Genomic DNA, 72,089 nt, shown 5'->3' on the forward strand with positions numbered 1-72,089 from the left:
CGAATTTATTTTTTGAAAGAAGCCTTAGTTAAAGATACAGATATTGCCTCCAATGAAGAAGACCTGCAACGACTTATAAACAGGGTAACCGAAGCATGTGATGAATATGGACTAAAACTTAATACTTCTAAGACAAAACGGAGCTTGTCAGCAAAACGGAGTTACAACCCACAAACATCAGAGTGCATGGAATAGAGTTACAAAGAGTCCACAATATTACTTATTTGTGGGATATTAATAAAGAAATAAGAATATGCATTGAAAAAGCCAGAGCCGCCTTCCATAAATTAAAGATATTGCTAATTAATAGAGATGTTTCGTTAAACCGTAAAATCAGATTAATACGCTGCTACATATTTCCCGCATTGCTGTATGGTATGGAGGGCTAGACCCTTACAGAGACACTAGTGAAAAAATTGTAGGCCTTTGAGATGTGGATTTATCAACCCGTCCTACGGATAAGTTGGGTTGATCGAATAAGAAATTAAACAGTTTTACATCGAATGAAAAAGAGCATAGAAATAACAAAACCGATAAAAATTCGAAAGTTGCAATGTATCGGTCATGTAATGAGACATCCAGAGAGGTTTAAATAACCTTCTACACCTTACTATAATAAAGGGTAAGATCGCCAGAAAGAGAGGCCCAGGCCAAAGAAGAACATCCCGGTTGCGAAATCTCCGATAATGGTATCAAAGACCACCGCTAATTTATTTAGTGCCGCCGTAAACAAAGTTATTATTGCCAATATGATCGTCATCGTTCGATAATCGGACAGGTTACTGAAAGAAGAAGATTTACAAGGTATTTTATAAAGGCAGTCTTTGATCTCTTCTGTTTGTTGATTGGTTTAGTTTTGGATAAAATAGGTCTGAGTTATCTTCCCTTTCTGTGAGCATTTCCGGATTGTTTTGGTCCTCAGTTGATTCCTCTCTTTAATTTTGTGAAATACCTTGTTTATAAATAACACTAGATAATCATTTTTTGTTAAAACCTTTGGTACATTTTTTGTCTAAAATTCATTCTTGTAGCAGATGTTTTGGGCAATATCATATGATTGATGATTTACTTTTTGATATTTATATTGTGGTTTCAATGATAATTTAAGTATCATTTGGTGTGGATTAGTTTTCTGAATAAGAATAAAATAGCAAAATATATTTTATTTAAAATTATTGATAATAACTAGCTATAAGATAGCTCGGAAATATAAAACCCGCTCGCTATAATTTACCAATAGAACACTGATGCCTGAGTCCTCCTCAAATGTGATGTAGCAGTCACTCATGCACGGAAGATACAGGTGAAGTATGTATACAGATAAAAAAACGTAATGTTGGCCTAAAATCAAACAAAAACAAGAAACCTTAAAAATTAGAGCTAAAAGATATTATGATTATAAATTATAAGATTCATTTTTGGTTTTGGCATATTTTATAAGGATAGCATATTCCTAGCAGACCCATATTCCTAGCATATTCCCTACATAAATCGGCCTTTTATCGGTATCATTACATAAATCGGACAATGGTGTGTCATTGAACTGATTACTCCCAAAAACTACATATCGTATTCAATTATGTAATTACCTCTTATAAAAGCATATGGCTTGGTTTGTTATTTTTTTCCATTCCGTTTATTTCTAAACTTTATGGTTTTAAGTTCTTCTATATCTTTTCTTCCTTATTATATCTGATTTTCATCATAACTTGTTTGTTCTTTGTTTCTGCTGCTTCAGTTAGTATTCTTTTGGGTAGTCTTTCCCTATTATTTCTTGTATTTCGTTTTCAATGAGCGGTATTTCTTCTCTTCGTTTCTGATCAGTATTTTCCTTCAATTCTTCTACGTCATATTTTGTTGTAAGTATTTCATCTAAAAGCTCTTCAAAGTGTTCTTTTCATGTACTCAATATTTCCTGGTCCCTCACCAGATTGACTCTGCTTTTGTTTTTGTATCGTATTGGTTTTTCTTGGTAACCTCTTTTTTCATTTTTTACCCACAGATAAAAAAGATAATAAGATTTTTGGTGAAGTGGTAAAAAGAGCTAAACAGTATGGAATACAATTTAATGATAAAAAAGTGCAATTCAAAGTAAAATTGCTGAAACATAACTACACGTACCTATTTACTGGAAAATATATGTACAATGCAGATTTGTTCTCCAGACCTTTTGTTAGAAATAAAGTAAAAGGCGATACAGATATGTAATCACTCGGTAGAAATTGAATTATCTATTTCTTAAGCAAGGATGAGTCAACTAAAAGATGCAACAGGTAAAGACGTGATTTTAAAGCAAGTAATATCTTATTGTGAAAATGGATGACCAGAAAAAAATAAAAACATGTCCAGAAGTTGGAGTATATTACAACATCAGAAATAACTTACATATATCTGGTTATCTTCTATATAATAATTTTAAACTGGTTATACAATTTAAGTTAAGATCTCTAATGTTAATCTTACATGTATTATATTTTGGTATAGAAAAGAGACTACATGTATTATATTTGGTCTGGAGCTGGAAAATATTTTATTGGCCGCAGCTAGTTTCTGATGAAAACCAATTGATTTCTAAATGCGAAGCTTGCCTAAAATATAGTCGCAACATTCAAAGAGTCATTATTGCAATAAGAAAGATCAGACATACTGTTTGCAAAAGTAGCTGCAGATATATTTAACTATGCAGGCCACGCTTATTTAACTGTTGTCTACTACTACTACAGCAATTGGCTTGAATTAATTCCATTTTATTGAGAATAAGCCACAATTGAAACGTCAGTTAACTTATTTTAACCTTCAATTGTGGCTTATTCCAAATAAAATAGTATCTACTTTAAAATGTCACAAGAAAATAGCTTCAGAATAATATGAATTAATTCCATTAGAATGAAAAACAGCAAAGGAAGTGCAACTCAGCTCATGACTTGCAACTCAACAGCAGTCTTGTTGAAGACAATATGCTATTTGACAGTTGTGAGTTCAAAAATTTTTAGGAAAGTTGAAATATAAACCTAATCACATCTAGTCCATTATATACAAGGTCCAATAGACTCGCCAAACGCGCTTTAGGAATCTCTAAGGGCACGTTAAAAAAATGTAATGACTCTGGCAATGAGGTACATCTAGCAGTTTTAGAATTTACGACCTCACCGTTATCAGGACTAAATATTTCTTCGTCAGACATTATCAGTATGCAGTAAAATCGGAGTCACAGTTCGGATTCCGAAGCGCATTGGGCACAAAAGAGGCGATCTTCAGTCTGCAAGTTTTAATTCAAAGATGCAGAGACATGCACAAGGACGTCCACTTGTGCTTCATCGACTTCTCCAAGGCGTTTGGCAAGGTCAAACATAATAAACTCATGGAAATGCTCAGGAAGATGCATATTGATGGCAAGGATCTGCGCATAATAACCAGTCCCTATTGGAACCAAAGTGCTAATATAAAGATGGGCAACTTACATAGTGGGAAGATAGATATTAAAAAGGGTGTACGACAGGGATGCGTCCTCTCGCCACTCCTGTTCAATATATACTCTGAACAAATCTTTAGAAAAGCACTGGGAGAAGTTTCGGAGGGTATCAAAGTAAACGGAGAGGTAATCAATAATATTAGATATGCTGACGACACAGTTATTATCGCAAATGACTGCAACGAGCTTCAAAGACTCATGCAAAGCATACACACAGCAAGTCAAGAATATGGTTTAGAACTCAATACAACCAAAACTAAATGCATGCTCATCAGCAGAACACAACAACCTCCGATGCAATTGACATTAAACAACCGAAAAATAGAACAAGTGGAGACATACATATACCTTGGAACCACAGTCAACACAAAATGGGACCAGTCAACAGAAATAAGATCACGAATTGAAAAAGCGCGAAACGCGTTCAACAATATGAAAAAGTGTGGTTTACAAGCAAAATCTCAATGGAACTAAAATTAAGACTGGTCAAGTGTTATGTCTTCCCGGTCTTATTCTATGGAGCAGAGGCATGGACCACAACGGAAGCCACCCTGAAGAAACTAGAATCCTTTGAGCTGTGGATATATCGCCGTATTCTTCGGATATCCTGGACAGACCACATCACTAACGTGGAAGTAATGCAGAGAATAGGCAAAAGCAAAGAAATAATCTTCACCGTAAAGAAACGGAAGCTTGAGTACTTCGGACATGTCATGAGGCATACTAAGTACCGGCTGCTACAGTTAATAGTCCAAGGAAGAATTGACAGTAGGAGGGGACCGGGAAGAAGACGACATTCATGGATGCAATGGAGACCTGCGACAATGGTTCGGACTAACATCGACCGAACTGTTCAGAGGTGCCGTAAACAAAGTCAACATAGCCTTGTTAATAGCCAACGTTCGAAACGGATAGGGCAAAGGAAGAAGAAGAAGTAAAATCTTAGAGGACAAACCAACAGTGGAAAAAGATGAAATAAAAAGAAAAAGGGTAGAGAGAAATGTTTTAACTGTAACTAAGCCTAATAATTCGTTTTTATCGTATTCTTATGAGTATTTAAGAACCCATGCCCAATCCTACTCCAGTCAACTTCGGAGTGCTGTTTTTACCCACAGAAATTAAATGAAATTAAACACGTTTGTAGCAAAAATTATTCTTTGAAAATCCTCTATAATCTTGCTCTTTTCACTTTACAGTAAAAAGTTATAGGAAAAAAGTTGTAGAAAATTTTATTTGCTACAAATAATGTTTTATAAAGTTTCCAGTAAGGTTGCTAATTTACCAGATACAGCACGGAACGTGTACGGCATCCTTTAGAGATAGGAAAACTCATCACCGCAGATAGGTAAACTGATCACCAGTATTTTTGCCCCAAGACGCTGGTTTTTAATGCGGAAGATTGCCAGGTAGTTACACTTCTCGTTTATGTGGTAATTTATTAAATTCAGAAATAATTTTAAACAAATTACTTTAAAATAGATAATAATATCGATATTTTTACGGTGTGGCCTATTGGACGTATCTGCCAATCTAAGCGGTCTTGAGATCTGAAAGTTTAGTTGCATAGTTTCGTTCGTGAACTATAATGAAAATATTTATAAACATGTGCTGTTTCCGTTTATATCGGAAATAGTCCTCAACTTACTAACTAATTAGAAATCTATTTATTATGACAGAAGAAATCAAAACGCTTAAGTACAATCTCCAGGCTTTTATAAATGGTTAAAGCCTAAGAAACATTATCCTGTGAAAACAGGACAGGTACATGTAAACTTTGCAGTTTTATGTACACCATTGTTTAGTACTTTAGAAGCGTAGATACAAAAGTGGGGATATTGGGATGAGAATGGTAAAAATGGTTGGAAAAATGGGAATGAAACGATTCGCATGGATTTGTGGTGAAATGTATATGGCTAGACTGGGATGCCCAAACAGATAGTGGGAAAATAGACTCATTACTTACGTAGTTCTGTAACATATAATCGGCCATTTTCATAAATAGGCAAGTTAGGGATATCCGCATGAAATCGTTGACAAAACAACCGCTGACTCGTTCTGAATATCCCCTCTTGTAAGTGGTTACAAAACCAAGTTTTTGGATTTTGCGAACCCAACTTTGAGTCAAGTGAAATAAACACCCAATTCGGTTTACAAACGTCGAACGGCAATTACGAAATCAGCCACAAGTCTTGTTGGACTTAAACTGACACCAACTTCTTCGAAGCAACGAATTAATTGAGTAATGCCCATTTAATAAGCTATGGATGTTAAATAATTGCACGAAAAATTTTGGAACGTATTGAAATGTACCATCCAAGTAATATGCCTCTGCTTTCGCACGTATCGTAAATTCTCAAGAATGCCAAAAATAATAATATTTTGTTGCGAATCGTTATCCAACACAAAACATTTATCGCGGTCCGTCTTTAAATTCATCTGTTGTATTGCTTGATGCGCTTTTCCATTGTCTTATGTACAGGTGACATAAAAGGAAAACGATCGTTGCTCATATTCCTCCGAATACAAGAGATGTCCGTTGTTGTCATGTGTTCTTTGAAAGAAGAAGTGCAATCTTTTGTGAATGATTATTGATGGCCTCTCTTCAGCTTTCATCTTGCAGGAGTTGCTAATGAATTGACGGCAATTTTCGAAGGTCGCTTACGTGATTGTAACCCAAGACGCAGTGCAGAATACTTTCCGCAACTAAAATAATTATAGAAATATAAACACGTACTGGCCATTTTCAGAAAACTGGACTTTATTATATAAAATAAAGTCTTTCTTAGTTTTAAAGTTTTAGCTCTAACTATAAAAGTTCTTTGCATATTTTTACATTTCATGTGAAAAACTACTTGATTGAATTATAGAAAATGATCCATTTATGGTTAAGTCAAAAAATATTTGGATCTTCAGCTGGTATTGCAAAACTTATTATAAGAGTACAATTGCAATTTTACACAGAAATTAGTTATTTATACTTAATGATTTTCCAATCTTGGCACTTCGAATTTTTATTAAAAATATCTAGTAAGAGAAATGTATTTCTTAACAAACTTTAAAGAACAATATTGACATACATTTGTGTTTAGATTTAAAGTTCTAAATATGCAGGGTGTTTCACTCTACCACCGTTCAAGAAACATGGAAATTGTGTCAAGTAAGAAAAATAACGAAGTTCTCTAGAATTAAGTGGTCGTTCACCAAAAATTATTTTCGGCTATACGAAATGTTGCATGTCGCATGATTTAGGTAGTTTTTAATACGACACCATCTTCAATATTACACCGATTCACACTTATTATTACCGTACTTTTCTGAAAAGGATAATGCATAAGTAATATACATATTTTATATACATACTTTGGTTTGTATCTAACAGTTTTGTAAATAATAATTTTCTTATTCTCATTGCAATTGTCCACAAAAGCAATTCGATTTTAGAGTCTTTCGAAATTGAAATTTGAAATTATTGATATCTAGACTTCGGCAAATATGCATATTGCATATTTTGCATATTGTGCATATTTTATGCAAATATTTCATATTTTGGCATATTTGTATAAAATTTTGCATAAAGTGCATAAAAGTTCAGATTTTTATACTGTATTTGAAAATTTTTAAACATACCAATTTATTTCAATTCTTGTATAAAATTTTGTAGTCATTTTAATCAAGAAATGATCTAAGTACGTAATCTCTACAGGTACAAAACATTTACAATTTCAAAGAAGATCAATTTAAGTAGCCCTCAACATTCTTAGAAAGTCTCGGTCACTGAGGCATTCAGTTATTGGATAATCGCTAAGGGTTCGCTCATTTGCATTTTATGATCTAATCCCCAAATCTATCTACAATTTATTGTATATTAACAGCAGGTAAACGGCTAATAGTTTTGTTCCTAATTTAGGGATTTTCCAAAATCTCCCAGTTTATTGAAATAGGTACCTAAACATTTCTAATTTGATGCTCAGATTTGTAAATCATTTTTGTTTTGATATTCAAAGCGTAAACACTCGTTGTGCGTAACAAAAAGGAAGATTGTGATTTTATAATGTCTAAAACAACCAGTGCTTCAACTTGGATTAAACCTTATAAAGAGCTGGTCTATGGATATGGGAAAAATCTACTGTTCAGTCTGTGGCAAAATTGTAAGTATCTAATATTTTCTATTAAATATCTAATATTTCATACATACAGGGTGTTTTCAAATGACACTTACAACGTTTGACTGTAGATACTTCTCGAAAAATTGAACAAAACGATATAGTTAATGAGGGGTCAAATTTTTTTACTTTTCGAGATACAGGGTGTTAAAATTAAAAAAAATTAAATTCTTTTAGTTAATAACAACAATAACTTTAAAACCAATAAACGTATTTACTTGAAATTTAGTACCCGTAGGTTGTTTTTAAATGAAAAATAGCTTTCTTTGGTGAGAAAAAATTGTCCATGGTACAATACAATGGTGTGTATTTAGAAAAAATTTTCACCTTTACTTTTTTTTTATGAAGTCAGCTATTCTAAAACACAATTATTTTTATTGTAATTGAATTAACAAAAAAAAAACTTTTGTTGAATTTTAAAATAAGTTATATGATGTACTAATGGTTAGTAACAAAAACTAATTTGTGGATTAATATTGCATTTAAAACACTTAGCGAGTGTTTTTTTTTTCCAAACCAGTTATTTGATTAACCAAAAACACCTTGTATATTTTTATATTTTAAAGGTTGGGTTAAAATAAAGGTTTTTATTTTTATTTATAGATAGCATGTGAGAAGAAATTTCAGATAGACCAACATGTGAGAACTGCTTCACACATTGCAAAAAAAGGAAAAATAGGAGCAAAACATCAAACTTCAATGGCTAAATGTTTCCAATCTACTTCAAAAAAATTAGATGAGCAAGAAACTTTTAATGAAGACTTGTGTCGCGCATTAGTGTCTGCAAACATACCGCTTTCAAAATTAGCAAATGTAAATTTTAGTTCGTTTCTAAAAAAATATTGCAAACTTAATGTTCCAAGTAATCGGTCTCTAAGAAGAAATAATGTAAACGTGCTATACTCGTCGGTGTTAATTAATATTAAGGAAGAAATTGCAGATAATTATTTTTACATATCTGTAGACGAAACCACTGATTCCTCAGGAAAGTATACTGCTCATTTATTGATTGGTGTTCTTAAAGAAGATACCTTACCAAAATCTCATCTTATTTCATGCCAGCAACTTGAGAAAACAAATGCTTTAACAATTTCGCGTTTTATACAAGAAACATTAGCAACTTTTTTTCTTCCGACAACTATTCCTTCTAATAAATTACTGCTTATTTTATCGGATGCTGCTCCTTATATGGTGAAAGCAGGACAAAATTTAAAAATATTTTTCCCAGATTTAATACATGTTACTTGTGTAGCGCATGGATTAAACAGAGTTGCAGAGGAAATACGAAAAAAGTTTCCTCTTGTAAATACCATGATATCCAGTGTCAAAAAAGTATTTCTTAAATCTCCTATAAGAATTTAACTTTATAAAGAAATGCTACCTAACATTCCTCTTCCACCACAACCTATTTTAACGCGATGGGGAACATGGTTAAAAGCAGCTAATTTTTATGCAGATCATTTTGTTAAAATAAAGAACATAATTGATACGTTAACAGATGAAAGTTCCCAATCTCTTTTGGATTCTAAACAAACTTTTCAGAGTAACTTGCTTCAACAAGAACTTTCATTTATAAAATCAAATTTTAGTTTTGTTCAAAAAACAATTACTCAGTTAGAATCACCAAAACTGTCATTGTTCGAAAGTACAGCATTAATAAAAGAATTAGCGTCATGTTGTCAGAACGTTAGAGGTAATATTGGAAAAGATATTTTAAAAAAATTTGAAGCTACTATGGAAAAAAATAAAGGTTACCATATTCTTTCTGAAGTAGTCAGTGTTCTAGCTGGAAATATTTCGGAAACAATTAATTTAGAACCAAATGTTTTGGTTAGTTTGAAAAATGCTCAGGTTACATCAGTTGATGTTGAACGAAGTTTTTCCATATATAAATATATGTACTCAGACAGAAGCCACAAGTTTTTGTTAGAAAATTTTGAACACCACTTGGTCATTTATTGTTACCATAATTCTAAATAAGTTTATTCATACTTAAAAATGATGATGTAGTTACTTAAAATAAATGTAAATCTTAATGAATAGTAGGAAATATTTAGTTATGTACACTTTTTTTTTAAATAAAATTGTTACTATTTTACGATTTTTTTATTTATTTGTATGCATATTTTGTAAAATATTTGCATATTTTCGGGTAAACACGAGCATATTTATGCGCATATTTTCTACATTTTTATTTGCATATATGCCGAAGTCTATTGATATCTATCATTTTTCGTCGGCGTTGGCTCAAAACGTAATGAGCAGCTGACTATCCATGTTAAAGGAACAAGGACAAATAAAAAGAAATGTTTCTAGGCGTATAGTTTTAGGTATATATAGATCTATCAATAGAATTTTGAGGAATTCCCAAATAAAAACCAATGAATTTTATTTGCATTTAATACATCTATTTTAGATTTATTCTGTCAAAATTACCCAATCTTAGCGGTTTATAGGTTTTTATAGCGGCAAGGGGTTTATAGTCTATACCTGCCATGGGGTATATGGCCAGTGATGAGTTTACCAATCTCTCGGGGTCTATTTGAAACTCCTTACTTTTATGGCAATGATGAGTTTGTACTATATACGAGGGTATTTATGATAATTGGTGGTGAGTTTACGTGTACTCACAGCACGAACTCCCTTTTCACTCCTTTTACCAAGATAGCGGTTGGGGGACAAGGGTGGCCACCCTACAAACTAGAACTTAAGCTTATTTACATATCAAAAAATAAAATTGTTTTGTCTTAAAAATGGAATCTCAACGGACTAATTGTATATGTTCATTGTTATTTTTGACCTTCTTTATTTTGTTTTATTATAAAGTATAAAATATACCATTTATAGAATTACTGTGATAATTAAATTTACAGTTGAATTGAAGATATCGCTAAAACAATGTCAATTTTTAATGTCAGTTTTTACTACACGACAATAGTTATTAGTAAGTTTTTCTACGCAAATAATTTTAACAAGGTAATATTTTTTAACCCTCTACTGTTCCCTTTATTTTAACTGAATTACATATCACAATCCCGTTTAACCTTTTTTGGTCGAACTCGTTTTCATATCAACCATTAAATTGAAAATTCCAAATGTTATTAAAAAAGTCTGCCTGCAAAAACCCTACTTCGGAATGCTACTGGTTATTATACCGAAACGTGATGTTAGAGAATGACAGTAAATCATCGAAAATACTTTATTACCCTTGTTTGTTGATTTCTAGAGCTTTATTGACGTTATGAACCCTCAGTCTCAGCGACCCTATCGTATTTCTACCTCAGGAAATATAATAATCGTAAATATTTTCTTGTCTGATGGTTAAAGTATTGCCACTACTGAAGGAGAAGTTATGGCTATTAAAAAAGGTTTTAATACGTGTGTGAAGAGTATAAATATTTAAAAATATAAAACAAATCTAAATATATGTGAAGCTTTTGCTTATATTGAATTTTCTAATCACTGTTTTAACCCATATTATATTATAATTATTGTAATTTGTTTATATGTAGATTAACCACTTATAAATACCATTATGTTATTGAAATTTAATCTAAATTTAAATACATTTACCTACTGATTTTATAACTTTCAATATTTTGACACAACAAACAATTAATTCACTTATTCAGTATTGCATTCAAAACATATTTCAACTCAATGACCTTAATTACACACGCCAACTTTAAATCAAATGTTTAAATTTAATCTGAGCTCTTTGAGTTCTTGAATACATTTGTTTTACAATTGTGTGAAAACATACAACAGAAGCAGAAGTAAACAAACGAACTGTAAATTGTTAAAAAAAATGAAATATATTGATAAAACCCTTTTAAAATGCTATTACACATATAAAAAAAAACAAATATAAATATAAAGAATGGAACTTTTAGTACGTGCCAGATATGGGCGGCCATACTGCTAAAACAAAAATTGAGTTTAAACATAAAATTTGTTTTTTTATTTGTGCCATTTATGGCACATAATGCGGTGAAGGGTTAATTTGATAAGTTTTGACTCTTATACAGTTGACGACCATTATTTTGGTGATAAGCTCCATAGAGCTGACAATACTTGTGATAAACTACATACCTAAATATCATTTTGTAATAATCATTCTTAAAAAACTCTCTATATTGATTCTAAAACGCAAGATGTGGGTTGGCCTACGAGATTATTCATCTCACCTGACATGTAATGCCTAACAGGGAGAAACGTTCACAGGATAACACGTGCATGTGCACAGGTAAAGGAAGAGCATGTACTTGTCTTGCTTGGGGAGAGACGCTACAACACGTATCTGAATGGCACATATGGAATTATTACGCCTGTAAATTCTCCAAATATCATACGCGATCACATACCCACTATAAATTACATACTAAAGACGTATCCATACTGAAAGTCGTGAATTTTTCGATGTATTACTAATTCAATCAGATTATTAACTTAAGTTAATTCTTACATCGGGGAATTAGGTAAGTTTTAACTTACTCAATTTAATTTACCCATTTTAATCTTGAACGAAGTTTATGAAAATTTGTAAAAACAACCATAATACCAGTAGATGGCCAGCAGATCGAAAGAGTAAAAAAGTACACTTACCTAGGAACACTTATAACAGAAACTAATGACTACACTGCAGAAATCAAAGTAAGAATCGAAAAAGCACGTTCTAATTTTATGAAAATGAAAAAGGTCCTATGTGGCAAAGATTTAACATTAGCTCTCAAAGTACGCCTAACAAAATGTTACGTATACAGTGTACTATACTATGGAGTGGAATCATGGACGTTAAATCTAGACACAATGAGATAACTTACTTACTTACTTACTTAGTCCTAAGTCTTTCTACCGTTAGGTGTAAGATGTAAATCTAGACACAATGAGACGACATACGCCTTTGAAATGTAGACCTATAGAAGAATTATGATGGTTTCCTGGGTAGATAGAGTTACGAACAATGAAGCACTGAGAAGAATAGGTAAAGAGAAGGAAGTTGAACTTACAATCAAAGAAAGAAAGCTACAGTATCTCGGACATATGATGCGGGGCGAGAAGTATGGCATCCTGCGACTCATAATGCAAGGAAAGATAGATGGCAGAAGAAGCATCGGAAGAAGACGAATTTCATGGCTCAAGAACCTGAAAGAATGGATGCAGCTCAAAACAAATATTTAGATCTACTGCTTCAAAAATTAAAATAACTATGATGATTGCTAACCTCCGTAGCGGAGATGGCACCTGAAGAAGAAGTAGAATCTTGAACCGCTACTAGTAAAAAATGTTGCCATACAGCTACCATCGGTATGAGATACTACTGGAAGTAAAAGTCACTTGGGTGCTTGCACACATGTATTTATTTGAAAAAAACTGTGTTATGTTTGATTAATTATTATGATTTATATTTGAATTTTTTTAATATAAGAAATAAATTTACAAAGTAACTCTTATATTAAGGACTTAAGACAAATGTTCATATGTTAATATAATAAGTATGGCTATTGGAATGTTTTGTATGAAAGAAATTATCGGTTTGATCTAAGTCTGTTATAACTTGCCGACTCCTAAATACAGTAGACTCCCTCTATGACCAGAACTGAAATGGCAGACTAATTACCTCGTTATAAGCCAATCTCGTTATATCAAACAACAATAATACTGTGCATACATATGAATATGTAGTTTTCTAAAACATTAACTATTGTTTGAATGGCGTTTTTGAAAAAAAGTTGTTTACTTTTATTGTCAATGAAATACGTTAAAACAAAAAATCTGTATTCTGTAAATCTGTATAAAGCGTATTTTCAAGGAAAACATAAACTATTACTTCTGTAATTGGAAGAAGTCTGTCATTTCAATTTTGACTGCTTTAAATTTTCCAGCATTCTATCTATCATATTTTCTCAAAATGTGAAACAGTTTTATGCTTCTTCATTTGCGTTTTTTCTTTGGATAAAGTTTCTGACAACGTTTAAAACACTTTCCACATCTTGTCTATTAGGAACTATATTATTAGGTGCGAATGGTTAACCCCCTACAATGACACGTGAATCCACGTCCATGGAAATAATGAAAACGAAGTAAAAGTATAAAGAGGAAATAGAGCCTTAGCATGATGCCTTAATAAAACTATATGGCGTAATGGACACATTAACCTGTGAGGTTCGTCTCCGGAACTGGAACTCACGGGGTTTTAATTCACCAATATTCACCAAGAAAAATACAGCTATTTCTCTTTGCACTTTATTACGATTCATCATCATCCCAGTCAGCAATTAATTTTGAATAAATTTCTCTTGCCTTTGAAAAGCGGCATGCTTTTCATTTCATTCAACCGGGTCAGTTTACAAATAGTTTATATAACAATATAAGAATAAATTTTCACAATTATTCTTTTATTGTTGTATTATGTATTTAAAGTTTTGTTAGTAAAAATTGCTAAGGTATACCAACCTGTGTTATACTTACTCACTTACAACGTAGAATTTTCTATGTGGTTCTGAAATATTTACCTCAATGGCTTCTAGATCTGTTATGTGTGAAAAGGCCTTATGGTCTATTGAATTTTTTACCAAGATTGCTACTCCTCCACTAGCGCGATTGGTGTTCGTACTATCTTTTCGAAAGCATTTGAATTGCTTTGGTGAGTATATATTGAAAGGAGTAAGCTTAGTTTCTTGTAGGCATATTATTTCTGGGTAGTATTCTGATTGAATGATTTGTAACATAGGTAGGCTATGGAATAGTCCATCAATATTCCACTGTAGTATAGACCTTAAAAATGGGGCATCGAGGGAGGATAATTCACTTTCTGTAATATCTTTACCTCGGTAGTGTTGCAATTTATTTTTAAGACAGGTGAAACGATGTTTCGTAGTTTTGTCGGATATGTATGGATAAGATATTATGGTTAACAGATTTATTAGACCAAGATAATCGGATGTATATTCCTTGACAATTTCTATCGGTGATTGACTGCCTTGGATATTTTCAATTAGCATCATGAGTTGATCATAGTTTAATAAAAATGATGTGGAGTTTTCATTCATGAGTAATTTAAGAGAATCAGAGGTTGGTGCTGTGCGTTTCAATTTTTTTGATTTATTGGGTTTTGATTTTGTAAGACATGGGTGAGGCAGTAAATAATTGGATATTTGAATTTAGATTTTCGATGGGGGAAGATAATGTTTCGGCAATGCTTGTTTTCACGGATGAACAGGGTGAATTTTTCGAGATTTCCAGTGAAGCTTGTGGGTCCTTTTGTTCCAAAGGTTTTACAGTTAAAGTTTTAGTGAAAATGTTCTCATCGGCAATTGTAGTTATTTTCATTTCACAAGGCGGTTGTATAATTTCTGGAATAGAAGGAATTGAAGATGGTTTTGGAGTATGTGTAATATTTGGATCACCTACCCCAACTTAATGTAATTGGCTATCAATATCGGTAGAAGACTGCGAATTTGGCATAGAAGTAGGATTCGGTATAGTTGAATTTTGGGCCTAAGTGGTTGATGGTATACTGTTGATGTTTGGACAATTGTTTGAAATGTGGCCTAATTGCATACACGTATAACAAGTCAGATTGTCTTGAGATATGAAAATTCTGTAAGATGTGTTTTCATAATTTATTTCAATAGAATCTGACATAGTGATATGATGTGGACTGACAAATACTTGTCTTCTAAAGCTTAATATGTGGTTATACTCTGGTAGTGTAGCACCAATTTTTAAGAAAATATAGGGGAAACGAAATTTAAGCCCATTTCTTTTAATTCTCAGATAAGTACATCATGTGAAATTGTTGGACTGAAGTAAGATAACACTAGCCTTTCAGCAGGCTTTATAAGTCGTCTAGCTCGCAAGATTTCTCCTTGCACTTTAATAGAACCATATTTCTTCATAAATTCATCTACGCTGAATTTACTATTTAGATACATACATATTCTATTATTAGATAAACTAGAAGAGAAAAAATATTTTTTGGATTAATTAAAGTGCCTAGCGTGATTAAATAGTCCTGAAGACCTGCGTTATTTATAGCACTAAAAATAATCGCTTGATCTGTAGTAGGAAATTTCTGCTGTGATGCTGCCAAGGAATAAGATTTGCTCTTTGAAGAGACGTTCTGTATGGTAACATCCGATGACATACCAATTTGTTATTCTTTACAGTAGCAAAAATATAGTACCTCTCTGCCTCAGCAAAAAACAACACTGGTTGTTGTTTATTATTGATAAATTTATAATTATTTACAATCGATGAACCATTCAAAAAACTACTAAATCCAGTTTAGAATGCGATTTTAAGTTTAACAAATAATAAATATTAAAACTTACAGCTTTAAATAATCTTGGTACACTTGGTAAATTGTAATTTATAACTTTTAATATTTGCAATTAAACACAAAAATATCAAGAGCCGAGACAAACGTACTGATTACAACTCTTGTCAGGACCTTACTCTATGCGATGTATTGATGATGCATTAAATAAACTTTATTTTATTTCTATTACCTGTTTAAAAATAAATAATAAATTTTATCTTAGAATACACTTCGATATTGTACAACCAATCTCCGATAATCTGATAGTGTTAATAGAATTGTATCGTAATAGTTTTTATTATTTTCAGCTTGTTCAGTATCTGTGGGAGTATGGACATTGGTGGCGATTTCAGTGGAGAGATATTACGCCATTTGTCATCCTTTAAGGTCATTAAGATGGCAAACCCTCAGCCATGCATATAAGCTCATATTAGCGATTTGGATTGGAAGCATTGTATGTATGATGCCAATTGCAGTTCTTAGTCAGTTACAACCAACACGACTGGGTAAGTATTAATAATTGACAGAAATTATAACGAAAGATTATCTAATCTACTCCAATGAATACAAGTCTATGAAAATATATCCAATAACATTAGCGACCTGTAGCGTGATCTTTACTTTTTGTCCGCAACGAGAGTGTCGTGTTGCCGACAGGACCACGTTTCCCTTCTATGTTTCCCTGAATAATTACACAAACTTATAGAATTACACAAACATATTTCGAATTTCTCACACGCGTGCACTCCAATGTTTATGTTTTTATGGTATTTAGTTTCTCTGACTTTGTTTTACGATATAAAATTACTTAATTCGGTAAACTGCGACAAGCCCACATCTTATAAGCCTCAATTATTTTATTCTCTTATACAGAAGCATAAAAATTGAGCTCAAACTTCAAATTGATATGATAGTATCTTGAAAATAGTTAAAAACACGATCCATTAAAAGTGATGAACAAAAATCAATTGAATGAGAATTTTGCCGAGAATATTAATTTGGGGACATCAAAAAAGATGCAAAGAAGTTTACCACTTTTACCTCCGGGCTTCAGCCTAAAACCTCCTTCGAAGGGGGGTGGAGCGGGTAAAAATGCAAAAAACATCGATTTACCAAAAATCTGTACGCCCTGAGATAATTTTAAACAAAAGTTTTTAGCACTTTTTGTGTAAAATGAATCGTTCTCTCAAAAACAACGCTTGAAGCGACCGTCGATTTTGAATGTCAGTTACGTGCGCGAAATCAATGTTCAATACAATTTTTATCAGCTCGACGGTAAAAATTCGATATCTTTTGATCCACGTGTCCCGTCGACAATAATCAAGATGTATTTTAAAGGTAAATATTGCAGCTTTCGTATGCAGTTTTTGTATTTTGCCACGAAAAAACTCAATTTTTATAAAGATGTTATAAGTAAACGTGTCGCGATTTTTGCTGTGATCGCGTCACGGGAAATGCCTCCAAGAAGACGGTTTTGTGTATAGTTTATAGCAGAAGTTTGACTCCTTTGAAAAACGTATTAGTTTAATTAAAAAAAAAAGTTTTTAATGTTTTAACTTGTTTGTTCTGTAAAAGTTTAAATCCAGCGTTTTTAAGCATATTTCAAATGCCTCACATTTGTTGCCAATATTTAAAACTGAAATTTCACGCTATAGGTTTTGAAGGTAATGCTCTATTAATCAAAACGTGATATTGGTCAGTCAATAAAAAGGAAAGATTGTGTCGATCTTCTGAGAATCATAAAAAATGGCAAAAATTGCGCCAGGTTTATTTATTTACCACCTTTATAAAATCCCATTTACTTGCGACAAAATGCATAGGAAAGCTGAACTCTTTACATTGAAAAATCATCTTGATTTTTGTCGATAGGTTACTTGAATCAAAAGATATCGAATTTTTACCGTCTAGCTGATATAGATTGTATTGAGCATTGATTTCGCGCGCGAAACTGAAATTCAAAACCGACGGTCGTCTCAAGCGCTGTTTGTGAGAGAACGGTACATTCTACAGAAAAAGTTTTAATAAACATTTTTATTTAAACTTATCTCAGCTAATTCTTTATTTAAAATATTTTTTTTACGGCGTATGGATTCTTGGTAAATCGATTTTTTTGCGTTTCTACCCCCTGTGAGGTGCGTTTTTACCCACTGCGAGGGGTTACCCTGTTTTAGGGGGATGCCCGGAGGTAAAAGTGATAAACTTTTTTGCATCTTTTTTGGGATCTCGAAATTAATATTCTCGGCAAAATTCAGCTTGTTCGTATGATTTTTGGAGGTTGAGTGGCATTTTTGTCTCTGACGACTGGAGTAATAAAATTTATTATAATTTTTTATCACTACAACTGTTTTAACAGCGATTACACAGGTTTACAAAAAAAAAACTTTTTAAAGGATGTTTTATATTTGACAAGTGATTTTATATCATTTTGGTGCGCTGATTCCAAATCAGCAAACCAATTTTTTCTATCACGTAAAATATTTTAGCAAATTAAAAAATAAAAAAAACCCTAAATGTGCCTATAAATACATTTATTAATATATGTTAAAAATAAGAGTAATGCTCAAAATAAAGAAAACTACATATTTTGTATGCAAAACTTAATGAAATCTTGTCCTTCTTATCAAAAAACTGCGTTTGGTTGAAATTTTTCTATAAATTTTGTTAGGATTATCACGTTGTAGCATCCAACAGTAGTCTGCCATCATGGATACGCTCCATTTACCCTGATGACGTCTTTCCATCTGCTTAATGTCTTGGTGCAAACGTTCTCCTTACTTTTCGCTAACAGCTCCAAGATTTCCTGGAAATTGGTCTAGGTGAGCTAATAAAAAATGTACTTGTAAATTCATATTGCATCCTAGAATACAAAAATTTTGTAGAATTTGTGTGACAATGTTCTTATAGTCTGGAACTTTCTTATTTCCCAAAAACTTTTTGATAACTTCTTTAAATGAAGTCCACGCTTTCTTTTCGATAAGCGTCATAGAATTTTGAAAGTTTTCCTCTCTGCATAAAAGTCTAATGTCGGGACCAACAAAAACTTCTTCCTTTAATTTTGCATCGGACAACTTGGAAAATTTTGAACAAAAATATTTAAAACATTCTCCGTTTTTGTCAATTGTTTTAACGAACTGTTTCATCAAACCTAATTTTATATGCAGAGGAGGCAATAAGATTATTTCACGATCAACCAAGGCATTGTAAATTATGTTTTTATTTCCTGGCGTAAGGTTTTCTCTTGTAGGCCATTCTTTTTGGGTACAATGTTTATCTCGTGCTCGGCTGTCCCATTCACAACTGAAGCAAGGATTCTTAGTATAACCTGGCTGTTGCTCAAGTAGCATACACAGAACTTTTAGATCTTCACAAAGCATCCAGTTATGGTCTTGGTATATAATTTTACCTAAGAGAAGTTCCAAGTTTTCGTATGTTTCTTTAAGGTGAACAGAATGAGCGACCGGAACAGAAGCCAGTGTATTACCATTGTGCAGTAAAACACCTTTTAGGCTACTTTTGCTAGAGTCAATAAATATTCGCCATTCTTCATTTTCATAAGAGGCAGCTCCTAGCTTAATAACTAAGTCTGAGACATTGTTACAATGTACTAAAGAATCTTCTTGAGTAAAATATGGACTCAGGTCCTTTTCTCGATTTTTATAGAAACTGTTTGATGTACCTGGAGCCACCAAATTTTTATCACGAAGTCTAGAGGCTAGAAGTTCTGAGGCATCTTTGGGAAGATTTAAGTCTCTTATTAAATCGTTTAATTTCATTTGATTATTAAATAGTTGTGGACCTTCTTCTGCTTCAAAAGTAACATCGGGATCTGTGGACTTAAATGCATACTGTTCCAAATCAGACGATAACACATTCTCTAATTATTTTAATGGAATAGGTATGGGTACATCAGGGCCATGAGAAATAGGCCTAATAGCAGATTTTAGGTTCGGGTATAAAATACTTTTTTTATTTTTACAATTAAATCACTTTAAATCGCAGGAACAAAGTAGCAATCATCAGAATGGTTTTGTGGCTCACGCCACACAATGGGAACTTCAAAACTCAATGGATTTTCTTTCTTCTATCCTACTTCTTAAAGCTTCTACACAAACATTACATACAATATGTGGTGCCCAAGATTTGTCTTGTTCTCCTATTTTCCCTCCAAAATAGGCATGATACGCATTACGAATAAATAAGGTTATGTTATGTCTTTGTTTTGCAACCACAAAACTGCCACAAATATAACAAAAGTAGTCTGCATTATTAACACAATGTCTCCTTTGCATAGCTCGAAAAAAGAATAGAATAACAAATAAATAGCACTAATTGATTTTGAGGCGTTTATTTACTACTGGGAGAGTTGCAGCCGCGGTATTGCACTAGCCCAGTAATTTTACAGTGTTGCCACAATTCAGAATTCTATTAAAATATTTTTGGATGACTGTTTGTGCCATATATATTTACACTAAAAACCGTTTTTCTAATTTTATATGTAAACTTTTCGTATAATCAAGCAATTTTTATAAGATCTTGATTTGCAAAAACTTGGAAGGTAACAGAAAAAAACTAATGTTAGTTGCGGATTCAGGAGGTCAAAATTACCTAACGTATCCAAATTAATGGCGTTAATACTGATAATTTGAGGTAGTCGGGTGATACGGTGGTCGTTGCTAATAGTAACAAAGAACTTCAACATCTGATTAATAGGATTACCACAACGTGTGATGGATATGGACTGAACCTAAACACCACAAACACTAGGGTAATGGTAATGTAAAAAAAATTATTATTTTCTAAAAAAATTTAGTTTTATTCCATTTTATAGCATAACTACTACCACCTGTTGTACATGTATCAAATAACGATTTACTATTAGGTATAACGACATTGTCTGATTTATAAAGATTTGACTATTAATGCCCTCGACACCTAACGGTAGAAGAGAAACGATTATGTATGTGTGTGTATGACCATTAGTGAAGAAGAGATTTTTATTATCGCAAATGACGATATAGATTTGGATAAAGAGACTGACATCGATATTAATATGAAATCATATACAGAAAATAAATGCAGTGAGAGAAAAAAAAATAAAATGGATGCTGAAAAAGAAGAAAAACTAGAATGTGGAAACAAAAATGTTGTTGAAATTCGACAAAAAGACAAAAAGGTCTTGCAAACACCGATATTCTGTGGATTTACGGTAAAAGAACTGATAAAAATACTCCTGGATTGTTTGGTTTTATGAATAAATTTCATCAATTTGATAACACCTTTCAATCACTTAAATAGATTGCATGTTCGGTGGCAATGATAGAAGTTTGTAATAATATGAAAATGTTTTGCGGCTTTTCATTTTCCACTTCAGAATATCATATTGATCTGAAAATGTCTAGAATTACAAGAGATGTCTGTAATTTGACAAAATATAAGATTTTTTTTTCTGAATTTGATTCTTCTGCCATAACAAAAGATATAATATCGATTTACTCAGGTATAGTTGGAGATACATCTATTAATTGTTTTAAAGCACATGCAGTAGGTATTCTTTACAACTAAAATTAACTAATAAAAATATTGGTTAATTTAGCCAAAAAAACCCACAAAGTTAAATCAATTTGCGTAATTACTTGATTTGTGAAAAATACCAAAAGCGAAGATGTACCAATCAATCCTCCATTAATTTTTTAATATATTTCTTTGAATATTTTCAAGCCTGGCGTTTCAAAAAAATCTTTTGAAATTAAATAATAGGTATATTTAAAAAAAAAGACTTAATCTTTTATTTGAAAACCGAAAAATTGTTCTAATTGCATTTTTTTCTGACTTATGTTATTACAAAAAACAGTTTTCTAAGATAAACAAATAGAATACAATTTAAAAAATTTTAGGAATTGTTTTGAAATTTTTATCATATATTAACCATTACAAGATCCAACTTTAAGGAAAATTTCAAAACATTAAAACAATTTTTGCAATAGTTAAAAATATTGTTTTTTTATCTAAACAATAAATACGTATGGAAATTTTTGTAAATTAAAGCTATTTGCATGTTCTAAAAGATGCCATTAAACCTTCAAAACCTTATGTTTTTTAATGGTAAAATAAAAACTCCAAAAAGTACATTTTTACACTAATTTGTTGATAAATAAAAATTATCAACAAATTTCAGGCAGGAAATGGTTACAATATGTTTGTATAAGTATTATACATCAAAAAATCCTTTTAGTATCCTGAGTTTTTAAGTGTCACGACAAAAACCTTATTACCCTGGGACCTTATACGGCCCAAGTTATGTATTGAGCTTCTTAAGTTTATTCTTCTATTCAGTCTTATTCGTTCTAGCATCATATCGATGCTCTCATGGCATTTCAACTTACACCATTCGTTCACCTTAATTATGGCAATTTCTCTCCATAGCACTAAAACTTAGACGTCCACGCAGTATTCTAATTTTTAATGTAGTAAACAAATTGTTTGCCTTGGAAATTAAAAATAGACGTATTTCTGCATTTTCTCCCAAAGGAAAAGAGATACAAAATTAATGTACTTCTTTGATCTTTTCATTTGCCGCAAGCTGGATAATAATAACTTTTACAGATATTGAGAAATTAATACTTTGTTAACAAACGTAGATTCAAATAATACACTAAAATTCCCAGCTACGACACTTGCTAAAAGGAAAGCAAACGTGACAGACTTAAGGAAGTATGACGAACAGTTCATTAGAAATACCATTCGTCGTTTGCATGAGACTGAATCGTGTATCACTGAAGCTTTTGCAGAAAAGGCTTAAAAAGGTGTACGAGTGGACTGGAAGTGTGAGTTCTCTCTACAGAATTGTGAAAGATTTGGGATTTAAATGAAAAAACGAAAGATAATCGACGTAATGATATTCATGCTCTACGCATTAAATATTTGGACAAAATTAAATATTACAGAAGCGAAGGTAAGTCAATTGTATATGTTGATGAAACCTATGTACATGCAAGACACACGAACACAGGACAAATAAACTGTCTTGTTTGCTGGTTTTTGGGTTGGTCGTTGGTGTAAATGTTGTATAGCATCGGTGCGAGGACACTTCTCTGTAGGAGTCCATTTTTTTGATCCCTCTACCGACTGTTCTTGAACTGGAGCGTTACATTGCATTATATGCGTATATTCTGGAAAAGACATTTCATTAACCTTGTTAGTCAGAAATCCTTTCTAATTTCGTAGAGTTTTACCAGCAGCCGTTGAGGGTTAACTGTGTCATAGGCGGCAGTCAGGTCTATGAACGCTACTCCTGTTATTTCTTTCCGTTCAAACACATCTTTAATATGTTGGGTAAGATTAAGAGTTTGACTTCAGAAGCATTTTCCGGGTCTAAATCCTGCTTGTTCAGGAATAATTTTAGTGTCCACAGATTCAGCGATCAGGTTCAGTATCATTCTTTGGAACGCCTTAAAAAGGTGACACAAAAGAGAGACAGCTCTTTAACTCTTTGTATCAACCGGATCCTTTCCTGCTTTTAAGAGGGCCACCACTCTATCTTTCGTCCAGATTTTGGGGATTTGAAATGTACGGACGCAACAGTTCATCATTTTTATGAGCCACTCTAGAGTTTTTGGTCCAAAGTGCTTTATTTGTTCTGTTCCTATATAGTCTAGGCCAGCCGCGTTATTATCTTTCATTTCGTGAATCGCACCTCCCATCTACTCCAGACAAAAGGACGTACCTAGAACATCCTCGTCTTCGTCGATATTTCGTTGTACTCTCACTTTGTTTTTCCTTGATGTCGTCTAATCATTCGTCAGGAGATGATGGGCTATCTGATCGGGTGTGACTTTTGTCAGATTGGGTACCAGGGCAGCGGGATTGTTGCCAAGATTCCGAATTAATTTCCAAGCGCGTCTGCTGTTTTGATTCATGTCTAGACTCGTGACCAGCTTGCACCACCCGTCCGTTCTGTTGGCAGATATCGCATGTAGTGCTTCCTCCCCGGCCTGTATATAACCTATATTACTTTACATAATTTATAAAAACAAACAGCTTTATAAATTTGATTTAAACAACTTTATATTGTTCTCAAATTTTAATAAACCGCTTAACTTTTAATTTCTGTATTCGAATACTCTCTTGTCAAATCGCTAGCTAAGTTCTCCCTTGGATCTGCTCTCAAAAACGAATCTTGATGTCACGTCCTAACCAAAACTTCACTTAAGAGATTAAATTCACCGGCATTTAATCTCTTTTTAGTTTTAGATGTTACTGTTTTACGAATAGGAACAGACTGTCGTTTTCTCTGCTTTCAAAATTCCATCGAACATATAACTTCTCGTCCCCTCTCCATTGTCAACCATTTCATCATTTAGTATTTCAAACAAACACATAGAGTTTCCACTTTCTACGAAATCAATCTGATTAATATTTTCTTGTTTTCAATAAACACCCAACAATAGCATTTGCATAAATTAAATTTCAAAACTTTCTCCATTTTTGACAAGACAATAGCTGAATACGGTTAAACGCAGTTTTATAATCCTCTCATTAAAAAATAATTTCAAAAAGGTTTTTCCCTGAATTTTGAAAGGAAACACTTTCTATTCATACAACATTTAATTCTACCCAATCTCGTAAATCTATTGTCTATTACGATCTAAACTTTGTTGACTGAATGAATTTACACAAAAAGTTTCAACGTAATTTTTTTTTACCGTAATTTTATCCTATCTTTAATTTAACAATTCACTCATACAGGGGCGGACTAATGCCTGGCAACCTAGGCACGTGCCTGGGGCCCGTAATTTTTGGGGCCCGAAAATTAGGTTTTTATAATTAATTATGTCGAATCGTTGTTTGATTAAGTCTACAAGTGTGGACGATCGTGCTTATGCGTCCACACCCGCAAGTGTCGATGTCCATGTATGTAAATACGTTAGAATCTCACGCCTATCGAGTTTAAAAAGTCAAATGTAGCTATTTAAATCACTCTCCTAAATGGTACGTATCGTATCTTATGTGAGTTTTGATTGAAAATTGTACAATTAAGACTTAAGTCCTAGACTTGATTGCAAATAGATTGTTTTGGATTCATAGTTTATACTTTGTGAAATTCCTAAATATAGAAAACCATTCATCAGTCACTTCGGCTACATCGGAATCTGGAACGCCACAAACACCTTTACTATTCAAAAGTGAAAAGAATGCAAAAATCCAAAAAGAGGTGGTTCTTATCTTCAAGTTATCAAGAAATATATCGCTGCAAAGTACAAAGTAGATGCGGGAAAAGTTGCACCGTTCATCAAAAAATATTTAAAAACTGCAGTTGCTAACTGGATCGTTCGTGCAAGCAAAGGAAAAACGAGCATCAGGATTTTCAAGTTAGCGTCTATCTCATCGTGTTCTGGATCTACAAAGCCTAGTTAAGGAGTAAAATGAAAGCTGGAGGAACAACTAAACCGAAAATAAATGCCACCGCCGCCAAACATTCTGCTACCAGCGAAAAGGCAAAATCTGTAAAGAAAGTGACTAAGGCTAAAGAAGTACCATCAAAGACAGAGAAAAGCCGGCCAAAGCAAAGAAAGTTGAAAAGAAGTCAGCTCCTAAAACTGCGTCATCTTCATTCCCAGTTCCGACTTCCGCAGAGGCCAAAGTAAAATCACTAACCAAAGCAAAAAAAATCAAATAAAGGCAGTTCTACGAAAAAACCAAAGGCATCTAAGCCAAAAACCGCCAAGGCAAGTTCACCAAAAGGCAAGAAAAGCTGCTACTTCTAAGAAAAAGTAATTGGACTAATTAATATCTTTGAATTATTAAAACAAATGTAAATTTTTATTTATGGCATAAAATACCATATATTGTGATTGTGATATTGAGTAAAATAAATTTAATTGAAGATCATTTTTTTCTTTCTTTTAAGTACTTAGTCTTTAAAATGAGTTCCTATAAAAATTTAAGCGGGTATTAAAAATAAAACAAAAAGCAGATCAAGATATAATGACAAAACAAATGAAAAGAAAGTTGGAAAAATTTTTAAATGGAGATGGAGAACAATTGCAACAATCGTCATAAACATTTACAATCTTTACAACAATTTCACCTGTTTAAACTTCAGAAATATCGTTTGTGTCCGAAACTATTCTGCAAAAAGACCAGCAGAAAGAATTAAGCAATTCCGATTGTAAAGATGAAATAAAAAAAGAAAATATAAATTTAAAATCATCTCAAATTAATCATGAAAGTAAGATGTTTGCAATCGACATTGCCTTTAGTCAGATACTTAACAGACGCCATGCAAGAGTATTATATAAAAAATCCACTAAAATCGATAAATGAATCTTTGGAATCATCTTCTATCCAATGTAACGAGTGGTCAAAACAAATAACAGGAAAATTAACTATTGCCTCCTTCTTCTGAACGACGAATAGCGGAGAAAAGGTTAAATGAAATTGTTTAGATTATATTGAAATCAACAACTTACTGTACTATTAGGTCTATAAATTATTTTCCAAGCAAACAACGCTAATGACAAAACAGATGAATAATTTGAAAAATGTACATAAAAAATTGTCAAAACTTCACTGACTGTAATTAACATTAAATTTAAAACAATTTTCATGATAGTGATGTTAGTGACTCTTCGATAGAGGAATAAAAATTTTATAAACAAGTTATTTAAGCCTAGCAGAACTGAAAAATGAAGTATTATAATTATAAATAGAGAGAGACAGAGAAACTCTGCCTGTATTGGTATGGGGTGAAATGAATAGCTCTATACCCGATGCAGCCGGTCCCAAACCCGGATAAAAGAGGAGTGATAGAGGAGTAACACCTCTAAAAAAACCAGGGTTCAACTAGCCCGGTTGATAGCACCCTATAGAGGTTCCTTGTCTAGAATTACAGACGAAGGGTAGATGATGCTCTAGAGCTGCAGTGAAAGAAAATTGTCTAGGAGAAGGAAAACACCAAAATTAAACCCTGGCCCTACAAGTCGGGGGTTGAGGCATCGAGCTAACTCCCCATTAAGAAGTATGAATTTCGAAACTTGGAACGTGCAATGTTTTAGACCTAAAATAAATGAAATAATGTATGAAATGAGTAAGCTGAAATTGGACATTACAGTAATCACCGAAACAAAACAAAAGGGCCAAGGATCAGAAAACATAGGAGAATATGATCACTTCTACAGCGGGGTACCAAACGAAAAAAGAGCTCAACATGGTGTTGCCATATTAATACGTAAGCAGCTAAGGACATACATAACTACTTGGGAGGCCATAAACGAGAGAATGATAAAAATGAACCTTATGATTAGAGGACACAAATGTACAATCTTGGGTGTATATTCAGTAAATGATAACGCACCAGTAGACAATAAAGACAATTTTTTTGAGAAATTAAATTTAGAGGTTGCAAAAGTCGACAGATCTCGAGAAATTATCATCTTGGGAGACTTAAACAGCAGAACTGGAAAAAACCCCATAACGCAGTTATAGGTCAATTCGGAGAGAACCACGTAAATGATAATGGTGCCAGACTAATATCATTATGCGAAAAAAATGAAATGAAAGTTGCAAATGGATTTTTCCAACACAGAGACATACACAAATACAAATGGACGCAAAATACGAGAAGGTTAAAATCAATCATAGACTACACAATCATACGACAAAAGACAAATATCATTGTACAAGATGTAAGAGTATTGAGAGGAGCTACCTGTAAAAGTGATCATCACTTATGGAGAAGAAATAGAAGAAAATGAAAGGGAGAAATAAATACAGAAGAGGTATAAACTAATCAGCTTAGAACAAGAAAGCGTGACAGAATTATACAGAAATAGATTAAATCAAAAGTTGGGAAATAAACAATTTAATAATAATGAAAAACATTGCAGTCACATAAAAAGGTGTATCCAGGAGGCAGCAACAGAAGCCATTGGATACCAAGTCCAGAATAAAAGAAAACTTCCATATTGGTTTGAAGAAATAGAACAAGAAATAAAGAAGAAAAGAGACCAATATCAAAAATTCTTAAATACAAAGAATTTAACGGATGAAATAATGGTTAAATTATTAAGGTGTACGACAGGGTTGTGTTCTGTCACCCCTCCTTTTAAATCTATACTCTGAAAGGATTTTCCATAGAGCCTTAACTGACAATATAGATGGAATCAAAATCAACGGACAGACTATTAGTAATCTTCGCTATGCTTATGATACAGTCATAATAGCTGATAGCTAAAAAGCGCTAAAATGACTAATAGATAGAATAAACACTGAATGATAACGACTGGGCTTGAAGAATAATATAGACAAGACGAAGGTAATAGTGGTTAGTAGAATACGAAATATGCAATTAAATATAAGAGTAAACAATAAGAACATCCAAAAGGTCCCCAAGTTCAGATAAGTATATCGGTAGTTGGATAACTGAAGATCTAGATTTAGACATAGAGATACGTAGCAGGATTGAGCAAGCCAGAACAGCATTTACGAATATGAGAACCTTGCTAACCAACAGCAGCCTTAACTTAACGCTTCGATATCGTTTTGTAAAATGTTACATTTACTCCATACTACTATATGGTGTAGAAACCTGACCATAAAGGCCAATGTGATGAACCGATTGGAGGCCTTTGAAATGAAGGTATTTAGAAGACTACTTACAATTCTCTGGACAGATCACACAACAAATGTCAAAGTATTAAATCGATTGGGCAGAGAACGAGAATTGCTGCCAATAATAAAAAGAAGAAAAACTGCTTATCTGGGTCATATATTTCGAAATTCCAAGTACCAGTTCTTAAAGTTTATTATGAAAGGGAAGATAGAAGGAAAACGGGCATCGGAAGAAAGAATAAAGAAAAAATACTTATGGCTTAAAAACATAAGTGACTGGACAAACCTCGATGCCTATGCACCATTTAGAGCCACACAAGACCGAGAGGAGTATGCCAGAATTGTCGCCAACATCCACTAATTCGAGAGGGAATCATAAGAAGAAGATTAATCCATATATGAGGAAAAACGGTTTTCAACATATTGCCTAACGTATCTATGAGAATTTTGAGCGCAGTACCTTTTTGGAAGAATACGTTCATATTTGGAAACAAATAATTTATTTAAGATTGTAGTTTGATTTTGAAAAGGTTCAAGATATTAGTTACCAGTCATCCTACCGGTATAATAAAAAAATAACCAATTAAATGGTTTTTTACCAAACCCTCGCAGTTATTAATTTTTTTGAGGGAGTTTTTCTATCCAGTGCGGATTGGAATTTGATCAGGATGAAAAAGCAAATTACTATTTAAACAGAATGTGACTATAGACAACGAACTAAGAAATGATTATATTCCTTATTTATAATAAAATCATTTTTATGCAAAATAGATTATACTATTTTTTTTTAATATACCACAATTGCTAGATTTCTTGTACATATTTTAGGATCCCCCTGAACGTTTATTAGCATATCTAAAGTTGTATACAATGCTTACAAAGCAGTCCCTGCACCTCTTTCTACTGACAGCGTGACCTTCTTATTGATCATTTAGTTTTGAAACTATGCTCTATAGCATAGTTTCAAATATAGTATATATATATAGTATAGCATAGTATATAGAAACTATAACTTTGCCCTATATGGAAAGCAAACCTAACCTAAGTGCCATCCTTGTTTATTCAGACTTGGGACTGAACAAAGACGTTGAGCTACTAAAAAATCATGTAGGCGGATTTCACAAGAAATTAAATAATTTTATAAGGCTATATAACCTAGATATTTAATTTAATTTTTGGTAGTAGCGTGACAATATTTAACACGAAGAAAACATATGGTCATTATAATTTTTTAATGGTTAACTCAATTGATTTCAGGTAATCAAAAATGTAGAGAAAATTGGTCATCAGTTGACTGTGAAAAGGCATACAATTTATTTTTGGACGCAATTCTCCTCGTCATACCGCTTATGGTGATGGCAGTGACATACTCGCTAATTACAATAACACTTTGTAAGGGAATGAAGACTGAGAAGACTACACGAGGAAATGGTATGTAATAGTTTCATTAGAATAAAATTCTGTATGTAAAATATTATATAATATAAAAATTAATAAGAAAATCCCAATAGTTGGCTGTATACCATCGTTTAAAAAATCATACAGAAGTTAAAACACTTCACAATTGTATTTAGGTTGGTCTGTGTCGTTTTAACTGACAAGAACCACGTGTTAAAAACCGAGAAGGGAGACATGTAGCTCCTTAAGTATTAAATTTTATCCAATGTCATCGACCTAGAGTCACCATATAATTTAATTTTGGAAAGATGTGAACCCATATATGGATGTCATAGCCACAAATTCATTGTTAGCTTCAACTACATAAGGCATTGAGGATGATCTGATTAGATCGAAAACGTTATGCTACTGTATAAATTTTGACGACACTTATAAAAGTTTTAACTATATGTTTTTATATACCTATATACAATTGTGAAGTGTTCTAACTTCTGTATGTTTTATTATATATTATATTTTAATATATATTCATATTCTATGTATTTAATGTTATCTCACGCTACTTTCACTCTCTTTCGCTCTCTCACTCTCTTTCTCTATCTTTGCCTCTTGTAGTTTCCTTCTTACTGAAGATTATAATTTTCTCCAATACTCCTAAGAAATATTCTCAATTGGTCTCTGTCTTTAGCTGCTTTAAGAGTTCCGCAGAATGAGTGGCCAACTGAATTCTGAATTTGGTTATCTAATCTAGTTGGTCACCGCCCTCTTGGTCAGCTTCCTGAAAGGTTTACAACAAAAGAACTTTAGAATTGGCTGCAGCCATGTTGTAAACAGTCTTTTTTTTAATGTTAAGTTGGCCATCTAATAGGAAAGAAAGAGAAGCGGAAAAGTTGGATAAATGACAGTATACTGTAACTCATGGAGAAAGAAAAAAATCATACAACAAAATAATGTACAAAAATATTCACAGACAAAGTAGAACCATTATACGAAAGGCCAAAGAAAATTTGTAAAAACACAGTGTGAAAAGATAGAGCTGTTAGAACAAAAACACGATACATTTAATTTGCAATCAGGAAGGGAGATTAATAGATAGAAGCAACAGAAATAAAGACAAGAGTACGACAGGGACTCGTACTGTTTCCAATACTCTATAACGTATATTTAGAACACATAATGACAATGGTCCTAGCAGATGGCTTTTATTCATGTCCTTCATTCTTTAAGGAGAATGGTCATCATCATGCTCTATTTTACTTTGTGTGCAGCAGTTCCAAAGAGACCTATTGTTGTTTTTCTTCTCTTCTGCTTTAAATTTTTTCAACTAGGACGTGTATCATCTCCCATTCCCATTTTTTCTTCCACTTTCCCTTGTATAACCAATTGCATGAATAGAAACGTTGTTCGCTTGCTCTTTAATACTCGTAGTTTTCCACGGGAGGTTTACGTCATCAGACTCGGGAAATATATGAAAGTCAATATTTTCTACAGTTTTTTTTAAATTTTTTTATGTACTGTCTATTGTATGTTGTTTTTTAATAATTTAATGTTTAGTTTGTCTTGAGGTTTTTGATTCTTTATTAGTTTCCATCTTGCGCGAACTTTTACCAAAACTTTTTGACCAATATTTCATCTTTCAATATTTAATCTTTGGTTAGGAATTACTGTGTTTGCATTATGTTGTGATAAAGTCCAAGTGTATAATCGGCGAGGATGTAATTTAACCCATGTATTTGTCGCTACCATGTTGTATTGTTTGCAGAATTCGGTCATTCTTTCTCCCCTGTCGTTACTTATTCTAAGTACAAAGTCTCCAATTAATCCAGAAACCTTTCCTCTGCCCAACTTAGCGGTAAATACACCTAAGATAAAAGTAAGGTCTCGTTTTTTGGTCATCTTTATATTTTTTTCTACTTCGGCGTACCACGCTTCCATCTCCTCCATGGGTTTATCGGCCGTAGGAAAATAAGTCTGAATGATAATATTATTTATTGGCTTTTCGGATAAATGAAAAACTAGGCATTGGTCAAAAAATGGCACAAAGCATATGACAGCACTGCTGTATTTGTCTTCTAACTCAGTAACGATTAACCGGATCATTATAACCAGAGTAATAGAAAGTTTTATTCATGGTATTACCTTTAATTGAACTTAGCCATTTATTGAATGTTGGGAAATAAGTCTTTTACTTACAATCCGTAATAGGTTTTATTAAAGTTAAAAATGAGAAAGAGCTGTTCGCTGTTTACAAATTCTAACAGCATCTTCAGGCCTTCAAGAAATTAAGGCTACAAAACATAATGTATATAAACGAATGTGTATATGAAAAAACAAACAAACAATTATTTGAGTAGTACAAACGACTTAATCAATAGTCAGTCAATATGACGAGTAGATTAAATAAAATAGAAATATGTACATGTGTTTTAAATTTAAATTAGGTATTAAGATTTTATAGACCAGCTTAGCTGTGATGTTAACTTTCTGAATTATTTTTAATAAAGTATTATCTTCTTCTTAAGGTGCCCTTTCCATTACTAAAGGTTGGCTATAACTACAGCAAATTCTTGCTCAGCTCAGCTCAGCAAATGAGCTGTTCTTAGTATCAAATATATGTCCATGCCTATCCAGTCTTTTACATTTTTCAGCCAGGAGCATTTTCTTCTTCCTGGACCTCTTCTTAGTTTCACTTCCCCTTCCATTATCAGTCTTAGGAAGTTGTATTTTTCTCCTCTGTAAATATGTCCTAGACAATTTGTTTTTCTGGTTCTTACAATATTTAGGAGTTCTCTCAGTCCACATTCTTCTCAGCATCTTGTTGTTGGTCACGTGATCTGTCCAAGGGATCTTCAGCATCCTTCGAAAAACTCACATCTCAACGGCTTCTACACGTCTCATACTTGTGATTCCGAGGGTCCATGTTTCCACTTCATATATCAATATGTAATAAATGAATGCTTTTACAAATTGGTATCGGATATCCAACGATAAGGTAGAGTTTATGAGGAATTTTTTCATTCTTTGAAAAGTGGACCTTGCATACTCTATACGAGCACGTATTTTAACATCGTAGTCAAGATCGTTTGTTATCCAGCAACCGAGATATTGGAATTTTTGTACGGGTTCTATCTGTTTGTTGTAGATACGAATATTAATGTCGGCATTTGGTGCACGTTTAACGGCAATTATTTTTGTTTTAGTACATTTTCAAAGTATTATAAGATCACAAACTAACAGACTCTGTGAGTTGGTCTGTGTCGTTTTAACTGACAAGAACCACGTGTTCAAGTCGATCAAAGAAACATGTTGCTCTTTAAGTATTAAATTTTAATTATCCAATGTCATCGACCTAGAGTAACCTTAGAATTTAAATTTGAAACAATGTAAAACCATATACTGATGTCACAGCTACACTTTTAATGTTAGCTTCAATTACAAAAGAAGGCACTGAAGATGATCTGATCTAGATCGAAAACGTCACGTTATGCTACTGTATAAATTTTTACGGCACTTTTTTTTAAGTTTTATCATGTTTTATATCTAAATACAAAATTTGTAAAGTGTTTTACTTCCGTATCAGTTTTTTAAACGATGGTATACAGCCAACTACTGGGATTTTCCCATTAATTTTTTTTTTTTTTTTTAAGAAATATATGTGGGGTTTTTTCTTACTTATTTTTTAAAGTACCATTTTATTATTTGGCCATCTAAATTTGTTTAAAGCCAGTATCTGTATTTCTCAATGTTTCGTCTCGTGGCATGCGTTTGCGAATTTTCCCGTTTCAAACAAACTTCTAACGTTCCATGTTGCAATCTTAAAATTAGTATTTAAAATATTGAGACTATTCCTTCCGGGTATTTTTCGCACCTCTTGATCATCTAAGATCTTAGGGACTAGTAGCCGATTCTGTTTTTACTTTCATTATAGTTTTCTTGGGAAATGTTTACCAGACTGGAGATTCCCTTTGCCTTTTCTGATTTGTATTTTAGCTAATCCTCTGGACACAGGCGCTATTTGCAGCCGACCAATCTGGGACAAATACTGCGTACTAGTTCTGGTCCCTCAGGCATTTCATTTCCTCGGTACCATCCATATCTGGGAGGCGTTTTCCCATCCGTCACCTGGGGAGGTCTAGCAGCCCTACATGAGCTAACAGCCTTTAGAGTGATAATTTAAAGGGTACCATCTCATTCATCTGTCGGTCACATTGGTTCTACTCCGAGATAATGTAAGAACCCCACGATATCGTCATTTATTAAAAACCAATCCTTCCCCTTTATTCCTCAGAGTCTGTATATTAGTGATCAATGTGATTACAAGCAAGATTCTTTAATGAAAACTCGCCAAAAAACATAAAAACTTTTACACGTCCGGTTGACAAGTAATTAAACCACGAAGGTTTTCTTTTGGTGAAAAATATTTAACTTATATATCAAAATTGTACAAACATTTTTTACCAAGAAATGTACAATATGATGTGATATTGTTAGACAACTTGAACTACCATTGTAGGTATCGTTGGTTGCATAAAGTGTGGAGACAAATATATTCATTGTAATTGTCACATGTAGTGAATGTGTCTTAATAAAAACCCGTTATATAAGTTAAATAATAATATAAGTTGTAGAATATACGAAATATTAAGAAACTAACGGTCAAATTAAAATTAAAGAATTTCATATATACTCGAACACGTAGTTTTTACACTGCTTGTATAAAAACGTATTCTTTCTTATGTGTAGAAACTACATGCGACGACAAGTAAATGTCTTTTTTCTACTTTATCGAGACAAGAGATGGATACTTTGCTGTCTGTCAGGATATCCGATTGAGCTTGAAGAAAAAGTTGCGTCAAGGAAGATTGAAGTAGATAAATATTCGACATAAGCTCTCGAAACGACAAAAGAATGATTTACTTGTTTTATCGGCAATGGATTTTCACCTCATCCATTTTAACAGCTAGGTTTGTAAAGAACCAGAAGTTGGATTTATATTATTTTTAAAGGGATTTAGAATTGTTAAGCTGTTTCTTATTTTATAATAATATGATTACTCGTAAAATAACTATAGTTGCTATTTTAATTTCGCTATTCATTTCGGGGTCATTTTTATAATTATTGTTGATATGTTGATATTAAGAACTCACGTGGGTAAGTGAGTTTATTGTCTTTATTACATATTAAATATATTTAACTTTTTATTTCATATATTTATTTAGGCACTAACATCAATTCGAAGTTATATATTCTATTCTTCTCTATTCTGTCTTATTTTCTTTATTTTGTTATTAATAATATATTAGTTTGTTCCGTAGTTATTGAACAATGTTAAGAATCAATAGTAAAATAAAAACTGAGCTTAATTAATGAGATTAATGTCCTCAACATGTTAAAGTATTTAAATTTAAAATTGGTATGTAAACTATTGAATTTGATATTTTCGCAGGAGCTATATGTGATTTCTGCGGTTTTCTGAGTGTTAACTTGCGGTGTTAGAAAACCATTGTTTTGGCGACGTTTCGGCCAGGTCACAAGTATAAATCAACTATTTAGAATTCTTTACATTTTCATTCTCTTAAATAAAACATATGGATCAGCCCAGTAGTTAATAAGTCAAAATTTTAATGACAGTAAAATTCTCCTGTTAGTGGTAGTTCTCCATGTTTTAGATAAAATAGATCTCAATGTGTTTGTTGTTTAATAAATGATAATAATATAAACGATAAAGAAGAGACAATAACATTTACCATGAAAAAGGAATATTATAACACACTACCTTTCCTGGATGTTTTAATCTCTAAGAAAGATACTGGATATGAGACTCAGGTGTATAGAAAATCAACACACACCAACAGATATTTAAATTGCAAATCAAATCACAATATCAATATTAAAAAGTGAATCATTAAATCCGTATACGATGTAGTCAAAATTACTTGTTCTAACGAAAATTCGTTCTTAGAGGAAAAACATTTGTTAACATCTGTTTTGTTAAAAACGATTATTCTTTATACACTACTGGCCAAAATTAACGCACCACCTTAAATGTACCATAAATTTGAAGCTATTTTTCTTCTGAACGAATGATTTGATGTTGATGATGTTTTTTTCATATTATAGGTCTCTTTCTAGTAAATCAAAATATTGTTTTTTAAAAAATATCAACGTTTTATCCGTATACGGAGTGTAAAAATAAAGTTATGTTTTTTCAACGTTGTTTGCAACACCCTGTAGAATTTATTAGAAGTAAACGATACATCTTAAGATAAATTTATTCTGTTTTAAGATTTTCGTAAAAAAAATAATTTCGATGTCTCTTTTATCAAAGGTTATATATAACTTTAAATGTAGTTTACGTAAGTTTTAGTAAGTTTTTATTAACATTTATAGTAAACAAAACAACACTTTTTTGGCATTTATTACAAATAAAGCCTAAGAAAATATGACCTAAATAATCTTTAACAATAATCCTTTCCCAAAAACATTTAATAACGAGTATTTCTATCTCTATATCTAATTATTTAATTCATAATTACCTAATTACGGCGTATTTGGTCTTGATCAATTTCATCCCAAACTTCTCTCACCATAATTCTATGTCTTTAAGAGAGACAGGTGGTAGTTATCGGCTCCTGAGTTGACGATCAATAATAACCCACAAATTCTCTATGGGATTGAGATCAGGGCTGCAGGGTGGCCAGTTCATGGTTTGTATTCCAACCTCGTCCAAAATTATTCATGGATCTCACGTACAACATGTGATCGGGCGTTATCCTGAATTTAAAAAAAATTATTTTCTATGTAAGGAGCAAATGGAACTACATGGTTAGACAAAATATCTGTAATATACCTTCCACTTGTTAAGAAAGTTCTTCTTAAAGTAATGTCCGTTCGTGCGATATTTCTCCCCAAACCATTACAGATCCTTCATTGAAAAAAGTAACGGGTCGTATATTACACTGTGCGTAGCGTTCTCTTGGCCGTTGAAAAACTCTTACACGTCTACCTAAGCTATATAAGCAATACCTCAATTCATCAGTAAACAACACGTGCTTCCAATCATCAGCATTCCAGTCAAGGTGCTCTCTGGCAAATTGTAATCTAATTCTAATGATTTACGTTTAAAGCTGGTGTTCTGATTGGTATCCGTATATGCAGATCTTGTTCAGCGAGACGCCTTTGTATAGTGTTTCTACTCATTTGAATATTATGAACATTTGCCACTTGTATTTGTAAACGTCTCATTGTGGGAAAACGTTCTCTTATAGCACGAAGCTGATCTTGACGTGATGTTGTAAGTCTTCCTCTTCCTTATTCACGCCGTCTCTTATGGTCGTTTGTTTCTCGAAAACGTTGAACGACTCGTGAAATTGTAGTATACGATAATCCTAACCTCAAGCCTATTTCACGATAACTTTACCCTACATCAGCTAAAGTAATTACCTGAACACATTCATCTATGCTCAGATTTCTTGAAATGCGGTCCACGTCAACTAACATACGCAAAATAACAAAACAATTTTTTGGCATGTAAACAATGTTGACAGTTTAAAACTGTCCTGTCAAATTGTTTGATTTTTCATAGCCAACTAACTGCTTCCATTAATAAGTATTACAATTCGATAAAATCATGTTATGCTTTGAACGTACTTTTCGTTTTTGATAATAAAGATATCGATGATTTTTTACGAAAATGTTAAAAAAAATAATCTTTTTCGAAATATTAATAAGATGTAAAGTTTGCTTTTAATAAATTCCACAGGGTGTTGCAACATAAGATAAAAAATCAACTTTATTTTTACACCCTATATATGGGTGAAACGTTGACATTTCCCAGAAAACATTAATACAGTAATTACTTAGAAATAGGTCTGCAAAGAGAAAAAAAATTATCGAAATCCAATTAAGGATACACAAGAAAAATAGCTTAAAAATTATGGTGGAGTTGAGGTGGTGCGTTAATTTTGGAGAATAAAAAATCACGTAATGCTTTGAACATACTTTTCTTTTTTGATAATACAGATATCGTGATGATTCTTTTACGAAAATTTGGAGAAATAATGAAGCGGTATCAAAATATTAATAACATGTAGCGTTTGTTTCTGATATATCCCACATGGTGTTGCAAAATTAGATAAAAAACACAACTTTATTTTTAGACACTGTATATAGATAAATATAGATAAATGACATTTCTTAAAAAACATTAATTAAGTCATTAATTAGAAATATACCTACAATGTAAAAAATTAATCATGGAAATCCAATTAAGGGTTCAAAAGAAATATAGTTTTAAAATCATGGTCCATTTTAGGTAGTGCGTTAATTTTGGAGAGTAGTATAGTGTATAAAAAAAGAATTTTTAACAATCGACCGAATAGAACAAAACAACTTAGAATGAGATCTTACAGCGCACATAAAGAATAATGCGAGGAAAATAACAATACCATACGTAAAAGGATTATTAGAATAACTGAAAAATATAGGAAATAAATTCAACATTTCAGTAGCATTCAAAATAACAAACACATTGAGATTTATTTTACCTAAAACTGAACCTAACAATAAACAAGGCAGAAAAAAAATTGTATTTATAAAATACCTTGTGAATGCGATCAGTTTTATTTAGGTGAAACACCAAAGCCATTTAATGTTAGAATAAGTGAACATCATTCTTAGATTAAATATAGTAAATTTGATAGATCTTAAATATGTAAATACACATGGAAAAATAAACATAGGGTTCAATGGAATGATTCAAGTGTAGTCCCAAAAGAAATAAATGATAAAAAGGGAAAAATCAAAGAAGCGGCTCCAATTATGCTAAATGAGACAAATTGTGTCGCAAATTCCTCGGCAGAATGCAGTAGGATCTGGTTCCCCATATTAAAACAGAAAGGTAATATAAGGAAAATACCAATATTAGTAAGTCAGTGACATATTGAGGATACATCATTTGCTGTTTATTGAGAGTAAACTAAATGTAAGACCAAATACTTACCATGTCTAGATAGTATTATGAGTTTTTTTCTGTTTTTTTCTCACGATTTACTATGGAGTCAATAATGGGACAATTTTACTATTATCATGGCATGTGATTGCTTTTTAAAGACGAATCACATGCTGTAATTTTTTCTGAGAGATATTCTTAAGTTAAAGTTGATTTCATGTAATCGAATGAACTATTTGACAATAAAGTCGTCCCGGGAACGCAACTCAACAATATCGGCAGTACCATTTTAATGTATGGTATATGTCTAAAGCTTTAATACAAATAAGTCGGATAAAATAAAATTATTAGAAGAATTTTTCACCAAGAAACAAAAAACAAAATCTGTTTACTTTATTAATGTTTGTATTTTAAGAACGATTTCCGAAGTGAAAATTAAAACGTCAATAAACTTATTTTAAACTTTAATTGTGGCTTATTTCCATTAAAATACTAAGTGGTTTTAAACTCATCAAATATTATTTATTACCAATTCGTTTTGGAAATTATTTCGACGAAGGATTCTTCAATCGAAGTTCTTTTACTCAGCCAGTTCCAACGTCTGGATCGGTACTTATGTTATAGAAAGAAGACAGTTCACAACAACTGTATTTGCTAAAATTTGTAGCTGAAGTTGTGTAGTTTAAGAAAACGTACGTTTGTCCCACGTTTGTTTCCAAAAATCAAAACCAAAATTTTATGTCATATATTTTGAAGATTAGGCTTTAACAATGGAAATAGTAACCGGTTAATGGAAAAGTGAAAAATTTACATGACCTCATGAGAATCGTAGAAAATGGCAAAAATTTCACAACGTTTATTTTTTTAACACTTTTATAGAAACTGACTTCGATTCTTGAAAAATTTCATAAGAAAGTTGCATTCTTCGACTTTAAAGTAATTTTTATTTTTTTTTTTTTCGATAAAACACTCTGATCAAAAGATATTGAATTTTTGCTGTCGGATTGATACATTTAAAATTTATTTCGCGCGCGTTCAAAATCTCCGTTCGCTTCAAGCATTGTTTCTGAGAGAATGGTTCATTTTACACAAATAGTGCTAATAAACATTTCTGTTTAAAATTATCTGAGCTACATTTTTTATTTGAAGTATAGTTTTCTTAACTATCTTTTCTAACTAACTTAAAGATTCTTAATAAATCGATTTTTTCTGTTTTCCCCCTACGGACAGGAGTGGTTTTAGGAAGAAGCCGAGGAGTAGGAGTATTAAACTTTTTTGCGTATTTTTGTGGTCTCAAAATAAGCAGTCTCAGCAAAATTGAGCTTGCCCGTATGATTTTAAGAGATTCAGTGCCATTTTCGCCTCTGGCGTCTGATGGATAAATAAATAAATGTATTTATAACAAAACTAAATCATCTTTGGAATTTGGTAATGTGTTTTCAGGTGTTTCACTTCGAGTTACATCGGAATAAAAATAGGTGAATAAAATTACTCCATGAAAGCTGAGAAAATACGTTTTTTACGTATAGGTACCGATTTTGAACTTTGAAATTCAATTTTTTCAACCTAATTTTTTTGGAATTTTCACACGTAATACCGATGGTTTTTACTATTATTTATATTATATAATATAAATATATTTATATTAAGATATTTGGGAAAGAGCTACGAAACAAAAAAGTAATGGTTCAAAGATTGTCACCCTATTGTTTACAACTACGTCGCAATTGCAGGTCAACTTTGAACGGTTATATCTCAGGAACCACTGCTCGTAATTTAACTTTTTTCTTTTTAAAGAATTGCCTTGCCGAGTTTTTTCAAGCACCGTTATGTGAATTTAATTTAAGCGAATAATTACCGAGATACTATATTTGTTTTTAAACTAAACAATTGTTTATCATTTTAAATCATTGCGTAACAAATATGTTAGATAGGGAATATGCTTTTTTATAAGCAAAGAACTGGCAAACTTCTCTATCGTCTTGTTTTTGTTGTGCCCGATTTTAAAGAATTTCAATAATTTTTTAATTTAGATTGCAAAATTATTATGTGAAATCTATTACACCGATTTTAATGAAATTTGATGGGCTGTTTTATTGTGTTTTAAATATTCTCTAAGCAAATTATAAAGGTCCAAGTGCAATTTAAGTGTTTGAAAAATATTGAATAAAAAAAGGCTTGTTTCCCCCTCTGACTTTATTTATTGCTATTCTGCAGCATAGATAATGCATTAAAACATTTTTAACTAGTCGAGTTTTATAGAAAATTCAATTATCATTATTTTATTTTTACGATTTTGGAATTTGAATTTATTTTTCGAATGTTACTGTCAGCCCCCAAAACATGAGGAAACTGTTTTGTTATTTCTAGGGTGTTTATTTTTATTTTAGCAGCATCACTCAATTGTGGAATGTACAATCAAAGGCATCACATATGATAACATAGCTGGTAGCAAAAAAGCTAATTATATGTCTAGAAAAGTTTGCAGATTATAAATACCAGAGTGTTATGCAAAATCTAGCTCCATAAATTGTACAGAACTTTTCATCCAAGAATAATTAAAAAGTGACAGATATAAAAAAAAACAATGAACTGACAGCAAATTAATCGAAAATTACATATAAATATAATGAATTCTCTAAAGCTGCTTTCAGACCGGGACAATGAAAACCAACAAACAATTCGTCGTTGGTTGACGAACATTTTTTTACGTTGGTAAAATCCCAAAGACAGGCGTTTTTTCTATACAAATCAAGTATCAAAAACATATTTTTATTGCTCTAATAAAAAGTGTTTTTATTTTTCTCGGCACCCAAGTACAATACATTTGGTCGAATCGCCCGATCCCTTTGATGGTACCGCTTCGCTTCGGATTGCCGACGAACACCAACGAACCTTAGTTCCCGTTTACCTAACCTAACCAATAAATGCGTAACGTTGTATGTAGATAAGATATATGCTAGAATAAGACACAAACATCTATTAAAGAAAGAATTTGTTTTGCCTTGTTCTTCTTAAGTTCCATCTTATATGACTGTTAAAAATCATTATGGCTATTAGAACTGTGTTGACCGCCGCTTTAAATGGTTGTGCACTACTTCATTTACACCAGTCCCTCAAGTTCTTTTTCTTCTAAAGGTGCCTATCTTCTAGTAATATTGGCGGCCACATTGACCCATCTTATTCTATTCGCATTAGCTCGAAATAGATCAGTTGGCATTAGACTAGTCCATTTCCTAAGATTGGATATAGCCATAGCCAGGATATACGTCTGCGTCCAGGGCCTCTCTTGTCCTTACTCTTGCGTTGTAGAACCAACTGTAAGAGTTGGTATTTATTATAACACATAATGTGGCCGAAGCAAGCCTTTTTTCTGTTCTTTACGGTGTTAATAATTTATTGGTTTTTTCTTAGCCTCTGGAGAATAGTTATGTTAGTTATGTGATGTATGGATGAAACTCCTAACATACGTCGGTAACACCACATTTCAAATGCCGCAAACCGTTTTATGGCATGTTCTGTGAGACTCCAGCTTTCTACTCCGTAGAGGATGACATAAAAGACGTAAGATTTAAGAATTCTTATGCGTATATTAATACTTAAAGATAAGTGTAAATGACTCTTCCTAAGGCCGCTTAAGTTCTTAAGCCATGATATTCTTTGTCGTCCCACATTTCGCTTTCCTCTATTTTTGCTTTGCATAATAAGTTGCAATAACGATTATTTTTGTCCTCTCATCACATGAATAGAATAGAATTTATTTAATCCAATATACAAAAATAATTTTGTTTTTGACAAGTCAAAGAAATAGTGACAATACATATAAAGTTTTTGGCGAATTTAAACATTACAAACATGTATGTATATATATATATATATATATATATATATATATATATAATAACAATTAAAAAAAATGCGACAAACACACTTAATAGAAATATAAAAACATCAAATATAATTATAATAGGCAAATACCCTGACCTAACTTGTACTATTGTCTAAAAGCTGTACTTAGGTACTCCGTTTTTGAATAGAAACAGTTTCAAAAAGTGTGATTTGATTTTAAGCTTTAACGATAACAAGTGAAGACTTTTTGCTTCATCTGGCAAAAAGTTATACAAACTAACACCAGTCGAATTTTGTATGCTCTTTGTCAAGCTAAAGCTCTATTAGCTCTATTAGCATCTCTAGATCTTGTATCATGATCATGTTTATGTATTCATGCCAGCTTTGTTGGCATGCATTTCAATCAGCGTCTCATATTATATATAGTGAATGTAGTGGCATAATACCTAAAATCTAGAAATAAAGGTTAAGAGTGTTCCCTATACTATGCTCTTGAAAGTATCTTCACTACTCGTTTTTGTAGTTTAAAAATTCGATCTGCGTGAGAAGAATTATCCCAAACAGTCCTTACTGTAAATGGCTATGAAATAGTGCAAAGTAGCACATTATAAGTGCATTTTTAGGAATCATATAAACTAAGTTGCGTATTAAAAATATACTTGTAGCAAGTCTAGAACTTAAGTAATCTATATGAGCACTCCAATCCAAATTATCATCTAGAAAGATTCCTAATAGTTTAACACTATTTCTTGAGATATACTTCCAATCAGAACTAAAAATCAAATTCTGATGTTTCTCTTCATTTAGTTTTAGCCCATTATGTGCAAACCAGTTTTTTGCTTTCTGGGTATCACTATCTATTTTAATTTTTAAATTATTCTGTTTAATGTCATTATTTAAGAGAGTTATATCATCTACGGAGCAAACATATTTTATAGGAAAAAAGTGTAGTGAAATAAATGGTTCAGATAAATAAGAGACAAAGTCGGTCCTAATATCGAACCTTGAGGTACACCATATTCGACAGTGTTAAACTCAGAATAGCTGTTATTAAGAAAAACTACCTGTTATCTTTTTGTTAGGTATGATCTAAATAGATTAACAGTGTTTCCCCTAATACCGTATTTATGCATTTCTTCCAACAGTAATTCATGCGAAACACAGTCAAAAACTTTGGATGAGTCACACAATGTCAAAGAGACAAAATGACCTTCCTCCAAACCATCAACTAAAAGTTCTGAATACTTAAGTTTTCTTTTTTTTTGTAGTCAATATTACTTTCTCTGTATTTTCTATTTTTCTAGTTACTTTTAAGTTTGACATTCTATGGGTCTATGATATTCGTAGGATTCTTCTGTTGTAACACCAAAATTCAAAGGCAGCCAACCAAGTTTAACGAATGATGCTTTTTCAATATGTTTCTTAATTTATTTAGTTTGGTTTACATTTGATGTTATCCATATTCCAAAATAATTGTGAGTATCCACTCTCTCAATTACAGTATCTTTAACAGTCAGTTGGATGTTTGCCTCTGCTGATTTTGTAACAATCATGCATTTAGTTTTCTTTGAACTCATACTTAGATCGTATTCATGACAGCATTCGTTAAGGCGTTGACGTCATCCGTCATTATTACTGTATCGTCTAGAGAACGCACGTTATTCTATTGTATATTGTACTGTATTGACGCTCTCGGCTCCAATGAATCAGTCTTTCAGAGATACGGCTTGCTCATGCAGGACCATCTCTATCTGCTTTGACAGTCAAGTTGCGCTCAGGGCTTTGGAAGCATCCCAAGTTAGCAGTAAGCTGGTTCTTGAGTGCAAAAGAGCACTTGCTAATGTGCAATCGCTGACCAATAGAGTTAACTTGGTATGAGCACCAAACACAACGGCGTGAAAGGAAACGAATGAGCTGATACCCTGTCAAGACAGGGCTCGTCCACGTTGTCTTTTTGACATGAATCTGTAATTGGAGTGTCTTACAGTACTGGTCGGGGTATTCTCAAAGAGCTTCTTCTGTGGAGGTTTTAGGACTTCTGGGTCAATTGTGGAGGTATCAGACATGCTAGGGTCCACATTGTGGGGCCATTTAAAAGTCTTACAGAACAGTTTTTTCTACTAGACCGTAAAAGATACTCTCTGGTGGTTAGTATACTTACCGTCCGCTGTAGACTCAGGCGGTACCTTTATCTGTTTAGATATGCAGATGGTTCACCGTGCCGTCTTTGTAATAAGGAGGAGTAAACCTTCTTACATGACCTCTGGAATTATCCGGCACTAGGAGGTGATAGATTCTAGGATCAGTCGTTATACAACCGAGTCAAATGAAGGAGTTGCCCTTAAAGAGACTGGTGGCTTTCTGTGAGGCTACAAGGTTACTAAAGGATTAGACGTTTGGAACGGCAGGAAGGGCTTTAACTTAAAGCAACTGCAGATTATAGCAGATAGAGAACAGCTTAAATATATCTGTCTTAATATATCTCGCTTTCATTTAAATATGGACCTAGATTGTTTTTGATTGGTACATTTTTAATAATACTTGTGGACACAATTTAGTATTTTTTTTTTGGGGTAAACCTATTTGTACCAATTTGTTAGTATTAGCCACTAACGCGTAAAGTTGGAACAAGCTTTGCAGAGGGTAAAGGTGACATATTATAGTTTCGTGCCACGGAATAACATTTTTGCTTGGCTTTGAATTGGAATATTTTCCAGGTAGGTTGCTAAGTTTTTTGTCCCATTTTTGAATATCTTCTACGTTGTAGTCATATGGGGTGCCCAAAATAGATTTGATCTGATAAAATAGACAGTATGGTCTTCTTTATCAATACTTTAAGGTACCTCGTTACCAGCAATTTCTTTATTTTCTGAAATCTTAAACAAAGTACTAAGGTCATACATTGTCAGTTTTTTAGATACTATTTGCAGTTTCAAGTTGCAAACTTTAGAGTCTTCTACACTATTTTGTTTATTATAAGCACACTTGAGCATAAAATATATTGCTAATAATTTATCTTAAAATATGGTAGAAGTGTTTTCCAAAGTAACCCCTATGGTTACCGCTTTCTTTTTTTTTGCCCATTTATATATTACATAAGGTATCTTACCTTGTTTGATTTGAGTATTTTATTTATTGCTAACTCACACTAGTTTATGATGATAGGTAGTGGAAGTTTTTTTAAAGACGTAATGTCTAAAATCTTCTAAATATATAGCGTTGTTTCAACCCTAAAAATCTTCAGATATCCAGTGAGATCGCGAGATTTCAAATATAGAGCAAATTTTTGCCCAAAGGGAATTTCTAAGGCGATATTCCATAATATGTTTGTCTAAAGCATGAAGGTCTGGCATTATCTCTAAGGCTGCAATAAGGAACAATCTCAGTGCACTGTTATTTAAGGTATCTTGCATACAATCAGCAGTAACACCACCATACTTACCTCTTATAACTATAAGCAGATCGTTTGCTATAACCAGGGAACGAATACCTTGCTACTATTTAATTTAAAGTAGCAATTTATAATTATATACTGCATACGTCTAAGTACTGGTTATTGGTTTATTTTAACCAACAAAAATACCTCTTGTTTTATCCCAGATACCACAAACTTATCCAAACGCATTGTAGTACAACATTTTAATTAAGGACATAACTCTTGCACGATTTAGTAAATGGCCTAAAATTTTAAAAGTTTAAGCTGCTGAAATACTTTGGAATACTCTGGCAGCGAGTAATTATCGATCATACATCTAATTAATGCTCATCCATAAACAAAAACGACTTTCCTAATGAGTAGATATATCACTTTCGAGGAAAATCTAGCCAACGTTATTTCTGGATGACCTAAATTATTCTGTTTTTATTTTACAAGGAATATATGATCCTGCTTTATGTCGCCCTTGTCCCATATACGCAGTGACTTTAAAGTCAAAAGCTGCTGAAAGATGTGGAATAATAAATTTTAAACTTCAGGTAAAGAATTCTGCAACACGCGCATTATTAAGATCCCTAACAAGGCGTTGGTTGTAGTCGAAGTCGCTGTGAAGTATTTTGTCGGTATATACTTTATTTTTATAAAAATAGTTCAGCCTAAGACTCTATTTCAATATAACTTTTTCATTTTAATCTTTGAACTATTTCGACGTTAACATTGAGTATTTCGCTTTAACTACATACTTGCGTTACAAAGATACATCGGTAGATATTATAAATGATATGACAGTATGTCTTACGCCATTATGAAATTTAAAAAATAACGTTTACTGAGACTTACATAATTTAGACGTAGTTATGCAAGACGGGCTCAACTCCAAAAAGTGTGTTTTTCAGGAAAGATTTTTCATTTCTTCCTACCTTTACATTGAACTTTTCAATCCTTAATATTCATTGCTACAATATATTTCTTAGCGCCATCTAGAGATCTTTTTTAGGCATTTTGCTACACCTGAGCTATAGTGTTGTCCAGTTGGATATACTTCGCAGTATATCTGTGTGTAGAAGTCTTGTAGCAATTTTCTTTCCTATATTAAAAACCGCTACTTTGTAGTTAAACTACAATACAATACAATACAATACAATGTAGTTGCAACAATAGTAATAAGTCTAAAAAAATTTTTATTTCTATCTTGGTCATCCGTGGATATCACGTTAAAATAAGGAAGGAATGTATATATATTCTGGCATAATTGTCAGAATATATATACATTCCTTCCTTATTTTAACGTGATATCCACGGATGACCAAGATAGAAATAAAAATTTTTTAACAATTATGCCAGAGTTAGAATAAATCGGGAACTAACCGATAGTTTCAGGGTCACAAAGGGCGTGAGACAAGGCTGCATACTAAGCCCAATTCTATTTAACATCTATGGTGAATGGATAATACGGAAAGCTACTGAGGACTGGAACGGTGGCATCACAATTGGCGGAAAGAAGATTTGCAACTTGAGATATGCAGATGATACTACTATCCTCGCTAGTTCTGAAGCTAAATTGATTCACATGCTACAACGGATAGAAGACGTAAGCTTAACGATGGGCCTTAAAATAATCAGAGATAAAACGAGAATCGTGATAATTGACAGATCTAACAACAATCAAAATCATCTGGTCATGATAAACAATATCGCTGTTGTAGATAAATTTGTGTATCTGGGCTCATTAATAACCAACAAAGGAGGCGGCTGTACTGAAGAAATAAAGCGGCGATCAGCAATCGCAAAAAGCGCTATGGCAAAATTAACAAAAATTTGGAAAAGCCATGAAATAACTACCGATACAAAAATAAGACTAGTAAGAAGTCTAGTTTTTCCAGTTTTTACTTATGCATCGGAATGCTGGACCCTTACTGAGAAAGACAAAAAAAAATAGATGTATTTGAGATGCACTGCTGGATACGAATGCTGAGAATAGCATGGGTGGCTCGAAGAACAAATGAATCCATACTGGACCAGCTAAAAATAAAGAAAAGACTAAGAACACAAATATCAGAACAAATAATAAGCTATTTTGGACATGTGCTTCGAAGAAATGGTCTTGAAAAACTTACCATCCAGGGAAAAGTAGAAGGCAAAAGAAATAGAGGTAGATCTCCTACACGATACACGGACCATATTATTGCTACCATTGGCGCTCCATTGTCAGAATGTGCTAGAATGGCAGAAGATAGAAAAACGTGGAGGAACAATGGGAAATTTAGCTAATAGCTTCATGATATCACGATACCTGCATCAGGTTAACGACTAAGAAGAAGAAGTATATATATTCAGGGATTCTACAGTATTCACTGCCTTCCCTCGCTCAACCGTTTCCATCTCTCTCTGTTGTCCCATTCTCCATCGTTTAGGCCTTTCCTACTCATGGCGTCATCTACTTCGTTCCTCCAGGATTTTCTGGGTCGTCTTCTTTTCCTTCTTCCTATGGGGCTTCATTCTGTTGTTCTCTTTATCCATCTGCTGTCGCTAGTTCTTCTTACATGCCCATACCACTTTAGTCTTTTTTGTTATATATATTTTAGTATGTCTGTTTCTATTGATGTTCTTTGCTTTATTTCGTCATTACTTCTCCTATCCATTCTTATTACTCTTCAGCATCTTCGCAGACATTCCATCTCTGTTGCTACTATCTTACTGCTGTGTTTCTTGTTTATGATTCAATTTTCAGCCCCATATGTCATAATACTTCGCACTAATGTTTTATAAATCTGTGTTTTTGTCTTCATATTTAGGTGTCTATCCCACCATACTGAGTTAAGTTGTCGGATTGCTGTTCTTGTTTGTCCTAATCTTTGTGTAATTTCTTCCTCTGTTGTTGCCTTTTTCGTGATTATAAACCCCAAGTATTTGAATTTATCCTTTCCTTTGATTGTTACGTTGTCATCAATCTGTAGATCTTCTATGTCTTCTTCACTTGTAGATAAGTACTCTGTTTTCGCAAAGTTAATATCTAGGCCAGCCTTGTGGAAGAAATATGCCGTACCAAATAAGGATGGGTCGATCGTCAAGAGATTTTAGTCTTTCGTGGTTTATTTACGAAAATATCTACTCTTTAGTTTTTTTTTGTTTTAATGTTGAATGATTGATGTTTTATAGTTGAATGGAATTTTAGTTAGGAGCTGTATTAAATAGTGGTCAGATCCACATTCTACACCTCCAGAAACTCTAATGTCTTTTACAGTATTCGCCAAAAAACAGTATCAACAGTGAACATTGGATTTATTTTTTAATTTACATGTTCAAAATGTGCATTATTGCAGCTCAAACAAGCTTCATAACGTTTTTTGCAGATTACCCAACATATTTATAAAGACTAGTTTCTGCAGTTGTTGAAAAGAGAATGTTCTTGAAGTATCGCTAGTCTGTATGGCTTGTTGTGCCATCCTGTTAAAACCGTTGCGTGTGCATCTGCAGATTTCGTGCGCGGCAAAAACTTTACAAATCTCTAAGGCGTTATAAAAAACTCGGTACTAGTTTTTGATAACGCCTGTTATCATAGTATTCAGTTAAAGCGGGCGCCTACATCAATCTAAAAAAAATGAAATGATAGAATCGTTAATACAGTAAATATGCCATTTATACCTACCACTTTAAAACCTGAATTATATAAAATCATCAAATATCATAAACTTCATCATATAAAATACAAGTTCAGCGATATTTTACCTAAGCATAGCCATATTTCTTTGCGTTTATCTCCGTACCACCCTGACCTAAACCCAATTTAACTTATATGGGCTAGAGTCAAAAATAATGTAAACCAGAAAAAAGTTATCTGACAAAAACTGGCTTAAGAAGTGTTCAAAAAAATTGATGCAAATAAGTAGAGAAAACGATGTGACCATGTCATTAAGAAGGAAGATAAATACAGGTACAACAAGATAATGATTGATAATCCCATGGAAATAGTTCCAATTTTTTTAATGTTATCAGCGACTTTACCAGTACAGAGTTTTCTTCCGATGATTAAGAAAATTAATTATCATACAATTACTTTTTCAATTACCACTTTTCTACACTTGGTACTCGTGTTAGTTTTATAATAAAATAAAATATTAAAATTAAATAACTACTGTGTTACATTTTGTTATACAATAGGCTCCATTTAATTTGAAAGACAGTATCAACGTAGTTTTATTTGTTATTTAAATTCGGTCATAATTATTATTAGGTACAAGACAACTACAGAAAGGCGTCTTAGTTAACAGAGTGCTTCTAAACAACATTATATATGCTGATGACGCAGTAATTTTTGCAGATAGCCTAGATGGTTTACAAGCAATAATTTCGCGCATATCAGATATAGGTCGAGAATATCGGCTTGATCTCAATACGAACAAAACAAAATATATATTAGTTAGTAAGCGCGAAATATTAAATACACATCTTTTGGTAAACCAACAGCCAATTGACAGGGTAAACAGCTACACATATCTTGGTACTAACATAAACAGTCAATGGGACCACTCTACTGAAATAAAACAACGCATAGGGAAAGCAAGATCAGCGTTCGTACAGATGAAGTGTTTTTTTAGAAATCATGATTTACCACATAGTACCAAAATCTCTAGTAAAGTAAAGATAGCCGTGATGATCGCCAACATCCGGAACGGATAGGCACTTTAAGAAGAAGAAGACCAAAATCTCTATTATCAGATGCTTTGTGTTTTTTTACATTATTATACGGAGTATAGGCATGGACGCTCTTTGAAGCTTCTTTAGGTAAGTTCGAAAGGAAATCTCGAGGCTTTCGAGATGTGGTGTTACAGGTGTCACTCAAATTTGTTAGCCATGGGCGTAGCAAAAAAAAATTTGGAAGGAAATAAATTGGGAAAAATTTTGAGATACTTTGAACATGCTTCACACTTGTTTTAAACTTAGTCCTTAGTCCATTTTGGTATTAGCAAAAAAACTGCTCTACTATTACCATTTTCTACTCAGTTTTTCCGGTTAATTATAAATAAGCATAATAAAATTACATGCGCATTTTTACAGCCGTCTAAATTTCGGTACTGTTTATTTTGGGGAATACTGTACTTTGAATTTAGATTTTTGTTTTATCATGATGTAATATACTATCAAACTATGTTCCTTTGTATGTTGGTGCCATGTATATTTGTATATGTCAAAATGTTAGCAAATACTTAATCTTTTTTCTCTCTAATTGGACAGATATTTGCCTATTTCCTACGTGCATTTGTTTATACCGTCCGTAACTTGAGCTTGAATATGGTTTAGATGTATAAACTCCCATTATTGTCGAATTATCTCCATAGATGTTAAGGTTGGCAGTCACTATTCCTTCATTGATAATTTGCCAAAAACTATTGTAAAGTATTGTTTTTAAATCAAAATTTATATCCAACTTTTAATTTACAGAATATAAAATATAAGGATTTTTTTATTTACAGGTGCAAATACTGTCAACGTGTACGTCAATCTAAAGGGACGGAGTTCGACTCGGAGTTCTTCTTGTAGGAACTCATTTTGTCCATATTCCAGTAGACAGCAACTTCAACAAAATTGGTCCCAAGATTCTAACAGCCCTATTATAGGTTCAAGAAGACTGACTACAGGTTTAAGAAAATCCAATGCAGAAAGAAGCCTACTGAATAAAAGAAGAGTGATTAAAATGTTGTTCGCAGTGGTGCTCGAGTTTTTTATTTGTTGGACTCCTCTATATGTTATTAATACTATAGCTCTGTTTGACTCGACAGTTGTTTACAAAAGCATTGGCTATACCGGAATAAGCTTCTTTCAATTACTAGCTTACACTTCTAGTTGTTGTAATCCAATCACGTACTGTTTTATGAACTTTGGTTTTAGGAAATCATTTCTTAATATGTTTAAATGTTCAAAAAGATTTAAGAGTTCAGGGATGACTGGAAGTGAAATTAACATGGAAACCAAATGGACTAATAGGTTAAGTGAACCTGCCTGAAAAACGGCATCGGAACAAATTTATTTGTAAATTTTCTAATTAAGTTAGCTTTCTTACTGAAAGGCTTAAATTTTTATTAATGTAGTTACTTATTTATAAATCCAGCTATTATCTCTATAAAACTGCAGCATTGTAAATAATGAATTGTTAGTACCTATGTAAGTTTTAAACTATTACAAATCTAGTTTAAAATCAGCAAACCAGACATCAACATCAAAAAATTGTATGTGTTATTGGCCTGACTGATCAGGAGTTCTACCAAATTAATTAACTTCACGTATTTTACACTTAAATAGGGTTAAAACTCAAATGGTAAAATGTCTATCACGCAAAAGGCCTGTGTTTGATACCTAGCACCAACAAAAACATTAAAAATATTTCTAAAATATCTACATTTTTGTGTTACACAGGTAAACTAGTACAGCAATATGCAATCAAATACTTTAGACTTTTGCCATACTATATCATTAACTTACGGAGATAAGCAAAAAGAGTATTTAGTCGGGGTATCTCGCCTGATTAGGTATTTGAAGTTTTTTATGTAGTAAGTATATGAGGCTATATTAAAAACTTAATACTTTTCCTATAGTAAATTACATTTAGACTAGGCGGGATCTGTAGAAATTCAGACCATAATGGACATTTTCCATAGGAAGCTATTTTTTTGCTGGAATCCCTGCAGGATGTGCCCAATATCGATAATCACGATATGCGCCAGTCGCAAACCCTGTGCTAAATTTTTAATTTAACAAAATCTGAAAACAATTGAAAATTTCTCGTTTTTTTGCTCCTGTTTTCGTTTATAATTCGGAAAATATTGATCCTAGAGAAAAAATTATAACAAGTTAAAAGTTTCGGTATTCAATTTTACACAATATTTCGTTAGCTAGAAATTGAAAATTTAATGTTTATTGTTGAAAAAATAGCAATAATTGGAAAAAAAGTACAAAAAAATGAAGTTAATACCTTAAATGTTTTCGACTTTCTAAACTTGACTTACAAGCTCCATATTCCGCCTAGAAAAACTTTTTAATATGTTTAAAACGTGTGCTAAATTTTGTTAAGATCGGTCGGATAGGTTTTGCATAATAATTTTGCAATCCAGCCTACTGGGAAAACATCGCAAATTTTCAAATTTATAGTAGGCCCTAAATAAAGCTCTCATATAGTTGCACATTTTTTTGCATATAAAGGAAGACTCAAACTTTCAAACGCTTTTTGTAAAATTCAAATCGGTTTACTAGGAGAGCCTAGAAAATTTTTTAAAATTTTCATAACATTTTTTAGGCTTATAAACAAATTGAATAACTTTACGAGCTTTAAACATATCCTTCCAAAAAAAGAAAAAGACTTTAAAAAAAATTATTGAAGATTAAGTCAAAATAAACTTTATTTATGAAAAAAAATAAAATTTTTCGTTCGCCTTTGTTTTAACAATTTAAATTATTTATTAACAATTTATAAATACATATTTGTTTACTAAAAGTAACAATTTACTTCAATGTATAAATTGCAAGCTCAAAGAAAATGCATGACAAAAAAATGCAATTACTTGTTTAACATACAATTTTTTATTGCAAATTTCCCAATTAGCAATTAAAAATGTTATTTGAAAATATGATATTTGAAATCCTTGTCGTCCGAGACATCGATTCAAAAAAAGGAGCAAAATTGGTTAACAAGAAGCCAAGATAATGCAATTTTTATCGCGCGCTATGATTTTGAACTCGCCGATTCACATTTCGAGTGAATGTCCCCCACCACCACCTCTCATGCATTCCGAGCGACAGTTTTCGCGAAAACGGTTTTTTATTTGTCATTTTTATGAATGTTGGCATGAAGCGCATTACGTAAAACTTTTCATATAAAAAGTACTTGACAAGACGAGCATGTTTGTTTAAAAACGAGCCCTCTATCACTTATAGTTACACGGCAAATGTATGCCAACTTTGACCTTCAATATCTCGGCAACCAGTAAGCCGAATGTATCTTTTTTTTTAAAGAAGCGTCTTTTCATGTTCTTTAAGTGTATAAATTTTGAAATTGATATGTTTAAAGCTCATAAAGTTATTCAATTTGTTTATAAGCCTAATATATATAAAAAATGTTTAAAACTTTAAAAAAATTTCTAGGCTCTCCTGGTGAACCGATTTGAATTTTACAAAAAGCGTTTGAAAGTTTGAGCATTCCTTTATATGTCAAAAAAAGTTACAACTATCTGAGGGCCTTATTTAGGGCCTACTACAAATTTGAAAATTTGCGATTTTTTTCCAGTGGGCTTGATTGCAAAATTATTATGCAAAAACCTATCCGACCCATCTTAACAAAATTTAGCACACGTCTTATACATATTAAAAGGTTTTTCTAGGCGGAATATGGAGCTTGTAAGTCAAGTTTAGAAAATCGAAAACATTTAAAGTATTAACTTCATTTTTTTGTACTTTTTTTCCAATTATTGCTATGTTTTCAACAATAAACATTAAATTTTCAATTTCTAGCTAACGAAATATTGTGTAAAATTGAATAACGAAACTTTTAACTTCTTATAATTTTTTCTCTATGATCAATATTTTCCGAATTATAAACGAAAATAGGAGCAAAAAATGAGAAATTTTCAATTGTTTTCAGATTTTGTTAAATAAAAAATTTAGCACAGGATTTGCGACTGGCGCATATCGTGATTATCGATATTGGGCACATCCTGAAGGGATTCCAGCTAAAAAATAGCTTCCTATGGAAAATGTCCAATCCAAAACAGATCCCGCCTAGACTAATTGTGATTTTTAGTTTGTTAGAAATTCGGGCCAAAAAATATTCGCCAATATAAAGTCAAGCATTTGAACTAAACTTCAAGGTCTTCTAATTCTATTTATGTATTTATTTAGTGTATTTCTACATAATGGTTAGGATTTCTGTAGAAACAGAGAGGACAATACATTACAAGCAGTAAATAACAATAACTATTTTTTAAAAACAAACATTGAGTTGACAAATATATTCAATTGTCTCATTGGTCGCAACTAAGAAATTGCACGGATTGCCATTGTAGGATCTCATCGGGCGTTTCTCCACTAGATCGATAACAGTTTGTCTTTCAGCATCGTATTAGCTATGTTGGGACGGAATTTTTCCCCACCTGAAGATTCGATTTGGTTGGTCGAAACCATCTGTCTTGCTTGTATTACATGGCATATTACGAGTACCAGAAGAAGCATTCTTCTACCATGTTCTCTCCAACGAATATATTGAAATTTCTTTTAAATAGAATTCTGCCAGAGTCTAGAAGGTTGTTTTTTGAGCGAAGCCTACTTGTGTGGCTGCCAGTGATACTAATGTGGGAGCGGAGCACGGTATCGGAGTAAATTTTTCTATACTTCCTGACAAGAGACATTCTCGACGTGCATGTAAGGGGGCTATGTGGTCCAGTGCTGATAGCCAGTACGTTAGCTACCAGCACTTGGCCACAAGTAAACAATAAATGTATAAATGTATCAAGAATGATACAAAAAAAGAAACAAATAAGGCACACTGTAAAAACTCATTTATTTCGTATAATATAATATAATTTTTATTGATTTTTATCTCAATTTATTTATAATTCAGCAGTTACAATTTAACTATAGTAAAAGCCATGTATCAGGACCGGTTTCCCATTTAATTCTGATAACTTTATTACTAGTGGACCAAGTAAGCGTAGATATCTATTATAACAGCTTTATTTATAACATTTTACTGCTCTATTGTGTCAATCAGCACTGCTCAACAAGTTTTCGAAATGGGGGGAATATAATATTATCGTAGGTAGTTATACAGTGAATTTATTAACAAATACATTTTAAGGATTTTTGTTTAATTTCTTGTAATGTATAATGTAGGTTTACCAAATAATGCCATTACAAGAACATATTATTTTTAAAAAAATAATGTTCCATCCACATAAATATCATTGAAAAATGATTACTGACATCTTAAAACTGTTATCGACAAAGAAATATCTACTACATCGGCGATACCTGTGCAGATCGTATTACCAACAAATTCATATTTGTCATCATATATTGCATTTTTGTTGATAGTTAAAAATTAATTGATCTAGTATTATTTAATGTCTTGGTGGGAATTACATAGTTGGTAAATGGTCAATCTTTATCTTATGTAAAATGTTATTTAAAGCTAATATTATTATTATATTTTTTAACTTTACACCAATCTCCAAACGCAAACATCACTTGAAATATTAATAAATAAAACTGATTAAATTATAACTTGCTAAACTGTTTGTTCGGGCTGTTAGGCTGTTGTCTTCTGAGATTAGTTCTCGATGTTTCGCCAACACTAGGGGTTGGCATCTTTATTTGCATATTTTCTAATTGTTTTCCCTCCACTGGTTTCCGCGTGAGGGGGCGTGTCGTCGTTTATGTAGTTTTTTTTTTTTCGTGTTTTTCTGGAAGTGTTTTTGTAGAATTCAATATTGGTATCCATGTTTTGTTGATTTTTAGTCCTTCTTCTATTCGATTAAAATTATTTGGGTGCTTATATATCTCCACCACTTCCTGATACAACCGTGAGTAGTACTGTGATGTTACTGCGTTTCTTCAAACAGTATCCGATGTTCTCCGCTTTCCAAAGCGTGTTCGGCAACGGCAGATTTGTCGATATGTCCTAAACGACAACGGTTTTTATGTTCGTTTATCCTTGTGTTTGTGTGTCTTTTCGTGGTTCCCACATCTACCATTCCGCATGTGCATGGTATTCGGTATACTCTGGCCGTTGCTAATGGGTCACGTTTGTTTAAGTATTCGCCAAATTCTGTCCGTTACCCCTGATATATAGGACAAGAACGCTTTGCCTATACATTATATTTCTTCGTCCTTTCTTCTAGATACGTTGTTAATCGCTTTATGTATGTCTCTTCTGGTATAACCATTAGAGGTGAGCGCTTTTTCAAAATGAAGAAGTTCACTTTGCAGATGCTGTGGTTCACAAATTCTCTTCTCCCTCTCCGCCAGAGCTTTGATGATACCTTGTTTTTGGCCTGGATGATGATTTGAGTTCCTGTTTAGGTATCTGTCCATGTGTGTAGGTTTTCGATACACTTTATGTCCTAAGTAACCTTTCTTTCGATTTACTAATACATCTAGGAACGCTAGTTGTTGATCTTTTCCTGTTTTCATCTTAAATTGAATATTTGGATGTACTTAGTGTATTTATATAATGGTATATGTGGGAACCACGAAAAGACACACAAACACAAGGATAAACGAACATAAAAGCCATTGTCGTTTAGGACATAATGACAAATCTGCCGTTACCGAACACGCTTTGGAAAGCGAAGAACATCGGTTACTGTTTGACGAAACGCAGATGCTGGATAAAACATCACAGTACTATCCACGATTGTATCGGGTTGTATTTCACCTCGTATGCTTGCCTCGCACGAAAAAGCACCAATGGATAGAGATAAAGTTTAATAAGTCAAAAGTCCTTTTCAAAACTGCTCTATCAGAAGTGGGTTTTAGTGTCGACCAGGCTGAATCTGATGCAGGTACAGTTATCATCAGTTCTACTCTTGCTGCATTCCAAGCCTATAGTTCTATGACTGTCGTGGAAGAGAACATTGATATTCATGTCCTACTCATAGCATAAGCAAGGGAGAGATCCGAGAGAGGAGGTCGAAAAAGCATGGAAAAGTTTGGATAACAATAAAACTTATGATATTATGGAAATATTAAAATTAATCGAAAACGTTATTATTGGACCATTAAAAAAAAAACAATAGCTGGAAAACAACTTTTTAAATATATAATTATGCTAAATATTATCTCGCCTGGAAATTGTCAGCGAATAAGGCCTAATGAGGATACCACCTAAAAAACTCGCCTCCAGACTACCTCATAGGTGGTCGGGAACAAGGTTGATAAAAAAAACTAATAAAACCATAGAAATGTTAACAAAACAATAAGTAAGATGTTATTATTTGTAAAAAATAATAAATAAGATGTTTTCTGTTAAAAAAAGTTATAAGGCTCAAAAAAAATATGTTCAAAAATGTTTAGTTATATTTCTTTATAACATTTTAATTTTCAATTTTACGAACAAACTAATACAAACAATAGTTGTAGAAAATTTAATTTCCTACAAATTATGTTGTATAAAATTTTCTGAACGATTGCTTATTAACGAGATACAGCGCAAGGATCCTTTGCCCCCCTTTTTCCAAGATCGCAGCAGGAGACAAGGGTGGCGACCCCACAAACTTGAACTTAAACCTATAATATTCACCACAACACATCCAAAATCAAAATTGCGTAATCTCAAAAATGTAAATTTTTTATGGAATATTAGCATAGTATAGTGCACAACATGATTACTATATTTAAAATATCATTAATAAAATAAATTTTATTGTGTGTAATAAATTATATGAAGGGTCTCGAGAGAAAACCATGAATGTCACAAATTAACTAAAATTGAGTTAAGTACGCCAACTAGTAAGTTTTGTTAATATCTATGTTTGGACATTTTAACAGGTTAAGCGCCACGGCGGACACAAGTGTCCTCTTGACTTTAAATTTTTCATCATCCTTCCCCGGCTGCGAGGACACGATTTTATGCGGTTTTAACATAGGAATGTGTCCGCTATGGCCCTGCGATATAGAATGTTGAACCAGGTTCTGTGTAGCAATTCCTATTAGAAAAATCTGCTGTAAAAACTATCTTGAGGTCTTTCATTAAGTCTAGAAACAAGAATACATACATTTGATAAAAAAAATTTATTAAATAAATAATATAATAGAAATACGTATCTATTATATGTGTGTACATACGTTTATTTTAAAAAAATGAATGTGTTTTGTGAAATAAGCTGAAACATTCCAAACAAAACCTAGGATTATTTCCACACTGCGCACAGTACGTTATTACCTTCTTCACTTTATTTTTTTCTATAAGTCCATCCTGTTTTCTCTTGTAACATCCCTTGAAGGGAAGAGCTTAAAAGCGGTTAAAAAGTTCATATAACAACTAGAGACGGGGACACAAAAAGGCGAATCATAATTGCAAACAGGTTTTATCGTGTCTATCAAAGTACTTGACTAACAAACGTCTGTCTCAAAAACTTATATAAGCCTGATAGAATAGAACACTTGTAATTCCCGTTCTCATATGTGCACAAGAGTCATTTACTCTAACCAAAACATATGAATCCTCTCTATCGTTTTTTGAAAGAAGGTCCAACGCAAAATTTTCGCAGCTGGGAGAACAAAGTATGTAGGCGTAATATAACTTTCAACTGCAGAATTTCTACAAGCATGAGTTTGACGGAAAATATATTAGCACTATGGTCAAGCGAAACAATCTGCAGTGGGCAGAAAATCCTTCTATTCTAACAGCGCAACCGATGGCAATGAGGACACGGATAGACTAAAGCTGAGTTGGATAGACAAGGTAACACAGGACGCTGAGAAGATTGGTGTGGTCAAATGGAAAATCTAAGGAAGAGAAAGAGTAGAATCGGGAAGAAAGCTTGAGAAGGTCGAGGCTGTTTAAGGGCTGTAGCACCATGATGATGATGATGAGTTGAATTGTTATTCACATCTTTAACATCAGTATTTGCATTATTATCGTGGTTAGTTTGCATTAAACCTATTATTGTCACTATTTTTTTGCATAAGCCCAAGAGCAGGACCACTGGTCCTTCTGGCCTTTCGGCATATAACCGTTAGCGAATCCATTGCCTCTATAAATCTGACACCATTTAAAGGTGGCACGTTGCTGATGCATTGTAAAGCTCCACCCTCCCCATAGTAACTGTGTTGCTACACTAACACCAGGTCGATATCCTAACTATGGGGGGAAAGTTTAACGCAGGTAGGAATAAGTCCAGTCTAGCACGTTAATAGGTTGCCGTCGAGGAACCTTCTCCTCTACCAGTCATCTCCATCGAGTGGATAAGTACCGCAAATTTACGTCCTCAATGAGAAAAGGGCGTATAAAGTATGCAGTTTATTCGACCTCCCTTTGGTTATGTGAAATAAAACTAGCGTGATCCCGCAGGACCTCGTCTCAGATAATGGGAAAGCAGACCAGTGACCGTAACACCTAAACGCCCTGCGTGCGTTTCTGCGAACCCCATACCTTAAACGTGTACACTTTAGATCGGCAGGGAGAAGAGCCTCAGCACTATTCTTTTGCCACTGCTAGATAGCGAAGCTGGGTTACAATTGAATAGGCTCCGTCAAGCAATAAGACGAAAACTCTCACATGATGTCATTCTTCTGCCCGATAATCCTCGGCCTCAGGATGACAAAGTCATCATTAACAACTATTCCATTTATCGTTGGATATAAGCCTCCTTTGGGTGTGTCCATTCATATCTGTTTGATATTTTTTGCGTTCATTCGTGACCAGCCATTCGCTTGATGTCATCGGTCTATCTGCCTTCTGATTTGAAGTCTGTCTTCAATTTTCTTGTTTGCTCTTGATCGGTATTCAATAATTCGCTTAATCCAACGATTGTCTTCTATTCTTCCTATGTGTCCTACCAGTTCTATTTTTATATCAATCTTTTGGATTACGTCTGTATCTTTTGTTCGTCTTCTTATTTCTTCACAGATTCACTTGGACTATGTGGACTATGGTATTGTTAAAACTCCATGTTTCAGTTCCATATGTCAGAACCAGCAATACATAATGATTGAAAGCTTTTGGGGGAACATCTATTTAAATTACCCTTTAGATTAAGCTTTGTTAATTCGATTTTCTGTTCTAAGTATGTATACGTATATATACGACTCAACCTGTTCTATATTATTATCGTTCAAAGTTATATCCTCAGTTATATCTAGAGATTAGTTGGTTGAATATTTGATTTTTGCTAGATTTGTTTTTAGTCCTATTTCTTTTGATTTTGTATTTAAGTCTAATAGCCAAGAACCTTAAGCTAGCGGGGACAAATAAGCGGAATCCAAGTTAACCAACGTAATGTTTTTTCACCCAGTCATCACTAATTTATTACCACCCTAATAATTTTTCACCACCAAACCAACCTTAAGGGGAGCGATTCTGCTGGCTTAGGGTTCAAGCTAGCAGAATTCAGAACAAAAACTTTTTGCCTATCGCATATTTTTTCACCAATTTTTCATTAATTTATTACCACCCTAATAATTTTTCACCACGAGACCACCCTTAATGGGAGCGATTCTGCTGGTTTAAGGTTCAAGTTAGCAGAATTCAGAAAAAAAAACTTTTCCAGAAAAAGGTTAATGCGAGTTAATAGTAAAATAAGGGTAAAAGATATCGGCATAGCTCGCAACAAAGAAAAAAAATATAATAAAATATTTGTATAAGATGGAAGGCAACCGTATATTTACTTATTTCTAACTATTGGTCTAACTAGTACGGTGCAGCCAAGTTAGAAAAGAAGCTTGTTAACTTGGGAAATGATCACTACAGGAGTTCATCACTATATATATATATATATATATATATATATATATATATATATATATATATATATATAGTGATGAACTCCTGTAGTGATCATTTCCCAAGTTAATATGCTTCTTTTCTAACTTGGCTATATATATATATATATATATATATATATATATATATATATATATATATATATATATATATATATATATTTATATATATATACACTTTAAAATATTACGATTAAGGCCAAATTGCTTTAATAAAATGTTAATATTAAGAAAGATACAGGGTGTTAAAGTGCCAATTTAAAATTTTATTTCACGCTATAACTTTCATGTTTGTAAACATTTATATATAAAAATTTACAACTAGGTACTTTTATATATGAGAAATTTTAGTTTGATGCACATTTTGATGTAGCTTGTAGCTGTAGAATAGAGGGCGCCACATATGCTACATATGTGGTATAAATTTGCACTTCACTTTTTTGCTCTTTAAGTTACCTGTATTTGTGACAATAAATATTAAAGATAAATTGTTTTAACAAAAAAAAGTTATACTTGTTAATAACTACAAAACTCAACAGTTTTCGAGATAATCGTATTTTACAAATCAGCTGCATAATTCTTATTAAGGCAATTACTCCAGGCAACGAAGAAAAAATAGACAAAAAAATTAATACTTTTGAATTTTGGTATAAAATACCTTTAACTTAAGTTAATAGCTAACGAAATATTAAATAAAATAAATATATCAGCAGGATACTTAATAATAGGATTTGACAAAATAACATAATAATAGGATTTTACATCAAACATTTTACGTTTTATGTTAAATTAAAGTCTTAATCAAAACATTTTATTTACAAACCAAATTAAGAAATAGTTAAACTAAATAACACAACTTTTTGTCAAAGTAAGTGTTCGATATGTCCACCATTTTCTTTAATTCATTTGTCAATATACTCCATAAAAGATCGTCTCATATTAAATAGCATCATTGGTCCTAAAGAAACTGCTGCAGTATTTATTTCTTCCCATAGTTGGTTGCGAATGTTTATGGGATTTTTATAGACATGTTGTTTTAATGCGCCCCATACACCAAAATCAAGCGGATTAAATTCGGGGCTACGTGGTGGCTATAATGTATAATGGATGAATATTTTATTTTGGATACATATCCAAATCTTATGGTATATTATGGAACTACATCTTATTTGTCGCAGAAGTTAAATAATGTATTAAACTGTAATGTATCTCGTTCATTGGTTACTTCTATACACACGGAGTAACCTATCGATGACATTACTTATTTATATGATTACGTTACAGCTAACGAGTAACTATAATTACATCTCGAACAGATGGACTATTATGATTTACTAACAAACTAATATTATGCTGAAGTAAATTGTCTGTGTGTTTACTATATTTTTAACACTATCGGTTATTAGGCCAACAATGATGTTTTTGTAAAAATGCTGAGTCTTTAAGGTTAGATTTGTAGCAAAAGTATTATAAAACATATGTGTTATTTAATACCTGTGCTCTAGTTTCTATTTGTCGTAATAAAAATGGGTAAACAATTTACGGAATGAATAATAAGTATTCTTTTCGGATTTTTATGAATTAAATAATTATATCAATATCTCACCACATTGCCAAGGAATATGACTACCACGACCAATCCAACGTTCAGAAAAGTTGTATTTAAGTATGTTCTAACTACCTTCTCTCTAGAATGTGGTGGTATAACATCCTGCATAAACCATATATTTTGGGTTTTCAGCATTTTACAATAGAGAAAAAGTAATACAACGCCATTATAAAAACTTAAGAAGCGATAGAAGAAAGAAATTGTAAACATGATGACGGCCAACGTCTGAATACGGACACGGCACCTAAAGTAGAAGATGAAGAATCTTTTCTCCAATAAGACATTTTGTGATGTTACATTATTATCTTTGAGTTGTTTTAATAAGAATAAACTATAAATTATGCTTATCTACAGGTATTCAGTGCTTTACAGCACAAATATCAAACTAAGAATTATTATGCAACTGACTTATAAAATGCGATTATCTCAAAAACTGTTGAATTTTCAGGTTCCTAACAAGTATACCTTTTCTTTGTAAAAATAATGTATCTTTTATATTTTTTAACAAAAATAGAGCTAACTTAAATAGCAAACAAATTAAGCGCAAATTTATGCCACGCATGTAGCATATATGGCGCCCTCTATTAGTTACATTAAAGTATGTATAAAATTATCATTTATCCTACTCAAATGCATCGAACTGTAAATTTTTGTCCAAAAATATTTACAAACGTAAAAGTTATAGCGAAAAAAAATTTTAAATTTCCAATTTAACACCCTGTATCTTTCTTATTATCAACATTTTATTAAAGCAAGTTGGCTTAAATCGTAATATTTTAAAGTGCAGAATCTACGGTTTCTGCTTGTACAATTACTTAAGGACCACCCTGTATATAAATATAGTAAAAAGAAGTACTTGTGACTCGTTTGGAAAAAATATATAACTGTTTTGGATGGGTTGGAGTCAAAGAGTTTTTATTGACTCCTAAATATATATATATATATATATATATATATATATATATATATATATATATATATATATATATATATATATATATATATACTTAATGGTTTTTGGTATATCTGCCATATGGTCATCGATATTTTTGTTATCACGCAATAATTTAATATAAAAATGTTTTTTATATATAAAAATATCATTGCCGAAAATTAAAAAAATATATATGAGGAAGGGAGCGATATTCAGCAATGGCCCGCACTAATCAAATCTGGTCACGCCTATGGAAATTATCACAGTTTATTTATAAACACGGAAAATATTTGTGTACATATTGTATCCTGTGATTTATAGACTGTTATTTAAAACCCATCTATTCGGTGACATTTTAAATCATGGTTCACTTCCTTTAGTTTTTTTAACTGAAATGAAGCTCATCAGAGATTAATTACAAATAAAAACATTATTCAAATATTGACAGTTTTAACACTTTTGGGAGTTGATTTTTATCGTGTCAACAGTAATTATGTTACGTGACATTTTACCGAATTTTTATACCAAAATTCACTATTCCCTATAGAAGATTAAAAAGCAATCACGTCAATAAGTTTTTCGCAATCCCGTAATGAAAAACAAATCCTATTGAGTATATTGGTGCACCGTTTGATGAAATATTAGTGCAGAGTGTTATAAATAACCTACGCAAACATATTTTTAACTTTGACAATGAAGTGAAATATAATTATTTCAAATGTTTCACTTTGAATAGGAATTTGAAATAGCACTGAAATAAACCTCACGGACCTTTCGTAATACTGCTCCCTCCTTTATAGATATTCGTCTCGAATTACTGGTGTATCGGGGGCCGACTGAAGCCAACAGGGGGATCAGTATCATGGCATAATGCTATAGTCCAGTCGTCAGAGAGTTGACCACTAAAAATCATACGAATAAGCTGAATTTTGCAGAGAAAATTAATTTTGGGACCCTAAAAAAGATGCAAAAAGTTTACTACTTTTACCCCCGGGCTTCCTCCTAAAACCCCCCTCGCAGGGGTGTAAAAACGCAAAAAAATCTATTTACCAAGAATGTGTACACCGTAAAAAAAAAGTTTTAAATAAAAAATGTAGCTGAGATAATTTTAAGCAAAAATGTTTATAAACATTTTTTATGTGGAATTAACTATTCTCTTAATGGAGCAATGTACAGGAAATAAAGTGCCGCATAGGAAAGGCAAGAACGGTCTTTAACAAAATGAGCGCCATCTTCAAAAGTCACAACATATCCCTGGATACAAAAATGAGACATTTGAGATGCTATGTTTTCTCTGTGTTGTTGTACGGGGCGGAGGCATGGACGCTTACAGACACCACTATTAAAAAACTTGAAGCATTTGAGATGTGGCTTTATAGAAGAATGCTGAGAATATCATGGACAGCAAGGATCACGAACAAGGAAGTTCTAGAAAAAATGAAGAAGGAACCAGAGATTGTGTTTACGATCAAACGCATAAAATTGCAATATCTGGGACACGTTATGAGAAATCAGCACCGTTACTCCCTGCTGCAGTCTATATTGCAAGGTAAAGTCAAAGGTAAGCGAGGACCCGGTAGAAGGAGAATATCATGGCTGCGGAATTTAAGAACATGGTTTAAGAAAACCTCAACGGAGCTGTTTCGAGCCGCAGCGAGCAAGGTCATGATTGCCAATATGATTTCCAACATCCGAAACGGATAGGAACCAGAAGAAGAAGAAGAACTATTCTCTTAGAAACGACGCTTGAAGCGACCGGCGATTTTGCGTGTCTTGCAAGGCCATGAAGAACCAGGGGTACTGCTCTTGGGCTCATGCAAAAAAATAGTGACATGACTAGGTTCATGTAACCCAGCTTTTGTTGTACGAAACTACGGACAGATCCTATACTCACACCAACATTTTATAAAATTGCTTGATTAAAATTCGACGATGTTTTTTAATCAAGCCTTCTACACATGTCAAATTTCAATACGTTTATGCAGTACCAAAGTACCTGATTGCGGCTTCAGCATTCGTATTCTCTTTTATTTGATATTTGGATACGCAAAACATGCATTTTTGTAACCGTCAGCACACAAAAATTTAATGAATGTTTGCTGATTATATTTGGATTGATTGTTAAATATGACATTTACAAATATAAATAAAATTTCAGAATGTCAGTGAGTGATTAAATTAATTTCCTACGCTAACTTGACCAAAGATGGGTTTCAATCGAATAATCATTGAGTAATGTTGTATACTTTCAGTTATCCAACCTGCTTTGACATCCGACCTAAGCAATTAATTCGGGTGTTTTTCTTCATAAAAGATAATATTTTTTATATGAGTTTTTACAATTTATAGTTTATAAATTATAGTGTATTTTTATGTATGAGAGAGTAATAAAACAATAAATTATGTATGCCAATCCCTAAACTGTTGATACGGGTGACTCAATGAAAAACAGATATTTGTCAACAAGTTTACAGAAGTATATAGGAAAACAATTTTAAATTGAGTATGACTACCAGGTATAAAGGTTGGAGCAGAATAGAATACAATAGTTGTGAGGCTTACTAATCCCTAAATAAGGTTGCCAGTGTCGGAGTGATGGAGGTTAACAGGTACTAATGAATTTGCAAGAAATGTAAGATGTTTATTTTATTGGTTATATATAACCAATAAAAGTTTAATAACTACCTACCTATTTGCAAAATAAAGTTTAATTCTTTAGATAAAGAAAACGTTTTATTTTATCTATTTGCAAAATAAAGTTTAATTCTTTGCCTATTTGCAAAATAAAGTTTAATTCTTTAGATAAAATAAAACGTTTTATTTTATCTAAAATGAGTGCATTCCACGAAGAAAGGGTTTCAACAATCAAACATTTAATTCTTTAATTCCAGGAATCTACGACAGTAATTGACTAGATAATTACCTTCTATATATATATATATATATATATATATATATATATATATATATATATACCCGGTATTTAGGCGTTCCACGCCCTTCCGGTAGGGATCTATGGAGGAGTATCACCTAGCCGCAAGCCCTTATCTCTTGCCGTACTGCTCCACCATAGGCCGATCAGATACCAGCATATTCTAGACTAAGCCGCAGATTCATTTTAGAATTTTAAACTACTGCGTTAGCCTTTTTGTTTTCTGTTCACCGAGCCGGGGATTTGAACTGACATCTCTCGCATTGAAGCGAAGGAGAAGCCAGCCGCCCAGCCCGCTTGGCTATCCGATCGACTAGTGGGTTTTTCCATTTTGTATATAGGAAGGTCCAAGTGGCGTATTCAAAATTCTAAACAGTTCACTAAAAGTAGGTACTTCAGTTGCAAGGTGCAGTTTATTGTGTATACTAGTGTTATGGAAAATTTGGAAGTGCCGTGTAAACGCCGAAAAATTGGTCCCCTAACAGTTAATGAAAAAACATTAATATTTAATTGTTTTAAATCATTTACAGACAAACGTTTATGTAAAAGTGTTGATGAGACCGTTGAGTTAGTTAGCAGTACACTTGGTGTTGGGAAATCTACGATTTACAGAGTTATTAAAGAAAAGAAATGTGGTAGTTTTCAAATGCCACGTAATGCTCCAGGGAAACCAAAATTTCAAATAGAATATCATTTTAAAGAAGGACTTCGACGGAAAGTGCATGAATTCTTCTTTAGACAAGAATTTCCAACATTGGATAAAGTTCTTGTCTCAGTTCGAGATGATAAGGATTACCCAGAAATGAGTCGAAGTACGTTATGGAAACTTTTAAAAGAAATAGGCTTTCGCTGGAAAAAGAATCCCAGAAAGTCTATTTTATTAGAAAGAAGCGATATTGTCATATGGAGAAGACATTTTCTAAGAACCATAAAGGAAATGAGAAACCAAAAAAGAAAAATATTTTATCTTGATGAAACATGGATCAACGAGGGTCATACACCAAATAAATTTTGGCAGGATGAAACTGTTACAAGTCAAAGGCACGCTTTTGTAAATAACTTATCTACTGGTTTAAACCCACCATCAGGAAAGGGACGCAGGCTGATAATAGTACACATTGGCAGTTCAGACGGTTTTGTTGAAGGTGGTTTATTAACTTTTGAATCAACTCGTACCGGTGACTACCATGAAGACATGAACGCTGATGTCTTTCAAGAATGGTTCGAACAAATGATAGATCTTCTTCCTAAGAACTGTGTAATAGTAATGGATAATGCAAGTTTTCACTCCAGACTTATAGAAGGACTGCCCACAACCAAGTGGTTAAAAAAAGACTTGCAGAATTGGCTGAGTTCAAAAAATATTACGTACCATCCCGGATCTATAAGAAAGGAACTTTATTCGTTGTGTGCCCTTCATAAAAAAAAATTTAAAAAATACGAAATTGCTGAAATTGCCAAAAATCGTGGAATGACAGTACTTAGATCCCCACCATATCATTGTGAATTAAACCCGATTGAACTGGTATGGGCACAGATAAAGAGTGAAGTTTCAAGAAAAAATACCACTTTTAAAATTCATGATGTTAAACAGTTGTTTTTGGAGGCCGTAAATAATGTAAAACCTGAAAACTGAGAAAAGGCAGTAAATCACACTATTAAAGAAGAGGAAAAAATGTGGAAGCTGGACAATATTACTGATAAAATGATCGAGCCAGTTATTATAAATCTTAGTTCTGAAAGTTCATCTTCTGAATCTGATTTGGATTTGTAACAAGTAGCTGTAAGTTTTATATTAATATTTTTATTCATATATTTAACAGACCTTAGACGGTTTTAAAAACTTTGTAATTTTTAAAAATTAAAAAAAATGTGAATTTTTTAAAACCCTTTTTAATGTAGGCCAGTCAGTTCTAATATAGTGTGTGATAAAAGAGGTCACTTTTGTTTACATACACATAACACTTTATAACACTGAAATAATTCATTTATTTTTTACAATTATTCAAAGTAATTTTTCAATTAATCTTGAGCACGCCCATGAAGTGGTCGGAGCTACCAGTTAAAATTATGCTAATTACTCTCTCGTTCATAAAAATAAACTATAATATACTGATGAAGATAAAACCCAGATCCATCTAATAAAATAGTAAATTTTACGTAAGAAAGCGACATAATACAAATGTACCGCCACAGCTAATTTCGAATTAGATTTTCACGTGAAAACCACATTTAGGTAATTAGCTATAGTAAAATAAAAAGAGATTTCAAAATTTTAATAATATATGTCTATTTTTCCATTATATGAAAACAGCGTATAGGTTGAATTCTTGCCGTGGTGCTACGGTTAAAATGACTAACGAGTAGAAGGAAGAAGTTTATAAAAACAATAGAATAAATCCCATTGACACGACTCATGCATCAAATGCAAACTAACCACACGACTAATGCAAACTAACCACGATAATAATGCAAATACTGATGTTAAAGATGTGAATAACAATTCAACTCATCATCATCATCATGGTGCTACAGCCCTTAAACAGCCTCGACCTTCTCAAGCTTTCTTCCCCATTCTACTCTTTCTCTTCCTTAGATTTTCCAGTTGACCACACAAATCTTCTCAGCGTCCTGTGTTACCTCGTCTATTCACCTCAGCTTTAGTCTATCCGTGTCCTCATTCCCATCGGTTGCGCTGTTAGAATAGAAGAATTTTCTGCACACTGCAGATTGTTTCGCTTGACTATAGTGGTGATATATTTTCCGTCAAACTCACTCTTATAGAAATTCTGCAGTTGAAAGTTATATTACGCCTACATACTTTGATCTCCCAGCTGCGACTATTTTGCGTTGGACCTTCTTTCGAAAAACGATAGAGAGGATACATATGTTTTGGTTAGAGTCAATGCCTCTTGTGCACATATGAGAACGGGAATTACAAGTGTTCTATTCTACTTTTTAACCGCTATTGAACTTTTGAACTATTGAACTTTTTAACCTCTTTTGAGCTCTTATTTTGTGTTAGCTCGGTAATGATTTCCATGGTTCTCAGCTTGATTTTTATTGTCTACGCGGTCAGTATATGCTAGAATTTGAACTGACCTATTAAATATAGTTCCCTTGTTATCTAAATTTTCGTCTAGTACGACTTTTTTTAAGGCTATGATAAAAAGTTGACACCAACGGGTCTCCCTGCCTTAACTTCACTGTGTATGAAATTTTTACTTGTTATCTTGGCCATTGTTACTTTTATCATGCATATTTGAGTTTTTTTTAATCCTTACTCATTAATAGCGTTGTAAAGACTTGGTCTTATTATATACCGCTTTAAAATCGACAAAAAGTTAGTATATATCTATATTAAACTCTAACGCTTTATATTTATAGCATACCATCATGACAATATCGGCATTAACGTTTACTACATATATCTGAACATAAATTATCTAACAAAAAGTATTGCAAAAGTATTATAAAACGTATTAACTAAACAAAAAAGTATTTTACTCTGACCCTTGTCCATACTTAACCAAATCGAATCTTTTATCGACCGCTAATCTTTTCTTTCCCACATCCTTCTATTCAAGTTTTGCGACGAACGCAATGCATTACAAACAAAAATAGTTTACTTTCAATAAACACCAAATTCTGATTTTATATGTTTGTTATTTAAAAAACATAAATGATGTATCCTCTATATGTTACCGACTTACTAATACTGGCATTTTCCTTTTAATAACTTCCTCTTTTAATATGAGTAACCAGATCCTACTACATTCTGCCGAGGAAGTTGCGACTCATTTAGCATAATTAGAGCCCCTTCTTTGATTTTTCTCTTTTTACCATCCGTTTCTTTTATGACTATATTTAAATCAGTCCATTCAACCCTATGTTCGTTATCCCATACGTGTTTACATATTTGAGGTCTATCAAATTCTCTATTTTTAATATAAGATTGATGTTCACTTATACACTTATAACAATACACAATACCATACATAAAAGGATTATGAAAAAAACATAAAATAATAGGAAATAAATTCAACATTTTAACAACATTCAAAACAACAAACACATTGAGATCTATTTTGTCTAAAACCAAATCTAACAATGAACAAGAAAGGACAAAGAATAGCATTTATAAAATACCTTGTAAATGCGATCAGTTTTATTTAGGTGAAATATCAAGGCCATTAAATGTTAGAATAAGTGAACATCAATCTTATATTAAAAATCTCAAGTATGTAAACACGCATGGGATAACGAACATAGGGTTTAATTGAATGATTCAAATATAGTCCTAAAAGAAACGGATGGTAAAAAGAGAAAAATCAAAGAAGCGGCTCTAATTATGCTAAATGAGACCAATTGTGTCGCAAATTTCTCGGCAGAATATAGTAGGATCTGGTTATCCATAATAAAAGAGAACGTTGTTAAAAGGAAAATACCAGTATTAGTAAGTCGATAACATATAGAGGATACATCATTTATGTTTTTTAAAAAACAAACATTATAAAACCAGAATTTGGTGTTTATTGAAAGCAAACTAAATGCACCACCAAATACTTTCCATGTTGGGATAGTATTATGAGGTTTTTTTCCTGGTTTTTCCCTCATAATTTACTATGGAATCACTAACAGGAGACTTTTACTGTCATCATGACATATGTTTGCCCTTTTAAAGACGAATATTCTCAAGTTATGACTGTCATCATGACATGTGTTTGCCCTTTTAAAGACGAATATTCTCAAGTTAAAGTTGATTTCATGTAATCGAATGGACTATATTACAAGTAAAGTCGTCCCAGGAACGCAACTCAACCATATTGGCAATACCATTTTAAAGTCGTTTACTTTAAAGTGCATAATGTATGTCTGAGTTATCAATATATAATAAATGAGTCAGATAAAATTAAATTATTAGA

At 32.5% G+C, this 72,089-nt stretch overlaps 1 protein-coding gene across 1 annotated transcript; it reads left to right on the forward strand.

The window, feature by feature from the left end:
- The first annotated feature begins 14,154 nt into the window (after window positions 1–14,154).
- On the forward strand, window positions 14,155–52,594 carry LOC140438644 (cholecystokinin receptor-like). Its single transcript, XM_072528299.1, has 4 exons — window positions 14,155–14,281; window positions 16,267–16,464; window positions 29,825–29,998; window positions 51,675–52,594. The coding sequence occupies exons 1-4, from the start codon at window positions 14,155–14,157 to the stop codon at window positions 52,202–52,204; spliced, it is 1,029 nt and encodes a 342-aa protein (XP_072384400.1). The 3' UTR covers window positions 52,205–52,594.
- The last annotated feature ends 19,495 nt before the right edge of the window (window positions 52,595–72,089 follow it).

This window comes from Diabrotica undecimpunctata, chromosome 4, assembly GCF_040954645.1.
Source record: "Diabrotica undecimpunctata isolate CICGRU chromosome 4, icDiaUnde3, whole genome shotgun sequence".
NCBI lineage: Eukaryota > Metazoa > Arthropoda > Insecta > Coleoptera > Chrysomelidae > Diabrotica > Diabrotica undecimpunctata.

Coding starts and splice junctions, on each gene's coding strand:
- LOC140438644 (XM_072528299.1), top strand. CDS start 14,155: ATGGCTTCTAGATCTGTTATGTGTGAAAAGGCCTTATGGTCTATTGAA. Junction 14,282..16,266: donor AAAGCATTTGAATTGCTTTG/GTGAGTATATAT, acceptor TATTATTTTCAG/CTTGTTCAGTATCTGTGGGA. Junction 16,465..29,824: donor GTTACAACCAACACGACTGG/GTAAGTATTAAT, acceptor AATTGATTTCAG/GTAATCAAAAATGTAGAGAA.